The 60,948-nt window shown below is 36.8% G+C and overlaps 1 protein-coding gene across 1 annotated transcript; it reads left to right on the top strand.

The window, feature by feature from the left end:
- Window positions 1-4,923: 4,923 nt before the first annotated feature.
- WASF1 (WASP family member 1) lies at window positions 4,924-45,956 on the top strand. Its single transcript, XM_022554278.2, has 8 exons — window positions 4,924-15,200; window positions 20,835-20,969; window positions 33,693-33,846; window positions 34,915-35,032; window positions 36,502-36,674; window positions 38,300-38,479; window positions 39,593-40,221; window positions 41,078-45,956. The coding sequence occupies exons 1-8, from the start codon at window positions 15,068-15,070 to the stop codon at window positions 41,233-41,235; spliced, it is 1,680 nt and encodes a 559-aa protein (XP_022409986.1). The 5' UTR covers window positions 4,924-15,067; the 3' UTR covers window positions 41,236-45,956.
- The last annotated feature ends 14,992 nt before the right edge of the window (window positions 45,957-60,948 follow it).

The following is a 60,948-nucleotide window of genomic DNA, read 5'->3' as shown; positions in this document are numbered from 1 at the left end:
ATTAAATTGTTAACAACGCAGAAACCCATGTTTTGCTGTGCTGTTCCCTACAGAAAGAAGATGGCTGGAAATTTCATATGAGTGGGGAAACTGGAAGGTGAAATGCTAGGAATATTGTTTTACCCAGGCTCTCTACTCTAGAAATCAAGTGAACTCAAGTTACAGGGTACAGAGATGGGAACAGTGTAGAGAAAAAAAGGAGTTAAGTGTATCTAAGATTTCTCCTTTGGGGCTGAAATAGATAAAAGAAGACATATGGAGAATAATGAATTATAAAGAAAAAGGGAAAAAGAAAGTCACTAAATGCTCCTTTAGCCTCTCAATTAGTTTTGGTTTTAAAAGCCATCATTTCCCCATAACCCTATGCCGCAAATACCATGAAATTACTCTCTCTGTGATCCCAGTTACCTGGTTATATTTATTACTAGTATTGGTCATAAATCTCTTCCTAATCTCGTAGACTTTGTAGATAGGGAATAATATATCATATAATTGATGTGATTTAGAAATAATTTTCAGTTTTGGCTGACATAGAAATTTTCTTAAGCCAAGAATTTGGGCCTCACCCCTACATCTAATCCATCATCAGTCCTATTGATTCTACTTTCAGGATATATCTTGAATTGACATGCGTCTATGTCACCATCATCTAGTCCAAATGACTACTATCTCTGTTATCAGGACAACTTCTGTCATCTTGTACCTGGGTTTTCTACCTGGTCCACCTGCATTTATTCTGCTATCACTCACCCCCCCCCCCCAAGTCTCCATGCAGCAATTAGAATGAACAGCAATTCCTGATCTTGGCACTTCTTTGCTTAAAATTCTTAAGTGACTTCCCATTAGGATACATTGGAAATCTTTGACATTACCTTCAAGGTCCTACTTGATCTGACCCCCTACTGACTCTCAGTCTATGCTCACTGTACTCTTGTCCACTGTCCTGCTCTCATAGCTGCCAGTACATTAAACCCCTTAGCGGTTAAGGACCTTTGCGTGTGATGCACCTTCTAAGTTAGAATGAAAACATACACACACATGTTCCAACTCCCCCAACCTAGCTAGCTAATTCCTAATAATCCTCTGGTGCCAACTTAAATGTCATTTTCTTGAGGAAGTAGATCTCTTTATAATACCTAGTACTTTTTACTTCATTGCACTTATAAGTATAATTAGATACTAAATTCTAGCTAATCCCTGGGAGATTGTTTTTGCTTACCTTTTTAGCTTCAGCAGTTAGCATAGTGCTTGAGCCATTGGTGTTCAGTAATTGAATGTCTAGATGAATGGATGGATGGCAGTGTGTCAGTATTGCCATTTTCATATAAAGTACAACATATAGGTAATTATTGCTTTTAGAGGTATTACTTTCCAATAGAATAAAGAACACCTGATCTCGTTTTTCAAATAATTTAATCTGCATTTGTGGTTTACATACCTCAAGTTTCAAATTAACATCTCTTAAAACACTAAAAATAACCTTGGAGCGATTTTATGCCTGATGATTTATCCAAGTGAGTTTCAGTAGTGGTTGTATTAATTTAAAAGAAATACATATTTTCTTTGAGAGTAACATGGAATCAAATTTGACTACACTGAATCTCATTTCCACTCTAGAGGTGTTTAACAATATTAATTATTTCATTAGCATCCACTTTTCTTTTTGAATCTAACAGTAATGTCAGTAATGAATTACAGTGTGTAGCTTATTTCTTCATTTCTTTTTTGCTTTAGTTCATATAGCAGTGTATTCTTTTCAACCAAAATTTAATACTTTGCTATTGTGACTTGAGGTGAAAAATATAATTTCTTTTTCGTAAAGATAGCACTCTTCTTAGGGCAGATTCTTTAAGCAAGGGCCAGAGCACCTCAAAACAGTCAAATAACTGTAGATGTTCTGCATGATCAATAGTTCTTTAATCCTGTGAGTGCCTAGTTTGGCTTTGTCATCTCTTTGTGTGTAGAATTTTAGAGATTCATGAGTAGTGAGTAGTTTTAAAGTTTACTGCTCATAACAAAGGGGAAATTTGTTATTTTTATATATTCCCAAGGAATATATAAAATTTATTTAATTCTTCTGTTATGCATAATTAAGTGGCTTCTACTCTTAAGGAGGTAGGAAATTTCTTAAAAAGTATTTGCACCCTCAGAAATTCTTAAAGTATTTAAAATACTGAAATTTATCTTTATTAGAATAGTCATTTCATTCTAACCTGTTCCCTTAGGTTACATAATACAATATAATCCTTTAGTTTGAATCCTTATAAAGTTTGAAAATTATATTTCCATGATTTAACATAAAGCTTTTCTTATTTAATATTAATGTCATTTAAAAAAATCAGAAATACCCTTAAACAATCATAGATTAGTTGTTTCATTAACATATTAGTGAATATAAGGAATTAATACCTGTCATTGATGACATAATAAAATACTTTTAATTCTTATGCTCTTTCTATAACCTGCAAAGCAATTATTAACTGTAATTACTTTATGGCAGTCTTTTAAAAAGCAGCTATTTTATTTTCCTTGGAATTGCTAACTGAAGGAGTCCTTTAAATATTTAAAATAAATTTTATGGGCTATTTTTGAGTTCTGAAAATGATAATTTATTTTTCTAATATTTAAAGCCATAAAATTGCTATGATACCTGATCTTGGGTTATTTTTAACACTTTACATATTTATACTTTTGTGTATATGTATGTGTGTATGTGCATGTCTGTGTGTGTGTGTGTATATTATATATATATAATATATATATATAAAATATATAACTGGTCTATGTGGTCCATGCTTTCTCTTGGGAGGGTGAAACAAGTAAGCCTGTGATTCCACAATACAAATAGAATAGAAAGATATTATTTTTCTCAAATGTATTTTCCATGCACATAGAAAAGAGCAACTCCCTAGAATCATAATTAAATAGTTGCTTCAGAAAGGGGTGTGTGTGTGTGTGTGTGTGTGTGCGTGTGTGTCCTCTCCACTCAGTAACCTAAAGAATTTTTTTTGCCTCCTTACAGTTAATGGTTTTCTCCTTTTTCCCTTTATTTATCATCAACTATTGAACATCTTCCATTTCTTAGATCTTGGAAACACAAGCTGAGTAAGGCAAGATTTTTTTGTCCTCTAGGAGTTCTTATTCAAGCATAGACATGTAAACATATAAGTTTAATACAGAAGAGTGTAATTGGTAGTATTTGGATAGATGCATATGTGGGTCAGAGTTGAGGGCACCAAAGAGTAGATAGTTACATCTGCCTGGGGCTTAAATCATGCTTCGGAAAAGAGGTAATGCTTGAGTCTAGTCTTGAACAGCTATTCTCTGTGAGGATAAAAAAGGGAAAAACATTCTAGACAGAGAACAGCATGAGAAAAGGCAGGACTGTAAGGCAGCAAGGTGTGTTAGAGCATGAGGTAGAAGGAGTGTAGTATGAATGAAGCTAGGAGACATTGGGAGGGACTAAATCCTGAAGAACTTGGTATATTATGTTTGGACTTTATCCTGGCAGCAATGAACCATTGAAGAGTTTGTTTTTGTAGGACAGTGACGTTACCAGGTTCAAAATTTTGACAATATTCTTAACGCTGTGATGGGAGTGCTGATATAGATGGCATGGCAGGAAAAAGCTGTAAGCCTCAAGACAGAAAGTCTAGTTCAACCAAGTGAGAGATGACCAGGGCTTGAGTTAAAGCAGCAGAAGTTAGAATAGAAAAGGAACAATAGAATATGAGAGATGTTTATGAGATAGAATTAGTAAGGCTTTATTTCCTATTGGATATAGTTGGGAACTGTGGTGGTAGGACAGAATTAAAGGTGATGTCTAGATTTGAAGAGGAAATATAATGAGTTAAGTTTTGGACATATTGAATTTGAGGGATGTTACAGAACTTCCAAGTACAGCTGTCCGGGAGATAGTTGCATAAATGCATCTACAGGTTAGGAGAGAGATTTGAGTTGCAGTTAAGAATTGCTGAGCTTTTCGATAAATATATATTGAATTATTTTTATGTGCCAGTGATGTACCCAGCATCCAGCATACTGTGAGGAACAAACTACACGATAACTGCTTTAAAACTAATAAAGGAGAGAAACAGAAATCAGTCATGAAGATATGTCATTACAAACTGAGACAAATGCTATAAGGAAACATTATAAGGTCCTATGAGAAAATTTTAACAGAAGGGCCTGATCTAGTCTGGGGCTGGGGCATCAGGGAATGCTCTTATTTGAGTTGAAATCTGAAGAACTAGTAGGAGTAAGGAAGAGAGGGAATGTGGACAAGAAGAGTATCCCGGGCAGAGGGAACATTAGCATCATACTAATAAGCTTGTCAAACTGAGTTAAAAAAAATAATGAATGAAAAAGAAACACCTAACTGTATGCTATGAAATGACATGTATAAACCATAGGGATAGGTATACAAGAAAGTTGAAAGGAAAAGGATGGGAAAAGCTATATCATGCAAACAAAAGCCGTATTACTAGAGATAAAGAGAACTTTATAGTGATAAATGTACTTGATAACATAGTCTCAAAATGTGTAAATCATATGGAGAATTTGATAAATCTGTAATCATAGTGGAAGATCTTAACACATCTCTCTGATAGAACCAGAACACAAAAAAATCATTAAGACTATAGAAGATTTGAGCACAATTAGCAAATCCAACTAATGGACATATGTAGAACACTGTAACCAACAACAACAAAATATACATTCTTTATGTATAATTGACTATATGCTGAGCAGTAAAGTAAACACAAATACATTTTTTTTACATCTTTATTGGAGTAATAATTGCTTTTCAATGGTGTGTTAGTTTCTGCTTTATAACAAAGTGAATCAGTTATACATATACATATGTTCCCATATCTCCTCCCTCTTGTATCTCCCTGCCTCCCACCCTCCCTATCCCACCCTTCTAGGTGGTCACAAAGCACCGAGCTGATCTCCCTGTGCTATGCGGCTACTTCCGACTAGCTATCTATTTTACGTTTGGTACTGTATATATGTCCATGCCACTCTCTCACTTTGTCACAGCTTACCCTTCCCCCTCCCCATATCCTCAAGTCCATTCTCTAGTAGGTCTGTGTCTTTATTCATGTATTACCCCTAGGTTCTTCATGAGGTTTTTTTTTCTTAAATTTCATATATGTGTGTTAGCATACGGTATTTGTCTTTCTCTTCTGACTTACTTCACTCTATATGACAGCCTCTAGGTCCTTCCACCTCATTACAAATAGCTCAATTTCGTTTGTTTTTATGGCTGAGTAATATTCCATTGTATATATATGCCACATCTTCTTTATCCATTAATCCGATGTTGGACACTTAGGTTGTTTCCATCTCCTGGCTATTGTAAATAGAGCTGCAATGAACATTTTGGTACATGACTCTTTTTGAATTATGGTTTTCTCAGGGTATATGCCCAGTAGTGGGATTGCTGGGTCATATGGTAGTTCTATTGTAAACACAAATACATTTTAAAGGATTGAAATAATACAGAATATGCTCTCTGACTATAATGCCATTAAGCTAAAAATTAGTAACAAAAAGATAATTGGAAAATCTCCATATGTTTGTTAATCAAAATAATATACTTCTAGATAACCCGTAGAGCAAAAATAAATCACAGTGCAAATTAGAAAATATTTTGCAGTAAACCATAACAAAATTATTACATATCAAAATTTGAGGGATAGGGGCTTTCCTGATGGTGCAGTGGTTAAGAATCCGCCTGCCAATGCAGGAGACATGTGTTCGAGCCCTGGTCCAAGAAGATCCCACAGGCCGCAGAGCAACTAAGCCCGTGCACCACAACTACTGAACCTGCGCTCTAGATCCCATGAGCCACAACTACTGAAGCCCACGTGCCTAGAGCCCATGCTCCGCAACAAGAGAAGCCACCACAATGAGAAGCCCATGCACTGCAACAAAGCGTAGCCCCCGCTTGCTGCAACTAGAGAAAGCCAGCGTGCAGCAACAAAGACCCAACAGAGCCAAAAATAAATTTATTTTTAAAAAAATTTGAGGGATACAGTTAAATATATGCTTAGAGGATAATTTATAGCTTTAAAACCATATGTCTGAAATGAAGCTGAATATCAATAAACATCTATATCAAGAAACTTTTTTAAAGAGCATCATATTAAACCCACTGAAAGCAGGAGAGAAATAATAAATCAGCAATAATGAAATTCAGTAAAGCCAAAAATTGGTTCTCTAGAAAGATTAATAAAATCGATAAACCCTTTGTGATTTAAAAAAAAGAGCATGCAAAATTAATATAGTAGATGAAAGCGAGGATATTTTACAATCTTATGGTCATAGGAAAGTCATAAGACTAATCTATGTCAATAAATTTGAAAATTTAAATGAAGTAGGTAAGTTTCTAGAAAATGCAGCTTACCAAAAATTAACAAAAGAAATAGAGAATGTCAAAAATTCTATGACAATTAAAGAAAGAATTCATATTTTTAATAATTTTTATTGGGAATATAGTTGATTTACAATGATGTGTTAGTTTCAGGTGTACAGCATAGTGAATCTGTTATGTATACATATCCACCCTTTTTTAGATTCTTTTCCCATATAGGCCATTACAAAGTATTGAGTTCCCTGTGCTATAGTAGGTTCTTATTAGTTATCTCTTTTATATGTAGTAGTGTATATGTATCAATCCATATCTTCCAGTTTATCCCTCCACTCCTTTACCTGCCAGTAACCATAAGTTTATTTTCTACATCTGTAACTCTTTTTCTGTTTGGTAGCCTTTTAAAATTTTTATTATTTATTTATTTTGGCTGCATTGGGTCTTCATTGCTGCACATGGGCTTTCTCTAGTTGCGGTGAGTGGGGGCTACTCTTCATTGCGGTGCACCGGCTTCTCATTGAGGTGGCTTCTCTTGTTGAGGAGCACAGGCTCTAGGTGCACGGGCTTCAGTAGTTGTAGCACCCAGGCTCAGTAGTTGTGGCACAATGGCTTAGTTGCTCTGCAGCAGGTGGGATCTTCCTGGACCAGGGCTCGAACCCGTGTCCATACGTTGGCAGGCGGATTCTTAACCACTGTGCCACCAGGGAAGTCCCATAGCCTTTTTTAAGATTCCACATATAAGTGATATCATATATTTGTCTTTCTCTGTCTGACTTACTTCACTCCGTATGACAATCTCTAGGTCTATCCAAGTTGCTGCAAATGGCATTATTTCATTCTTTTTAATGGCTGAGTAATATTTCATTCTATATATGTGCCACATCTTCTTTATCCATTCCTCTGTTGATGGACATTTAGGTTGCTTCCATGTCCTGGCTATTGTAAATAGTGCTGCAGTGAACATTGGGGCACATGTGTCTTTTCAAAGTGTGCTTTTCTCCAGATATATGCTCAGGAGTGGGATTGCTGGATCATATGGTAGCTCTATTTTCATTTTTTTAAGGAACCTCCATACTGTTCTCCATAGTGGCTGTACCAGTTTACATTCCCACCAACAGTGTAGAAGAGTTCCCTTAAGAATTCATAATATTAAACCTTCCCACAAAGGAAACTTGAGGCTAAATGGCTTCATAATTGAACTATACCAAACTTTTAAGAAAAAAATTATGCATATCTTATACAAATTCTTCCAAAGAATAGTTGAAAGAGGGAACACATCCCAACTTGTTTTATTAGACCAGCATAACCTTAATACAAAAGAATTCTCAAGGACAATACATGAAAGGAACATAATAGACCAATTTCTTTCATGAACATAAATGCAAAAATTAATAAACTTAGTAACAAACCAGAACCAAATCCAGCAATACAATAAAAATGATATAACCTTCCTATTTTGAGATCAGCTGATTAGCAACCTTCATTCCAACTGCTATCTTAATTTCCCTTTGCCATGTACTACAGTCACAAATTCTGGGGAATCGAACATAGATTGCTTTGGAGGGCCATAATTTTGCCCTGCCACATACTTCTCAACCAGGCTGGGTTTATTCCAAGGATGCAAAGCTGTTTAACATAAAAAAAATCAATCAATGTAGTTCACCACATTAACAATAAAAGAAGAAAGTCACATAATTATAATAGATGTAGGAAAAAATTATAGAATCAACATTATTTTTTAAAAATCTTAGCAAATTAAGAATATATAGGAACATCCTTAATCTATTAAAAGGTGTCTACAATGGAGAACAGACTTGTGGTTGCCAAAGGGGAGGGAGATGGGGGAGAAAGGCACTGGGTGTTTGGGGTTAGCACATGTTAACTATTATATGTAGAATAGATAAACAACAGAGTCCTACTGTATAGCACAGGGAACTGTCTTCAGTATCCTGTGATAAACCATAATGGAAAAGAATTTTTAAAAGAATGTATATATAATATAATATATAAAATAATATAAATAACTGAATCACTGTGCTGTCTAGCAGAAATTAACACAACATTTTAAATTAACTATACTTCAAGGAAAAAAAAAGTGTCTACAAGGCAAAGCAACAATAACAACAAAAACCCTATATCAGGCATCTTGTGAAATATTGAAGGCTCTCCCTTTTGGTTTAGGAAAAAGACAATAATACTCTATTTCACGTTGTATTAAAGGTTCTAGCTAATGCAATAAGGGAAAAAAAGGAAGAAAAAATTAAAAATAAATGAAGATTAGAAAGGAAGAAATAAACAATCATTAATCATATATAATAGATTGTATACATTTTAAAAAACCAAAATAATTTTAGATAGGTTAGTGGAGATTAGGAAAGTCTCCTGATATGCAGTCAATATTCAAAAATTAACTTATTTTCTATATATACAATAAAGAGAAAACAAAATATGCCATTTCTAGTATTGTAAAAAAAAATCATATACATACAAATGAATCTAACAAAGGATGTGTGACTTCTATTCTGAAAATTATAAAACTTTATTAAGAAACATTCTAAAAACCTGAAATAATTGGAGGGATACACTATATTCATGGATAGGAATATGCAGTGTTGTACAGATATCCCTACTTCCCAATACGATCTATAGATTTAGTACAGTTCTGGTCACATTCCCAATAGGTGTGTTTGTGTCTGTGTGTATAACCTGATAATCTGATTCTAAAATTCACATGGAAGTACAAAGGGCCAAGAGTAAACAGCATTTTTGAAGAACAAGGTAGGAGGACTTACCCTATTCGATATCAAGACTTACTGTAAAGCTCCACTAAGATTAGCTCTAGACTCAAAATGGACTTAAAAATACATAGAAACTTGGTTTAAGACAGAAGCGCCACTGTAGAGCAATAGGGAAACAACAGTCTTTTCAGTGAATGGTGTTGAAATATTATGTAGGAAACTTGACTGCTACCTAACACCATTCACAAAAATTAATTCCATGTCAATTATAGATTAAAAGTGCAAGGCAAGGGCTTCCCTGGTGGCGCAGTGGTTGAGAGTCCGCCTGCCGATGCAGGGGACACAGGTTCGTGCCCCGGTCTGGGGAGATCCCACATGCCGCGGACTGGCTGGGCCCGTGAGCCATGGCTGCTGAGCCTGCGCATCCTGAGCTGTGCTCCACAAGGGGAGAGGCCACAACAGTGAGAGGCTCACATACCGGAAAAAAAAAAAAAGTGCAAGGCAAAACAACAAAGCTAAGAGATAATATCATACTTATGATCTTAGTGTATAAAATGATGTAAAAACCTATGCTTTTATTTCCACTAAGATGAGGAACAAGACAAGGTTGCCCACTCTCACCACTCTTATTCAACATAGTTTTGGAAGTTTTAGCCACAGCAATCAGAGAAAAAGAGGAAATAAAAGGAATCCAAATCGGAAAAGAGGTAGTAAATCTGTCACTGTTTGCAGATGACATGATACTGTACATAGAGAATCCTAAAGATGCTACCAGAAAACTACTAGAACTAATCAATGAATTTGGTACAGTAGCAGGATACAAAATTAATGCACAGAGATCTCTGGCATTCCTATACACTAATGATGAAAAATCTGAAAGTGAAATCAAGAAAACACTCCCATTTACTATTGCAACAAAAAGAATAAAATATCTAGGACTAAACCTCCCTAAGGAGGCAAAAACCTGTATGCAGAAAATTATAAGACACTGATGAAAGAAATTAAAGATGATACAAATAGATGGAGAGATATACCATGTTCTTGGATTGGAAGAATCAACATTGTGAAAATGACTCTACTACCCAAAGCAATCTACAGATTCTGTGCAATCCCTATCAAACTACCACTGGCATTTTTCACAGAACTAGAACAAAAAATTTCACAATTTGTATGGAAACACAAAAGACCCCGAATAGCCAAAGCAATCTTGAGAACGAAAAACGGAGCTGGAGGAATCAGGCTCCCTGACTTCAGACTATACTACAAAGCTACAGTAATCAAAACAGTATGGTACTGGCACAAAACAGAAAGATAGATCAATGGAACAGGATAGAAAGCCCAGAGATAAATCCATGCACATATGGTCACCTTATCTTTGATAAAGGAGGCAGGAATGTACAGTGGAGAAAGGACAGCCTCTTCAATAAGTGGTGCTGGGAAAACTGGACAGGTACATGTTAAAGCATGAGATTAGATCACTCCCTAACACCATATACAAAAATAAGCTTAAAATGGATTAAAGACCTAAATGTAAGGCCAGAAACTATCAAACTCTTAGAGGATAACATAGGCAGAACACTCTGATGACATAAATCACAGCAAGATCCTTTTTGACCCACCTCCTAGAGAAATGGAAATAAAAACTAAAATAAACAAATGGGACCTAATGAAACTTCAAAGCTTTTGCACAGCAAAGGAAACCATAAACAAGACCAAAAGACAACCCTCAGAATGGGAGAAAATATTTGCAAATGAAACAACTGAGAAATGATTAATCTCCAAAATTTACAAGCAGCTCATGCAGCTCAATAACAAACAAACAACCCAATCCAAAAATGGGCAGAAGACCTAAATAGACATTTCTCCAAAAAAGATATACAGACTGCCAACAAACACATGAAAGAATGCTCAACACCATTAATCATTAGAGAAATGCAAATCAAAACTACAATGAGATATCATCTCACACCAGTCAGAAAGGCCATCATCAAACAATCTAGAATTAGGGCTTCCCGGGTGGCGCAGTGGTTGAGAGTCCGCCTGCCGATACAGGGGACACGGGTTCGTGCCCCGGTCCGGGAAGATCCCACGTGCCGTGGAGCGGCTGGGCCCGTGAGCCGTGGCCGCTGGTTCTGCTCGTCCGGGGCCTGTGCTCCACAGCGGGAGGGGCCGCAACAGTGAGGGACCCGCGTACCGCAAAAAAAAAAAAAAAAAAAATCTAGAAACAATAAATGCTGGAGAGGGTGTGGAGAAAAGGGAACCCTCTTGCACTGCTGGTGGGAATGTGAATTGGTACAGCCACTATGGAGAGCAGTATGGAGGTTCCTTAAAAAACTACAAATAGAACTACGATATGACCCAGCAATCCCACTACTGGTCATATACCCTGAGAAAACCATAATTCAAAAAGAGTCATGTACCAAAATGTTCATTGCAGCTCTATTTACAATAGCCCGGAGATGGAAACAACCTAAGTGTCCATCATCGGATGAATGGATAAAGAAGATGTGGCACATATATACCATGGAATATTACTCAGCCATAAAAAGAAACGAAATTGAGCTATTTGTAATGTGGTGGATGGACCTAGAGTCTGTCATATAGAGTGAAGTAAGTCAGAAGGAGAAAGACATACCGTATGCTAACACATATATATGGAATTTAAGGGGGAAAAAAATGTCATGAAGAACCTAGGGGTAAGACAGGAATAAAGACACAGACCTACTAGAGAATGGACTTGAGGATATGGGGAGGGGGAAGGGTAAGCTGTGACAAAGCGAGAGAGTGGCATGGACATATATACACTACCAAACGTAAAATAGCTAGTGGGAAGCAGCCGCATAGCATAGGGAGATCAGCTCGGTGCTTTGTGACCACCTAGAGGGGTGTGATAGGGAGGGTGGGAGGGAGGGAGATGCAAGAGAGAAGAGATATGGGAACATATATATATGTATAACTGATTCACTTTGTTATAAAGCAGAAACTAACACACCATTGTAAAGCAATTATACTACAATAAAGATGTAAATAATAATAATAATAAATAAATACATTTTTAAAAACCTATGCTTTCATACTAAACCTAAAAGAGTGATAAATTCCATCACTTTCTCATAAAAGACATCAAGAGAATGAAATAGCAAGTGACACAAGAGAAGATGTTTTCATCATATATAACCTTTAAATGGCTCATATCCAGTGTTCCTACAAATCAACCCTAACACAATAAATGGTAAATAGAAAGTGGGCAAGAGCATTGACTAGGCACTTCTCAGATGAGAAAAATCCAAAAGATAAACACGTGAAAAGGCGCATAAACTCTCAGTAACTGGGGAAAACATAAAACTGCAGTAAGTTATCACAATTTACCTACAAGAATTGCTAGATTTTTAAAAACTAACAGTACCGAGTGTTGTGAGGATGTGGAGCAGCAGCAGCCTCTTACACTGCTGAAAGGAGTATACATTGGTACAGTCGCTCTTGGAACAGTTTGACATCGTCTCCTAAAGTTCAAGCTGTGCATATCCTTAACCAAGCTATTCTCCTAAGTATATTTCCAACAGAAATGTGTAGAGTAAGACACATTTGTAAGACTTGTACATGAATGTTCATGGTACTGTTATTCGTAATAGCCTCAAACTGGAAACACTCATGTATATAATAGCAACATTAGAATGTGTAAATAAATTGCGGTGTAGTTATACAGTGGAATATCTTACAGCATTGAAAATGAACATCCTACGGTTACACAAAGCAACATGGATGAATGTTACAAATATGTTGACTGTAAAGGGTAAGACACAAAATAATAATAAATATCATATGGTTCTATTCACATAAACTTCAAAAAGCAATAAAAACAAAACTACAGTGTTTAGAGTTATCTGCTTAAGGTGTGAAAGTATAAAGAAAAACAAGGAAATATGTATTGTAAGAGTCAGAATAATGGTTACCTTTGGGGAGAAAGGAAGCGAGGGTGACTGGGGAGGAGACCAAAGTGGGACGGTTCTGGGGTTTTTATTTCTTATGTTAGCTTGCTAGGTGCTTAAATCATTGAGCTGCACAATTTTGTATACTTTTTTTCCTACCTGTTTCATGTTGCACAATTGTAAAAAGGTTTAAAATTGTACAGAGAATGCTGAGCAAACAGGTCAGAGAGGACAGATTTCATGTAAAAGTTTGTTTTTAAAGAATGGTGATGAGTAACACTTAAATGCAATGAGATTTATCCAAAACTTTCCATTTGGTAGTGATTAAAACTCAGTAAATACTAAATGCCTTCCTTCAGTAAACATTGTTTACCAGTAGGTAAGTACAGGCAGTCCTCACTTTGTATGGTAGTGTGGGACCAAAAAGAAAAAGAGATGACCATACAAGATAAAAGTGTACAAAATGATCTTAATAATCAGTGGGAAAAAATAACAGTTGTTCCATAATCTTTAAAAATTTTTGTCAAAACATTAAAAATTCTTCTATGTTGGTTATAAATATATAGGGAAATGAAAAAAATAGTAAAGTTAATATTAATTTAGTATAATGTAATATGAAACATTAGAAACAATTAGAATTATAGTGCTTTATTTCTTTGTAAAAACCTTAACCAAGAGTAGCTTGAACAGTGCTTTGCCTTCTCCTTGTATAACTTAGAAAAACAGAGCTAGTAGAGTAAGCATCTTTTCTGTCCCATGGCAAATTTTCTTACTCTTTTCTACTAAATTTGGATCAGCTTCCAACACTTTATCCTTTGCACTTTCAGTGTCATGAAATATCTCCGAGAATTCCTTTATTGTGAAGTTTTTTGCCGTTGTCACTTCTTCTGGGACATCTTCCTTTTTGTCACAACGACTTTCCTCATTTACATCAATAATTTCACCTTCACTAAATTCCTCTGACTGCATATCTGTGTCTCTCAAACAGTGGCAGTGACAACATTCCTGCAATCAGCTGTTTTTTCTGTTATTCAACTTATATTCAATTTGAATTTCACTCCAGTGTCATCATTTTTCCTTTCTGTGCCACACTTTTATCTTTGTTGGCCAGTTCCCTCTTTCAGTTACCATTTTGTAAAATTTCATATGAGTTTATCACTGGGAGGCAAGAAGGTAAACCAGCTACATGCTTTGCTGTCTGTAGGTGAACTGAGTAACAGATGAGAAGTGACCTATCACCAACAGACTTTGAAAAGAAGTGATGTGATTGGTAACTGAAATGATGTGCATCTCTTATTAACATAGTGACCTGTGAACTGTGAAGTGCCAGCAAAGAAGTTCGTATTTATGTAGTTACTCACACTCAGTATACTGTGGTAAGTGAAGTTGGAGCCATGTTGTTGGGGGACTGTTTAACGAATTGTGGAAGCTGAAATTTGTGCATATGGGAAGCCTGGGAAGTGAGGACTGACTGTAATACATAGAAGGTTGAGCCATTTGATCAATTAAATATTTGGTTGGTTTTGATTAGATTGAGAATGTAGGGCTACTTGGACTATCTGATTTCTGAGCTATTGAATGCCTGATACATTTTATGTGGAAGTGTAATTTTGATACTACTCTTGCAGTTTCTTTAATCCTTTTAGGTACTTCCTTACAGAGGACCTTTCATACTAACTCTCTAGAACAAAACCCCTAGTTGTAGTAAGTAAAATCAGCGGTTTTAGGAGAATAATAGTGATGATGATTATGAATTCACCATGAAGCAATTGACATTGAAAGTAAGTTTTTAAAAAAAATATTTTACATAATGTTGACATTCTAATAATTGAAGATAAAAATGGTTAACAAATCAACTTTGATTCATTTAGCCCGGTGACTCCATTTTCACCATCTTCATACTAGCAAATATTTTATTATTAAATGAAAAAGATAAGGTCTCACTCTGTGTTGGTCGAAACTGAAAAGTGTTAATTTATTGTTTGATTTCCTACAGGTGAACTGGCATAGAGGTTGATCTCAAGATGCCATTAGTGAAAAGAAACATCGATCCTAGGCACTTGTGCCACACAGCACTGCCTAGAGGAATTAAGAATGAACTGGAATGTGTAACCAATATTTCCTTGGCAAATATAATTAGACAACTAAGTAGCCTAAGTAAGTATTTTTACATCAATTAAAAATATTACTCACTGGCTTCCCTGGTGGTGCAGTGGTTGAGAGTCCGCCTGCCGATGCAGGGGACATGGGTTTGTGCCCCGGTCCGGGAAGATCCCACATGCCGCAGAGTGGCTGGGCCCGTGAGCCATGGCCGCTGAGCCTGCGCGTAAGGAGCCTGTGCTCCGCAACAGGAGAGGCCACAACAGTGAGAGGCCCGCGTACTGCAAAAAAATTACTACTCGCAAACCAGAATGTTATGCTTTAGGGTATTAAGATGATACTCTTGTGATTAATTTGGAGGGGGGGGGGATAGTTGATGAGAAGAGTACAAAGTTATCTTGAAAAATGTAGTCATTTTAAGTAAAATTAATGCGTTTTAGAATCATTTCTTCTTCCCCTGCATGTTTCCTCTGGGAAAGGGAAATAAGGATAGAATCTTTAGGAACAGAATCGCATGATGGTTAAGAATTAATGAGATTGTTTTTAAAATATAATTCAGTCTGTAAAAGGTGGTGCTCAAGTTGTACTTTTGCTTGCTTGTTATAGCTATTTACTTTTTTCGAGGCTTAAACTATTTGTGTTTGGGGTTGCTAGTATCTCTCTCTTTATGTACATATATATATATATCTTACTAGTATAGGGAAATATTTTTATATTACCAAATATCTAAAAGTGAAAGATGTGGAATAGTAACTAACTAGTCAGAGGATTAGGTTAGTCAGGTGAGTTGTCTAAAGGACGTTAGGATATCAGTCAAGTGCAGCATGATGGCAGACAGAAGGCAAGTAGGTTGGTCAGATAATAAAGGCCAGTGGAAGGGACAGGTTAGGGGAGGAGGAGACAGGCAGTATGTTTCCATTATAAGATTACAGAACAGAGCTACTAGGTTAAGGAATTAAATAAATGATTTCCCATTTATTCTAAATGTAATATTAGAAAAATTTTTTTAAATCTAGTTTATCTTTTGAATTGAAGGATTAGCTTTTTATTAGACATTTATATTTCATTTTAAAGATAAAACAAGATGGTTTTGGTCTACATATCTTCTCTAAGTAGTCCTAGATTTATCAGCCATACCCACCCACATAGATTGGCTTTATAGGCAGGATTAGCTCCTCTTTTCTTTTCCTTTTAACTTTTGTCCTTTCTTTTTATAATTGACTACTTAGCACAAGGTAAAAGATGTTGTTAATCTGATTTGTTTCAAGTGAGAGCATTTGGACATACACTTGTAGTCAGAGCAACATAAAAAGTTATATTTGAATATTCTTGGTGAGAGCACTAAATTTCTACATTGCCTATGAAATAGTTGTAGGAGTAAATTAAAAGACTGTTTCTTTGAATTTAAGTGTATTTGTTGTCTCATTTGGTGGGGTTTTTTTTTCAGGTTAGTTATCAGCAGTGAATCATTAATGTATTGTTTACTTGTTTCTTCCTTGAAAAATTCAATATAAAGTGTACTTTTGAGACAAGTCAAAAGAAAAGGCCTAGAAAGTACATTAATGTATGATTATCCATATTGTTTAAAGTCATTTGCTAGCACTAATCGGTTTTATGATTGTTAGATTCTATTAACGTAACATAACTTCATATAAAATTTATATATTCTATATGTATATGGGTACATCAGCTTGTTAATATTAAAATACATGTTAAGAGCATAGAAATGACATTAATAAATTTGGTTAAAATATTTCTTTAAATTAAAATGAATATTAGATCTAATATAAACAACTTGTTTTAGGTATATTTTCAATATAGAATTTAGAACTAATGTGTGTCAGTTTTGCAGTACTAACCTGTTTCTTACATAACCTGAAGGTGAAAATTTAAGGAATTTTCAAGTTTGATACAGAAAGTCCATATAAGCAACATCTGTCAGCAAGCACATGGTCATGTTGTAGCCAGACTGAAAATAGAAATACATTGTAAAGATATAACTAAATTAGGTTTTGGGTACTTCAAACTTGGAATCAGAGACTATAGAGGCATTTTCTAAGCAGTTTGTAGAGATTTAAAAAAAGAAAAAAGAGAAAAAGCATAAAATATTGTAGGAAGGGGTAACAACAGTTTACCACTCCAGAATTAAGCTCTCTGGCAGCTTTCCCACGTGACAAAGTTGAGAACCTGGAATTAAATTTAAAAGGCCTCTAGATAGCCAGAATAAACAAGCCCAAGCACTAAAGACCATGCACATAAAATAACCAGTTGATTCCTCTCCCAACTTGTTTACTTTTACTTTGGTAATTCAGACAGGGTTTATGATGTGGTTTCCAAACGTTAATGTTTTAGAGCATTAAAAGAGGAGATACGGGTGGGGGGGGGTAGATAATAGAAGCAGGCAGTACTGAAGCCAACCAAAAGATGTAGTTTATAGCAAAGGAAGAAGTGACATAAGGGAAAAAGCAACATAAAAACTGGAAAGAGGCCACTTAATGTAAAAGCAAATATTCTTATACATTTCAAAGCTGTTGTTTCTCATAATCAATTCATGACTATAAGTCCTCAATAAAAGGTTAAATTATGTTTAATTTTTATTTAAGAAGACAGGGAAGCTTAGAGTAGATTTTACATTAGTTTCCATCCAAAATAGTTAAAATAATAATTAATGCATTAAATAATTTCTGAATTACTTAGAAAACTAGGCTATTCAGAATGGTTGTAGGTAATTCAGATTTTCACTTTGGTACTATTCCTAACACCAAAAGTGCTATTGCACACAGCAGTGAAGGTCAACTCCAGAGTTCAGCATCGCTTGGGGCTGCACATCGTCCTGACCTCTTCCTTGCAAAAATATGCATCTGGTTCAGTTGTTTTTCCTAGCGGAACACAATTCTGTTTCATAATAGATAATTATTGAAAACATAGAGTTCACTTTATTTAAATTTCTTTTGCTATACCAAAAGTTTCCCCATTTTATTGCCATCTTATTTAACAACCATTGGGACTCTAATTACCTGAGAGATCTTTTACATTTTCTCTTCCCAAGGCCTTTCTCTTATTGAATATGGTCAGTTCATGCTACCAAGATGAGCTGATAGAGCCTACTTCTTGTTCTCAATCATAGAAAATTTGACAGATAGATAGGAAAGTAGATGGGTAAGAGGGTGGATAAACAGATTGGCTCTATAAGACTAATTAGATAATAGATAGAAAATGGACAGATAACACTGAATATTTTGCTGTGTGATAAAGGTACATGTTTCTTGTCCAAAAAGAACATACACCATTTAGTTGAAGAGTCCAATATTATGAATTCTGTGAGTTTCAAACAGTGTGAGCATGTATATAATTAAAATCAGGAGTTTTAGATTATAGGAACTGAGAAAAGGGAGATAGGCATAGGTGAAGTCATTAGAGGAGGCTTGCTGAATGAAATATGAATTGAATTGGGCCTTTAAGGAACAAAAGAATTTGGAAACTGGAGATGAATGAAGAAGGAAGGCATTTCAACTTGCATGTAGAAGTAGGCAGATGAATGGAGGCAAAAATAAATATATGAGGGGGATTAAAGGGACAAATGATATTAGACATGTAAGGTGGAGCTTGATTATGGAGGACAGTGTTAGCTGAGAGGATTTAGATTTTAACATCAGAGGTAATGAGACCTCATAGATTCTTGAGTAGAGACATAGTATAATAAATGTAAGGTTAGTTGAAATTCAGATCATACACAGTTAGTTTTACATTGTGAACTTTATTCCTTTCACCTGTCTCTGGGAGGGAAGGAGGAGGTAGATGTGGAAAGTAAGAAGGAATATGAAAAGAGAACAGATGGGGGTGTTTACCTTACCCACTGCAGTGCTTTGGTGCTTAAACCTGAGGTGGGGAAAGTGTAAACTCTTTTCAAAAAACCTGTTAAAAAAAAGAAAAATCTGTGGGCCCTCTTTCCAGAAAAATGCAAATGCATTAAAAATCTGCATATAATTTCAGGTGGTATACAGACTATAACTTAAAGATCCGTGTATTAAACTAAGTTCTTTTAGGTTTAAAATTGTCTCTTCCATCTCTGTATCCCTAACATTTGATGAATAAATGTATGGAATGCTTCCCTTATCTGCCAGAGAAACGCTGTGCCTCTGGAAGTGTCTCTAATACCATCCCACACCCAAATGTTTGATGCTTCTTTCTCTGTGCTCTGTGACTTTTATGTCATTTTATAGTAAGAGCTGCCTGTTGTTGAGCCCCTATCCTGTATCAGGTACTCTACAATTGCACCCCATCCTCTCCTTCTTTTTTCTCCTTTTCTTATAACTTCTTTGAAGGAGATATTTTTATTCCTGTTTTATGGGTGAGGAAATTGATGTCAAGGCCTCAAAGTGAATGGAACAAAGATTTGGACTTATTTATTAAATTGGTTTTCATGTTTATTTAAATATTTGTTTCTCCCTCTGTTCAAAACCCGTCAGTGGCAGAGAACTTCGTCCAATCATTTTTATATCTCCAGGATCTGGTACACAGTCTGACACATAAGACATTCCCAGTCATTTTGGCTTAAAGAATATATGTGAGCGAATGTATATATATAAAATTATCCTTTTTCTCTTAATTTATTATAGAGAGATTAAAGTTATGATTTTTTTCCTAAAGATTATAAAATCTTCTAGGACAGGTATTTTATGTTTTATTTCTTGGTGTCTTCAGTAAGAAATACACCTACCAGGCACAGGGTGAGCCCTCAGTAAACCTTTGTTGATTTAACTGATAATATATTGAAGTGCTTTGAAAAAAAGACAGCCATTGTTCAAATGTAAACTGGTGAGATTAATGAATTCATTCTATAAGTATTTAGTACCCTGTTACAGGACTCTATAGAGCTTACTGTTGAGCTACATTTAACCTAGACAGTACGCTTGGGTCTAAAATGTCTTGATTTAGGAAGACCATCAATTTTTTTTTATTCAAAGGTACAGATAGTGATTGACTTATCTTTATACTGTGAGCATTTATTTATATGTTCTAAATACACTTGAACATTTTAAAATTATAGGTCATCTAAAACTTCTCCCTGGCTTATTTACTAGATAGAAATTTTTATTTCTCCTTTTAGAATGGGATTATTTTGGCTTATTCTTTACAGTAATGGAAATTTACATGACTAGAGGAATTCAGTGATTTTAGATTTATGATGTTTTAAGAAACTAGAATGAGAGAAAATGTAAAATATCTCTCATAAATTTTCAGGATCTGTATTTTGGGTGTACCTGAGATTAGGTCATCTACTAGGTTTATGAAATATCTTGGATTCTGCCACTTGGCCTGAAATTCAGTTCTAGTGTAGAGTCTGTTTATGACTGCTGAATTGGGATTAGAGATGTATTATTTATGTGTACTTTACATTATAACCTCTCTAACCCTCAACAGGTGTGTAGATAGGGATAAAGCAGGAGAGTATTTCCTTAGCCACAAGTCACCTACCAGGAAGTGGTAGAGCTAGTATCTAAAACTGTATTTCCCAGGGTTTGTGTTTCCTTCTCTGTCACAGTTGGATTACTTTAGGCTGGGTTTAAAATTTAAACTACTTTCAAGTAAATACCAAATTCATTGGGGCAGCGTTTTTAAATGTTAAATTGTTTGATATTTATCTCAGATAACATTAAATTTTATGGTATATGCTTCATTTTTGCTTAGGTAAATATGCTGAAGATATATTTGGAGAATTATTCAATGAGGCACATAGTTTTTCCTTCAGAGTTAACTCATTACAAGAACGTGTGGACCGTTTATCTGTTAGTGTTACACAGCTTGATCCTAAAGAAGAAGAATGTAAGTTTATTCATGTTATATTTTCTTTCACATGTATGTTTTTGGTTAGGTGGGATGAGTGATATATTTAAGAACACTATTATACATGAATTTATTAAAAAAAAAACAACTGGGAGAAATGTGCTTCAATTAATGAAAGAAACATACACACACACACACACACACACACACAAAACATGAATTTACTACACCTCGGGGGGCGGGGGGAGACCTTCAAGATGGCAGAGGAGTAAGATGTGGAGATCACCTTCTTCTCCACAAATACATCGGAAATACATCTACATGTGGAACAACTCCTACAGAACACCTACTGAATGCTGGCAGAAAACCTCAGACCTCCCAAAAGGCAAGAAACTCCCCACGTACCTGGGTATGGCAAAAGAAAAAAGAAAAGACAGACAAAAGAATAGGGATGAGATCTGCCCCTCTGGGAGGGAGCTGTGAAGGAGGCAAAGTTTCCACACACTAGGAAGCCCCTTCACTGGAGGAGATGGGCGGTGGGTGGGGGGGCGAAGCTTCGGAGCCACGGAGGAGAATGCAGCAACAGGGGTGCAGAGGGCAAAGCGGAGAGATTCCCGCACAGAGAATCGGTGTCGACCAGCACTCACCAGCCTGAGAGGCTTGTCTGCTCACCCGCCAGGACAGGTGGGGGCTGGGAGCTGAGGCTCGGGCTTTGGAGGTCAGATCCGAGGGAGAGGACTGGGGTTGGCTGCGTGAACACAGCCTGAAGGGGCTAGTGCGCCACATCTAGCTGGGAGGGAGTCTGGGAAAAAGTCTGGAGCTGCAGAAGAGGCAAGAGACCATTGTTTCGGGGTGTGCAGGGAGAGGGGATTCAGAGCACCACCTAAACGAGCTCCAGAGATGGGCGCGAGCTGCGGCTATCAGCACGGATGCCAGAGTTGGGCATGAGATGCTAAGGCTGCTGCTGCAGCCACCAAGAAGCCTTCGTACAAGCACAGGTCACTGTCCACACCTCCCCTCCCAGGAGCCTCTGCAGCTGCCACTGCCAGGGTCCCGTGATCCAGGGACAACTTCCCCAGGAGAACACACAGCATGCCTCAGGCTGTTGCAACGTCATGCCAGTCTCTGCTGCCACAGGCTCGCCCTGCATTCCGTACCCCTCCCTCCCAGTGGCCTGAGTGAGCCACAGCCCCTTAATCAGCTGCTTCTTTAACCCCATGCTGTCTGGGTGGGGAACAGATGCCTTCAGGCGACCTACACGCAGGAGCGGGTCCAAATCCAAAGCTGAACCCCAGGAGCTGTGTGAACAAAGAAGAGAAAGGGGAATCTCTCCCAGCAGCCTCAGGAGCAGTAAATTAAATCTCCACAATCAACTTGACGTACCCTGAACCTGTGGAATACTGGAATAGACAACGAATCATCCCAAAATTGAGGCAGTGGACTTTGGGAGGAACTATAGACTTGGGCTTTGCTTTCTACATCTAATTTGTTTCTGGTTTTATGTTTATCTCAGTTTAGTATTTAGAGCTTATTAACATTGGTAGATTTGTTTATTGATTTGGTTGCTCTCTTCCTTTTTTTTCTTAATATATGTTTTTTTTTTTCCTTTTTTTCTGAGCGTGTATGTCTGTGCTTCTTTGTGTGATTTTGTCTGTATAGCTTTGCTTCTACCATTTGTCCTAGGGTTCTGTCCGGTTTTTTTTGTTTGTTTGTTTTTGTTTTGTCATATAGATTTTAGCACTTATCATTGGTAGATTTGTTTTCTGGCTTGGTTGCTCTCTTCTTTCTTTCTTTCTTTTTTCTATTACTTTTTTTTTTTTTTTTGTGGTACATGGGCCTCTCACTGCTGTGGCCTCTCCCATTGCGGAGCACAGGCTCCGGACGTGCAGGCTTAGCGGCCACGGCTCACGGGCCCAGCCGCTCCGCAGCATGTGGGATCTTCCTGGACCGGGGCACAAACCCACATCCCTTACATCAGCAGGCGGACTCTAAACCACTGCACCACCAGGGAAGCCCTGCTTTTTTATTTTTAATAATAATTTTTTAATTTTAATAACTTTATTTTATTTTATCTTTATTTCTTTTTTCTTCCTCCCTTTTATTCTGAGCCGTGTGGCTGACAGGCTCTCGATGCACTCCAGCCAGGTGTCAGGCTTGAGCCTCCGAGATGGGAGAGCCAAGTTCAGGACATTGGTCCACCAGAGACTTCGCAGCCCCACATAATATCAGTGAAAGCTCTCCCAGAGATCTCCATCTCAACGCTAAGACCCAGCTCCACTCAAGGACCAGCAGGCTACAGTGCGGGCACCCTATGCCAAACAACTAGCTAGACAGGAACACAACCCCACCCATTAGCAGAGAGGCTGCCTAAAATCATAATAAGGTCACAGACACCCCAAAACACACCAACGGACTCAGTCCTGCCCACCAGAAAGGCAAGATCCAGCCTCATCCACCAGAACACAGACACAAGTTCCCCCCCACCAGGAAGCCTACACAGCCCACTGAACCAACCTTACCCACTGGGAGCAGACACCAAAAACAACAGGAACTACGAACCTGCAACCTGCAAAAAGGAGACCCCAAACACAGTAACTTAAGCAAAATGATAAGACAGACAAATACACGGCAGATGAAGGAGCAAGGTAAAAAACCACCAGACCAAACAAATGAAGAGGAACTAGGCAGTCTACCTGAAAAAGAATGCACAGTAATGAGAGTAAAGTTGATCCAAAATCTTGCAAATAGAATGGAGAAAATACAAGAAACGTTTAAAAAGGACCTGGAAGAACTAAAGAGCAAACAAACAATGATGAACAACACAATAAATGAAATTAAAAATTCTCTAGAAGGAATCAATAGCAGAATAACTGAGGCAGAAGAACAGATAAGTGACCTGGAAGACAAAATAGTGGAAATAACTACCAAAAAGTAGAATAAAGAAAAAGAATGAAAAGAATTGAGGACAGTCTCAGAGACCTCTGGGACAACATTAAATGCACCAACATTCGAATTATAGGGGTCCCAGAAGAAGAAGAGAAAAGAAAGGGACTGAGAATATATTTGAAGAGACTATAGTTGTAAATTTCCCTAACATGGGAAAGGAAGTAGTCAAGTCCAGGAAGTGCAGAGAGTCCCATACAGGATAAATCCAAGGAGAAACATGCCAAGACACATATTAATCAAACTATTAAAAATTAAATACAAAGAAAAAAAAGCAGCAAAGGAGAAGCAACAAATAACATACAAGGGAATCCCGATAAGGTTAACAGCTGATCTTTCAGCAGGAACTATACAAGCCAGAAGGTAGTGACAGGACATATTTAAAGTGATGAAAGGGAAAAATCTACAACGAAGATTATCCAGCAAGGATCTCATTCATATTCGACGGAGAAATTAAAACCATTACAGACCAGCAAAAGCTAAGAGAGTTCAGCACCACCAAACCAGCTTTACAACAAATGCTAAAGGAGCTTCTCTAGGCAGTAAACACAAGAGGAGGAAAATACCCACAATACAAACCCAAAACAATTAAGAAAATGATAATAGGAACATAGATATAGATAACTATATTAAATGTAAATGGATTAAATGCTCCAACCAAAAGACATAGACTGGCTGAATGGATACAAAAATAAGACCTGTATATATGCTGTCTACAAGAAACCTACTTCAGACCTAGGGACACATACAGACTGAAAGGGGATCGAAAAAGATATTCCATGCAAATGGAAATCAAAAGAAAGCTGGAGTAGCAATTCTATATCAGACAAAGTAGACTTTAAAACATAAACTATTACAAGACACAAAGAAGGACACTACATAATGATCAAGGGATCAATCCAAGAAGAAGATATAACAATTGTAAATATTTATGCACCCAAAAGAGGAGCATCTCAATACATAAGGCAAATGCTAACAGCCATAAAAGGGGAAATCGACAGTAACACAATAAAAGTAGGAGACTTTAACACCCCACTTTCACCAATGGACAGGTCATCCAAAATGAAAATAAGTAATGAAACCCAAGCCTTAAACGACACACTAGACCAGTAGGACTTAACTGATATTTATAGGACATTCCATCCAAAAACTACAGAATACACTTTCTTCTCAAGTGCTCATGGAACATTCTCCAGGATAGATCATATCTTGGGTCACAAATCAAGCCTTGGTAAATTTAAGAAAATTGAAATCGTATCAAGTATCTTTTATAACCACAATGCTTTGAAACTAGATATCAATTACAGGAAGAAAACTGTAAAACATACAAACACATGGAGGCTAAACAATATGCTACTAAATAACCAAGAGATCACTGAAGAAATCAAAAAATACCTAGAAACAAATGACAGTGAAAACACGATGACCCAAAACCTATGGGATGCAGAAGAAGCAGTTTTAAGAGGAAAGTTTATAGCAATACAGTCCTATCTCAAGAAACAAGAAAAATCTCAAATGAACAACCTAACCTTACACCTAAAGCAATCAGTGAAAGAAGAGCAAAAAAACCCCAAAGTTAGCAGAAGGAAAGAAATCATAAAGATCACATCAGAAATAAATAAAAAAGAAATGAAGGAAGCAGTAGCAAAGATCAATAAAACTAAAAACTTGTTCTTTGAGAAGGTAAAGAAAATTGATAAACCATTAGCCAGACTCATCAAGAAAAAAGGAGAAGACTCAGATCAACAGAATTAGAAATGAAAAAGGAGAAGTAACAACTGACACTACAGAAATACAAAGGTTCATGAGAGATTAATACAAGCAACTATATGCCAATAAAATGGACAACCTGGAAGAAATGGACAAATTCTTAAAATGCACAACTTGCTGAGACTGAACCAGGAAGAAATAGAAAATATAAACAGACCAATCACAAGCACTGAAATTGAAACTGTGATTAAAAATCTTCCAACAAACAGGGCTTCCCTGGTGGCGCAGTGGTTGAGAGTCCGCCTGCCAATGCAGGGGACATGGGTTCGTGCCCTGGTCCGGGATGATCCCACATGCCGTGGTGCGGCTGGGCCCATGGGCCTTGGCCACTGAGCCTGTGCGTCCGGAGCCTGTGCTCTGCAACAGGAGAGGCCAAAACAGTAAGAGGCCCGCGTACCGCAAAAAAAAAAAAAAAAAAAAATCTTCCAACAAACAAAAGCCCAGGACCAGATGGCTTCACAGACGAATTCTATCAAACAGTTAGAGAAGAGCTAACACCTATCCTTCTCAAACCCTTCCAAAATATAGCAGAGGGAGGAACACTCCCAAACTCAATCTACGAGGCCACAATCACCCTGAGACCAAAAACAGAGAAAGATGGCACAAAAAAAGAAAACTACAGGCCAATATCACTGATGAACACAGATGCAAAAATTCTCAACAAAATACCAGCAAACAGAATCCCATAGCACATTAAAAGGATCATACACCATGATCAAGTGGGGTTTATACCAGGAATGCAAGGATTCTTCAATATACACAAATCAATCAATGTGATAAACCATAGTAACAAATTGAAGGAGAAAAACCATATGATCATCTCAATAGCTGCAGAAAAAGCTTTCGACAATGTTGAACACCCATTTATGATAAAAACTCCAGAAAGTAAGCATAGAGGGAACTTACCTCAACGTAATCAAGGCTGTATACGACAAACCTACAGCCAACATTGTTCTCAGTGGTGAAAAACTGAAACCATTTCCTCTAAGATCAGGAACAATGCAAGGTTGCATACTCTCACCACTACTATTCATCATAGTTTTGGAAGTTTTAGCCACAGCAATCAGAGAAGAAAAAGAAATAAAAGGAATCCAAATCGGAAAAGAAGAAGTAAAGCTGTCACTGTTTGCAGATGACATAATACTATACATAGATAATCCTAAAAATGCTACCAGAAAACTACTAGAGCTAATAAATGAATTTGGTAAAGTAGCAGGATACAAAATTAATGCACAGAAATCTCTGGTATTCCTATACACTAATGATGAAAAATCTTAAAGAGAAATTAAGGAAACACTCCCATTTACCACTGCAACAAAAAGAGTAAAATACCTAGGAATAAACCTACCTAAGGAGACAAAAGACCTGTATGCAGAAAACTATAAGACACTGATGAAAGAAATTAAAGATGATACAAACAGCTGGAGAGATATACTATGTTCTTGGATTGGAAGAATCAACATTGTGAAAATGACTCTACTACCCAAAGCAATCTACAGATTCAGTGCAATCCCTATTAAACTACCACTGGCATTTTTCACAGAACTAGAACAAAAAATTTCACAAGTTGTATGGAAAAACAAAAGACCCCGAACAGCTAAAGCAATCTTGAGAACGAAAAACGGAGCTGGGGGAATCAGGCTCCCTGACTTCAGACTATACTACAAAGCTGCAGTAATGAAGACAGTATGGTACTGGCACAAAAACAGAAATATAGATCAATGGAACAGAATAGAAAGCCCAGAAATAAAGCCATGCACATATGACCACCTTATCTTTGATAAAGGAGGCTAGACTATACAATGGAGAAAGACGGCCTCTTCAATAAGTGGTGCTGGGAAAACTGGACAGCTACATGTAAAAGAATGAAATTAGAATGCTCCCTAACACCATATACAAAAATAAACTCAAAATGGTTAAAGACCTAAATGTAAGGCCAGAGACTATAAAACTCTTTGGGGAAAACATAGGCAAAACACTCTATGACATCAATCACAGCAACATCCTTTTTGACCCACCTCCTAGAGAAATGGAAATAAAAAATAAAAATAAACAAATGAGACCTAATGAAACTTAAAAGCTTTTGCACAGCAAAGGAAACCATAAAGAAGGCGAAAAGACAACCCTCAGAATGGGAGAAAACATTTGCAAATGAAGCACCTGGCAAAGGATTAATCTCCAATATATACTAGCAGTTCATTCAGTTCAATATCAAAAAAAAATAACCGAATCCAAAAATGGGCAGAAGACCTAAATAGACATTTCTCCAAAGAAGATATACAGATTGCCAACAAACACATGAAATAGACATTTCTCCAAAGAAGATATACAGATTGCCAACAAACACATGCTCAACATCACTAATCATTAGAGAAATGCAAATCAAAACTACAACGAGGTATAACCTCACACTAGTCAGAATGGCCAAAATCAAAAAATCTAGAAACAATAAATGCTGGAGAGGGTGTGGAGAAAAGGGAACCCTCTTGCACTGCTGGTGGAATGTAAATTGATACAGCCGCTATGGAAAACAATATGGAGGTTCCTTGAAAAACTAAAAGTAGAACTACCATACGACCCAGCAATCCCAATACTGGGCACATACCCTGAGGAAACCATAGTTGAAAAAGAGTCATGTACCACAGTGTTCATTGCAGCTCTATTTACAATAGCCAGGACATGGAATCAACCTAAGTGTCCATCGACAGATGAATGGATAAAGAAGATGTGGCACATATATACAATGGAATATTACTCAGCCATAAAAAGAAATGAAACTGAGTCATTTGTAGTGAGGTGAATGGACATAGAGACTGTCATACAGAGTGAAGTAATTCAGAGAGAGAAAAACAAATACCATATGCTAACACATATATATGTGGAATCCTAAAAAAAAAAAAACTGGTTTTGAAGAACCTAGGGGCATGACAGGAATAAAGACACAGATGTAGAGAATGGACATGAGGACATGGGGAGGGGGAAGGGTAACCTGGGATGAAGTGAGAGAGTGTCATGGACATATATACACTACCAAATGTAAAATAGGTAGTGGGAAACAGCTGCGTAGTCAGGGAGATCAGCTCGGTACTTTGTGTCCACCTAGAGGGGTGGGATAGGGAGGGTGGGAGGGAGATGCAAGGGGGAGGAGATATGGGGATATTTGTATATGTATAACTGATTCACTTTGTTTACAGCAGAAACTAACACACCACTGTAAAGCAATTATACTCCAATAGTGATGTTAAAAAAAAAAAAGGAATTTACTACACAACTTTTTTATCCACGACCTTTGTTGTACATGTTGTAATAGATTGGTGGCTTATGTATAAATGCCATTAGCATGAGTCTCCTGGGTTTTCTACTCTTTTTTTCCTTTTTCCTTTTTTTGCGGTACGTGGGTCTCTCACTGTTGTGGCCTCTCCCGTTGTGGAGCACAGGCTCCGGACGCACAGGCTCAGCAGCCATGGCTCACGGGCCCAGCCGCTCCGCGGCATGTGGGATCTTCCCGGACCGGGGCACGAACCCGCGTCCCCTGCATCGGCAGGCGGACTCTCATCCACTGCGCCACCAGGGAAGCTTTTTTCCCCCTTTTTTACCTCTTCTTTTTGTATATTAAATAGCTCTTCATTTTCTGACATAAAATTTTTTTGGCCAGACTCTTCCTCCAATTTCTTTGTCTTTTTTCTCTTATAATTTGTTTGTATACATTTGTCTTAGAAATAATTTGAAAATTACCTGAAATTCTTAGGTTTGATTGTTTAAGAATGCAATTCCTTTTAATATGCTTTTGTGTGTGCATATTGCTAAACTGCTAGAATCTGATCTCGTTCTTTAAATGTTACTTCCCAATTTAAATCAACATTTCCAAAAGAAAAAAAAAGTTCCCAAATTGCCAGTATATAAGACAAAAGTGTTCTATGCTGAGATATTAAGCTAGGGATATTAGGTTAAAAAAAAAATAATGGTAGAAAGTTTAGTGGTAAAACATTTCATGCCTTGATAGAATACATTGAGTGGTGGTGTTTCTCAAATGCCTCTTTCTGTTTTGTTTATTTTTTAAGAAAGAAAACTGAAACTACTAAGAACATAATTTTCACTTATCTACCCTAGAGTATTATTTAATGTGAATCTCTTATCCTCTGTTCAAAATATTTTTTGTGGAATAACATTTTTATTATAAATGTAAGTTATATAATAGATCTAAACTTGAACAGTAAAAATGTTAAAAGAGGGCTTCCCTGGTGGCGCAGTGGTTGCGAGTCCGCCTGCCGATGCAGGGGACGCGGGTTCGTGCCCCGGTCCGGGAAGATCCCACATGCCGCGGAGCGGCTGGGCCCGTGAGCCATGGCTGCTGAGCCTGCGCGTCCGGAGCCTGTGCTCCGCAACGGGAGAGGCCACAACAGTGAGAGGCCCGTGTACCGAAAAAAAAAAAAATTAAAGGATATCACTGGAAAAAGCAAAAGGTGGAATATAATGATGGCTGTTTTAGTGATTGAACCAACTTCTGACATAATTTAATGCCTGAATAAGGAGAGGTGAGTACTTAACTATGCTAAGTTTCCTCTACATGCAAAGATATAAACTCATAGGTCTGGATATGAGGAAAAACCAAGGCAGTACTTTAAAAAAAAAACAGCTTTACTGAAATATATTTCATACACCCTACAATTAACTCGTCTAAAGTTAAAGTGTATGATTCAGTGGTTTTTAGTATTCTCACAGAGTTATGCAACTATCACCACAGTCAGTTTTAGAACATTTTCCTCACCCCAAAAAGAAACCCTATATCCAACAGTAGTTACTTCCCATCTCCCCTTCTCCGTAGCCTCCAGCAATCACTAATCTACTTTCTGTCTCTATGGATTTGCCTATTCTGGACATTTCATATAAATGGAATCATGCAATATATGGTCTTTTGTGACTGGCTTCTTTCTAAGCCTAATGTTTTCAATATTGGTTCATTTTGTAGAATGTATTGGCATTTGCCTGATGACTAATGATGTTGAGCATCTTCTCATGGCTTATAAGCCACTTAGAATCAAGTCTCCAAGCAGGAAAGTGGTAGAGCTAGGACTTAAAACCAGGATTTACACCCAGGTTACTCTGAGTGAAGTGGACCAAGCGCACGATTTTGAGACTGTGTACAAAACAGGGAGCAGATTGTTGGCATGTGGGTGACATGAAATGAGGTAAAGTCAGTGTAGTCATGCCAGATCTTTCTTTTGTCCAAGAAGCCAGGTATCTAGATTTTTATCTCTTACCTCTTGTTTTGAAATGTTGACAACTGCAACTAGTTCAGTTAAAAGCAACTAAGACAAAAATGATTCTATTTTTGTGCAGAGGGCTGGATCTATAACCTGACTTTACATTGTACCAAAAATCTAACAGAAATAGATAGTTAAAATGTGTTTCTTCCTTTAATAAAACTACAGTCAAATGTAATTCACAGTGATGTATAAATGTAAAAAAGAAAATTAATAAAAAGAATAATAAAACTTAAAAAAACAAAACAGGGTTTAAATGACTTACTGGCCATTTGTGTATCTTCTTTGGAGAAATATCTGTTCAGCTCCTTTTCCCATTTTTAATTCGGATTATTTTTCTTTTGATAGTTGAGTTACGCAAATTCTATATATATTCTGGATCCAAGTCCCAAACCTTATGATTTGAAAAGATTTTCTCTCATTCTGTGGGCTGTTTTTTACTGGTGGTATCCCTTGAAACATGTTTGTGTATATTATAATGTATACAATGTATATTGTTATACATCATGAAATTCTTGAGATAAAAATCATTGCTAATATTAAAAAAACATTTATGGCCATACTTTCAAATATGTCATTTATATCCAAAATTTCTTTTTTAAATAATTTAAACATGTAAGTTACAAGTACATTTCATCTAAAAATATAGAAATATACAGGCAGTTCTTTTATGTAACAAATAAAAATTAATATTTAGTTTGAAAATACTGTTAAATTTTAACAGATATTTTAGCATTCCCATTAAAATTGAAAATGAAAATACAGATACTAGTAAATAACTTAAGATGTGTTTAAGTGTTTTAAAAAATTCTTAATGTGCCAACAACTATCAGAATTATTCAGTTTCCTTTAAAATTATATGGAGCATTGGGAAAGAATTCAGAATCTAAAAGTTGAACTACTTAATTTGAAATTGTCATGGGGATGTTGAATAGAGGAATTTTCAAAGTTTTTTAACCTAGATTTTTTAACTCAGTTAAAGTTCACATAAAATAACATTATGAGCAGAATAATAAATTACAGAATGTAATATCAATATTTTGGGGTTTTTAATTACCATTAAATACTAAGTAACAGTAATTTAGAAAGGGTAAAAAACTGAGTCTTTAAACAAAGATCTGTACCATTATCTTTAATTCAGTTATGTTTACAAACATATTGTGCTGACTTACTGTGTTATATAACACTAAGTAATATCAGATGTCATTGTTGGCAACTGGAAGGGGCTTTGTCACATTGGTCTGTTAACAAATGAGATAAATGATAAATGAGAGGAGCTGAAGATAGAAAAATGCTTATTACTTTACATGTTCTTTATATCCTTTACTAAGACAGTTTTGGGAAATCAAACACTAGGTTTCATACTTACAGTTAATAAGTGGGGTAGGAGGGTGGCAAAAATTGATCCATTTTGATTGCAGAAAACGGAGGCCACTTCTGATAGGAGCCAGAGGAACAGCATGTGGTACTGTGGCAGAGAGATTAGCCTCAAAGGCAGACAGATCTGCGTTTTCTGTTCTGGCTCTACTGCTTATTAACCATTTTACCTTGGGCCAGTTATATAATATTTTCTAATGTTTAAAAATGGAATAATAATTCCTATCCCATTAAATTGTTATAAAGCTTAAGTAAAAATTAGTGAAAGCATCTAACAGTATAGTTTATACTCATTAAGTATCTCTCATACTACTCTTTAGTGATAGTGGGAAAAAAACTTTTTTCCTTCTCTGAATTTTATTTTGGTGTTTTTAAGTCAGATAGAAGTGGAATTGCTGGGAATGCAGTCATGTTGTGGCTATTGCATAGCCAGCCTCATTGCTCCACTTATTTCATAGACCCAAACATTCATGTTGAGTGAATTTTATTTGTAAGGATGAAAGAGATACTATTTTAGGGAGAAAAATAATTTAAGAATTGTTATGATTATTTAGTACTGACCTTTCTATGGTATAAGGCATTTGTACTAAAACCCATATTAGATACATTTAAAAAATCACCTAATTTTTTAATATCAAGAAATCACTCTAAGAGTTAAAAATCTAGTATTTTGGTAAATTTTTTATTTTAACATGCTGCACAGTCCAAAAGAAACTGAGCAAATGAAGTTATTTTAAATCCTCATATGTATGATGGGGCTGTGTTAACTTACTGGAGAAACTAATGTACAAGATAGCCTCAGTCTTCAAGACTTGTAGTTAATTGAAGACCCTTATAGAACAAGATAAAAGATAAGTGAAATAGAGAACAGTACAGATTGCCCAGTACTTGAAAACTTAATTTTCTTTACAATAAGTTTGTTTTAACTTTATAGTCCATGTATCATACTTATAGCATACTTAAAGCATAGAGGGCAATAGTGCATTTAGCCCAGAATGCCACTGATAACTAAGTAATTCCTTCAGTGTTATTGGTATAAGCTAAATAAAAGTAATAAAGGGAGATGGAAAAAAGATTATAGAAAAAAAGAGGAAAATGTAGGTTGGTGGGGACTGGGGACGGCAAGGAGAGAAAAGGAAAAGGTGCACTTGATGGGAAATGTAGCATATGCTTCAAGTGTCATTAGAGCCTTAGAAATCAGAGGTTGCATTAAAACCCATCTAATTGGAAAAATAAAGCACAAAATGATGTGGCATATAGTGATAGAACATTTAAAATATGGTTCCTGATTCATAAGCCACTAACAGTCATGACCTTCTGACTTTTAAACAAATACGGTATATGAATTTGTCCTTATGTTAAATCATCTTAGTAAAATAAAACAATACATTTTGGATTTTTGTTTTAGTGTCTTTGCAAGATATAACCATGAGAAAAGCTTTCCGAAGTTCTACAGTTCAAGATCAGCAGCTTTTCGACCGCAGGACTTTGCCTGTTCCATTACAGGAGACGTACGATGTTTGTGAACAGCCTCCACCTCTCAATATACTCACTCCTTACAGGTCAGTACGCTAATAAGTAAGAAGGCCGGTTATTTATTTCAGACTTCAAGTTCAGATATGTAGCAGTCTACCTTTAAATGCTTAATCCCCAAACATTTTTTATTTCACTGGTCTCCTGAGCAATGCAGAGAACCCTCCTTATCCACCACCTTTAGAAAACCTTTGCTTTATTCACTAGGTGAGTTCCCAAGGTTTGGGCATACAAAAAACAAGACTTACTCAAAGGGGTTGTTTTGACAAGTGTTTTTAAGAAAAGCCAATGCAAACATGAATATGAAGAGACAAGGAGTTGTTATTGTCTTTTTAATTTAATTTCTAATTAGATGGAAAAGAAAAAATAAAGAGTTCAAAATCCCACCAGATTAATAAAATATTGTTTTTTTCTGGTTCTTGTCTACTCTTGATCTTTGCATTAAATATCTGTGTATTGAATATGTAGAATCTGTTTTTAAATTTTTTTTACCATTTAAAAAACTCTGGACTTATTCAGCCTTTCTTTGGAGTCTTTCACATGAATTGTTAAATGGGTGATTTAAGAGGCACGACACGTGTCCTGAATAAAATGGTATTTGGATAGTTATTTGAAACTATTTGTCAGTATGCAAGGCATTGGATATAACTATTACTATTAGAATGACTATTTGGTGATATTTTTTGGATTTGGTAAGGTGATAAGTAAATTAGAGTCTTGGCAGAAACCCTGTATAGTTTCTCTGTTCTGTTGTCCTTTCAGGCTTTTCTCTTTGGCAGAATCATTTGTAATTACTGGAATTTCCCACAGGACTTATAGAAAACTTGGCATTCAGCAGAAGTTAGGGATGAAAATTGTCCAGTTGTACCTTTAAATTATTAATACCAACTCTGAAAAACTTCTGGTTTTCCAGAAGTTTCCTGTCTGATTTGTGAGAAATGTTCTATTGGTGCATATTCTCATTTATTTTGCCAATATTTTTACACATGCTATATTTTGTTAATGTAAGAGGAAACAATTTTAGTAAAATTACTTCTATTCCTATTGCCTCCCTAAGTCTTACTAATGTATATTTTAATTGATATTTTATACTTCAGAGATGATGGTAAAGAAGGTTTGAAGTTTTATACCAATCCTTCATATTTCTTTGATCTATGGAAAGAAAAAATGTTACAAGATACGGAGGATAAGAGGAAGGAAAAGAGGAAGCAGAAGGTATTTCAAAAAATTGAAGTTAGTTTTCATGTATTTGTGATTTGTTGCATATGTGGGACTTTATTAATTCTGTACTTTGACAGTTTTATTTTTTTTGGTCCATATGGTCAAATACTGAAGTCTTTATAACCACGCAGAAAGATCACAGTCTAATGGGGAGCAAATGAACAATTAGGTTATTATAATATGGTGTGATAAATGCCCACCTAACAGAGAGGTATGCATGGAGGGTTTGAGTAGCACAAAATAGCACCTGCTTTAGGGAGGACGGGGCTGATAAACACTTCAACAAAGCTTATAATGAATCTTGACGAACAAATAAGAATTAAGTGGTCCAGGGAAGAGAAAGGCATTCTGCTAAAGCAGAGCAAAGGAATATTGTACAGATATTGGTAAAGTAGATTAAGTTAATATTTTCTTACCACAGAGCATATCCTAAATGGAAAGCTTATAACAGTCTCACTAAATTCCTGTTACCTGTCTGCTGTATTATCATTTTCTACTTTCTAATAAAATTCACTTGGATCTGTTTTATTCCATGTTAATGATAACTAGAAATATAGAAGGAGGAAGCAAAGTTGGATTTAGGCAGAATTATGAAGGTGGCAAAGTTTGTCTTTATCATCCCTCTGTTTCTTCTATAGCTATCTCTGCTCTCCCTGCTCTTCCCCAAAATGCCTACATGTTATTATTTTCTGCACTAGACAGTGTACCAGTGTTCTAGCTAGAGTTTGCAGACTGGTGACTGGTAGCCCAGACTATGCTTGCAAGCAGTTTTGTTTGACAAACACAGTGGTTTTTAAATTTTTGAACTGGAATGCCTTAGATGGACATACCCTAGTTCAGTGCAGGCCTCATCTTATATCTGACCCTTTTTATTCACGTATGTTACCTGCTTGGCCCCTTTGGTTTCTTTCTATACTTTTTCTCCCACAGTTGGAATCACTTTTTGTTTTATTTTTCAAATACCCTATTTTCTGTTGAGTGACAGTTATTATGGTTTAATTGGGTAATTGGATTTTTTTCTAATGTATTGGCTAGCTAATTAGTCGTTTCTCAGATAATATAACCTTAGTAAATTTTCAGGTTTTGGCTAGAGGTAGGCAGTGCCATTAACTGTAGAAATTTCACTCATTATAGCAAAAACTAATAATATCGGAGCAGAGTTGATGAATCTTTTTTCATCTGAAAGGACTTTCTGACCTCAAGTTTTATTATGTAGACTATTTTTATCTGATACATCAATTTCATTTAAAGGTTAAAAAAGCATTCGAAAGTGGGATTACCAACAAACTAGCTAAGATTTAACTCTGAATGCACAAATGAACTGTATCTGTGTTACTTTTACTATATTATGATGACATTGTCTTTTTCAATACTGATGTTAGAATTCTATTTTCATTGTTATAACCTCTTTTTAAAAACGTAGTACTTCAGCATTTGGCTTTGTTTCAATACATCTGTTATAGCAGAAAAATCTAGATCGTCCTCATGAACCAGAAAAAGTGCCAAGAGCACCTCATGACAGGCGGAGAGAATGGCAGAAGCTGGCCCAAGGTCCAGAGCTGGCTGAAGATGATGCTAATCTCTTACATAAGCATATTGAAGTTGCTAATGGCCCAGCCTCTCATTTTGAAACAAGGTTTATTTTCTTTTGTTTGTTTTTTTAAACAAAATTAATGGTAAAACACTGGCTTTATTTCTAATATCTGTATGTCTAAGTCTTAGGTCCTGAACTGTTGAATTGACAGACCCTGTTCTATAAGTATTGAGTTGATTTTGAAACCCTGACCATTGTGAGCCTATTGAAGTCTGATCTTGGGCAGATCATTTTTGTATCTGGACTTCAGTTTTCTCGTCTATAGAAAGAAGTGGTTGGAGTAGATGATCTTCGATGTTTTAACTTTCATATGAGGTCTCAGCTCACTCTCAGTAGTTAAGGCAGAGTCTGTTAGAATTTCATAATAGAGTAATGGGGTCTGGATTTTTTTTTGAAGTATTATTGATTCACTGCATATAAAATAGGAGTTGGAAGTGGGTTATATTTTGTTCCTTTTTCTTTCCCCTGACTTCCTTTCTATGCCACATCTTCCACCTCAGATATATCAGGACTTTCAAAACAAAATTACTCATCCCCTTTTGCAGAAATATGCAATAGGTCCTTTTCCTTTCTCAGTGGCCAGGGACCCTATCTAACTAATATGCAACCCTAACAAACATTATACTAGCATCTCTCTGTGAAGAGATTTGTGTACAGTTGATTATAGTTATTATTATATGTTTTATAGTTATTGATTTTTGAATGGAAAACAACTTAAGACTTTCTTTCGAATAATACATGTAAATTATTGGGTCATAAGTGTAAATTATTTTGGCCTATTTTAGGAGTAATATACATATAAGGTACTATCTATATGTAGTACTGAAAGAAAGAGACTGAAAGGATTGATTTTTTTAAAAATTAATTATCTGTAGACAGACATTTATTTCTAATCACTGTTAAGTGATTGAGGTATTGAGCTGACCCAGTTGTGTAAATATAATAATTTCTAACTTGCTTTGTACACATCTTTTAAGTCCAGCTTTGTCTCCAGCATGCACTACAGTCAGTAAATATTTATGTCTTCACATGCTCAAGGTATCTAAAATTTTGCTTAAATCTGACTTAAGTCACATGTTATTATGTTACTCAGCTATTTTCTGAGTACCCTAGCACCTTTGAAAACAGCAAAAAGACAAAAACAATGTAGTTAGCCATGTCTGTGCTACTAGTATCACAGACCTATCTCCCTTGGGCACCAGATACTTGGAAGTCATTTAGGTTTAAAAGAACAGCAGGATATTCTGGTGGTAGAAAATTCCAGTTTTCATATTCTAGCTTGTTGTCATTGGCATCTTATTGTAAAGAAAAAAATTAAATAGAGGCAGATAGCTTTGAACACAATTGGCTGAAAGTTATTTTCTTTTCTTGTTTATCAGATTATGAAAGTAATACTTTTCACCCTTGTGAATTGAATTAGTATTATATTATAAAATAATAAAATAACTGAAGGTCATCGTAATAACCTGAATCAGCAAGGAAAGGTTGCGTTGTGAGCAGCATTCTGTGTTTTAAAAGCAGGATGAATGTAATAAATTTCTGAAAGAAGTTTCTTAAAGTAGTTAAAATATTGGCATTCAAAGGATAAACCTTCAATATCTCATGTAGAACATTTTACTTCACCAGTAATTCAAGAAAAATACACTGATACTGTATGTATTTTTTAGACCGCAGACATATGTGGATCATATGGATGGATCTTACTCGCTTTCTGCCTTGCCGTTTAGTCAGATGAGTGAGCTTCTGACGAGAGCTGAGGAAAGGGTCTTAGTCAGACCACATGAACCACCTCCACCTCCACCAGTGCATGGAGCAGGAGATGCAAAACCCATACCCACCTGTATCAGGTATGTCAGAACAAGCACAAGATGTTTCATCTCAGATGTTGGTAACCTTTTTCTTTAAAGGCCCATATAATAAATGTTTTCGGCTTTAGGACATATGGCTTCTGTCACAACTACTCAACTCTGCCATTGTTGAATGAAAGCAGCCATGGACTATACATAAACAAATGAATATGTTTGTGTTTCAACAAAACTTTATTTACAAGAACAGGGATCGGGTCAGATTTGGCCTGTAATTTGCCAGCCTCTCATAAGAGCTGACACATTCTCTTGGGAAATTTTAGCTAATGATAACTTAAAGATTAAAGTGTGTTTCATTTTATTATAGCTTTGTTATCAAGCACATGATCTGCAATGTATTAATAAAAATTAAGAATTTTTGGTATGTGGTTAGGACAAAGAAATGGGAACCAAAGACTTAATTATAAATGTTAATTTAATATTAGGGGAAATACTCTAGAATTTGAGAGAGAATAGGCAATTGCTCATAATAATCTTTTAGTAAAGCTTTTTGAAGTTTCATTTTGTCCACTGTTATCCACATTATAATTTTTTTTCATAGAGAAATAGAGATCAGCTTTACAATTTCCAGTTAAAAAGATCAATCTTATGTTACTGACTCATTTGATGTTCCATCCTCAGCAAGGAAGAGGGCCATAAATTTCCTTTTGTGGTTTGTAATTAGTTGTCATTGATTTAACTGAAATGACATATAATGAGTCTTAATAGCTTCAATACAAATACAGTATTGTTTTGGCCACAGGTATAGCAATACAAATGTTGTAATATGATAAATGTTGAGTCATTATGAAGACTCATATCACAGTGTAAAACTGAGCATTTTATCAAAGGAAGGATAAAATGCTCGAGTGGATATGAAAGTTGCATGAGAGGATGAGATCATTTAGAATATTATAAATCAAAGCACCACGTATTGATTTTCTTGTTAGTGTACTTTTAGTTCTCATTTCATTCTAAATATTGCTGAAGAATTTTTAATTTTTATAGGAACATGTTAATGCCTCTACCTTGATAGAATCACTGGTAGCCATTTATGTTTTGTGTGGTTAGCTTTTTCTCTTTAAGTAACTTGCTGGGATCTCTTTATCATTTCAGTTCTGCTACAGGTTTGATAGAAAATCGTCCTCAGTCACCAGCTACAGGCAGGACACCTGTGTTTGTGAGCGCCACCCCACCACCTCCTCCACCACCTCTTCCATCTGCCTTGTCAACTTCTTCATTAAGAGCTTCAATGACTTCGACTCCCCCCCCACCAGTACCTCCCCCACCTCCACCTCCAACCACTGCTTTGCAAGCTCCAGCAGTACCACCGCCTCCAGCTCCTCTTCAGATTGCCCCTGGAGTTCTTCACCCAGCTCCTCCTCCAATTGCACCTCCTCTAGTACAGCCCTCTCCACCGGTAGCTAGAGCTGCCCCAGTATGCGAGACTGTACCAGTTCACCCACTCCCACAAGGAGAAGTCCAGGGGCTGCCTCCACCCCCACCACCGCCTCCTCTGCCTCCACCTGGCATTCGACCATCATCACCTGTCTCAGTTGCTGCTCTTGCTCATCCTCCCTCTGGGCTACATCCAACTCCATCTACTGCCCCAGGTCCCCACGTTCCATTAATGCCTCCATCTCCTCCATCACAAATTATACCTGCTTCTGAGCCAAAGCGTCATCCATCAACCCTACCTGTAATCAGTGATGCCAGAAGTGTACTTCTGGAAGCAATACGAAAAGGTAATTTTCTCAAGAGCCGTTAAAAGCATTGCAATGGTAGCATTAGAACCTTTCTAAATATTGGAGACAATAATGTTTTCTTCATTTATAAAAGTTTAGATGCTCATGTTTTTGTACAAGTGGTCTTTAGAAAGTAAAGCTATGTTCAATTTATATTTTAAGTCTTTTTCAAGAAAATATGTCACATTAATCATTTTATTTTCATACTTATTAGGTATTCTTGAAATGTTTATTGAATGATGAGAAATTAAAAGTATCAGACTTAAATGTTATAAAAAATTTAGTTAAAACTCTTTGTAAATATTATATTCAATATATATAACTCCTTTTAAAATGGTATTTTCTTCAGTGTTAAGGCTGTCCATTTGATATGTAAGTGACACTTGCTTTACCAATACCTTTAAAGGATTAAGGTTCCTACCTTAGTAACAAAGGAACAACCTGTCACATTCATTTATTTATTCAGCCAACGTTTCCTACTATATGCCAGGCAGTAACACTATAGAATGAATAATAGTGCCTTTCCCTCAAGTACTGGGGAGAACAAAGCCACAGAAAATATGCTCAGTGATGTTTAATTTATTTGACCGTAGAGGTAACAAACAAAAGAAATGTATCACCTGGTTAACTTTAGGAGGTGGTGAGTAGGGAAGCACAATAGACCATAATGGCTAAAAAACTATAGGCATCCACTGGGGTATGTGGTAAGTTTCATCAAATCTTCAAATTCTTTTTAATAGATCTTTTTATTTTCCTGTTAGTATTTCTCATGTGTATTTGAATTTATTCAATTAATAATATCTAATAATATCTAGTATTTTGGTTTACAATGAATGGTTTGGATTTACTATATCAGGTATTCAGCTACGAAAAGTCGAAGAGCAGCGTGAACAGGAAGCTAAACACGAACGCATTGAAAATGATGTTGCCACCATCCTGTCCCGCCGTATTGCTGTGGAATACAGTGATTCAGAAGATGATTCAGAATTTGATGAAGTAGATTGGTTGGAGTAAGAAAAAATGCATTGATAAATATTACAAAACCGAATGCAAATGTCCTTTGTGGTGCTTGTTCTTTGAAAATGTTTGGTCATTCCAGTGTTTTGCTTTCTTTTCCTTAAGGTAAATAACCCTTTTCCTCCATAATTTTTGATTTCTAAGAAAAATATTAGCATACATTTCAAACTAAATGTTTTACAGTGGCTTATCTTTTTTTATTTTTCCCTGAAAAGACATCATTTGGTCAAATAAACCACTAAGTATTAAGCATGGACAGCTGTTATTAGAGTAGCTGATTCAGTTTTTTGATATATCTTAATTGTGCACTTTGTGAATTTTAATTTAAAGAGAGCAACTGAGATTAAAAATCTTGAGGGCAGCTGTATCTGTTAATGAGCCTTATTCCATTTCCTGACGTTTTAAAAGAAGAAACACTACCTTTATATGAATACACTCAGAAAGTACATTTAGCTTGTAGTATTGAATTCTCTTAAAGGAATGCTTGAATTTTTAATTATTGTTTTATTGTTTTAAAATACTTGCCTTATTTGAATGTTTAGCAGTATCCCCTTCCTACTTATATATTGTGTGGTACAATTTTGCTTGCCTATAAGAGTTTAAAAATTTTCCATGTGAAATACTCTGACATAAACCATGTAACTTACATAACTGTTAAGAATAACAGCCTGATTTAATAAATGGTTCATTTTAAAGGTTCATGGGTGTTACCTCTTTGAATAAAACTTTCTGATAGTTTATCAAATAATATAAAGTAGGCTCTAAATAGTCAATGAAAAATTTAAAAACTACTTAAGCTCTATAATTTCCTCTTAATTGTACAGACTCATATTGTCTAGTGCATAAGGTAGCTTTTATGTCATTTTTTTCCTAAAGTCAAAAGTCAGTATTTTTCAACTCCTTATGCTCTTAAATTAAAATCTCAACTTGCTCTCTAATTTCAGCACATCTTGACTTCAGTTTAATAGCATTCTTGAAATTATGTTTTGTAATGATAAAATTAGTTGTTAATGTTTACACAGTCCAGATTCAGGGATGAACGAAAAGCAGCATCAATATCAGATTATTTAGTATGAAGAAAAGACTAAATGAGGCTTTGGTAGTTTGACTATAAAAGTGACTGTAATCTTCATCCTTGCTTCTATCCCATCAATAGAGGGATCCCTCTATCCCCGCTACTCCCATCAAAAGATGGGTTCTGTTACCACCCGCTTTGAATCTGAGTGTCCTGAGACTTGTTTTAGCCAAAAACATGTGGAAAAAGTAAGCTCAGCCGAGCCTGCTAGAAGTTCAGAAACCTTATGCAGAGAACTATCCCAAGTGAGGCCAACTTAGATGAGCCAATTGCAAGCTCACCTGCTGGCTGACTGTAGACAGATGAGCAAGCGTAGCTAAAATTAGCCCAGCCCAGAAGAACTGTTCAGCTGACCTATAAATTCATGAGTAAAAATAAATGTTTATTGTCTTACACCTAAGTTTTGAGGTGGATTATTTCGCATAGCATTGTGGCAATAGATAGCTGAAACATGAGGTCATGGTAACCTGCTAATTTGAGGGGGTTTTAGGTAGCTAACTAATGATCTGTAATCCTTGTAGAAGAGGAATGATGAACTAAGTCCTCCAATAGTAATACGGTTTGGACATAAAAAACATTTCCCAATGGCTTTAAAAAAAGATTTGCTTTTAGGTAGATTTGCCTAGACCTAGAACAAGAGATTAGATAAGCCATTTGAGTTTCCTTCCCACCTTACAAAACTGTATATTGTTGAACTTAACTCCAGAAAATATGCCAAAATTTAAAGTTTGTCTTTCCAAGGTGCTTATGATCAAAAGGCAGTAGCTAGTAGATAGTTTTTGTAAAGCTCAATTGTGGCCAGGTAACTAAAAAGGGAATGATACTGGTATTGGTGCAGTTAAGGGAGATACAAAAGGAAATGGTTGAGGATTTCTTTTTGTCTTTTTTTTTAAATTTTTATTTTATATTGGAGCATAGTTAATTAACAATGTTGTGTTAGTTTCAGGTGTACAGCAGAGTGATTCAGTTATACACATACATGTATCTATTCTTTTTCAAATTCTTTTCCCATTTAGGTTATTGCAGACTATCGAGCAGCGTTCCCTGTGCTATACAGTAGATCCTTGCTGGTTATCTATTTTAAATATAGCAGTGTGTACATGTCAGTCCCAAACATAATAATAGAAGTGGATCTGTTGTAAAGCCTGGCAGTGTATATCCTAAATAGTTTATGATAGTTTTTTTTGTTTGTTTTTCAGAACATTCCTAGAAGATAAGAAAGTGCCCACAGGCTGAAGAGGCCATACATGTAGTATTTATTTTAAAATCAAAATAACTTTTCAGTCTAGTATTCAACTTACCTTGATGAGAGACTTTTGGAGCAAATCATTCAGTAGCTAATTTTAATACCCTAAGAAGAATGAAAGTTACTGGGTAATGACTATTTTCTTTCTTATTGAATTATGTTACTGTTCCACAAGGTCGTGCATAAGCATAGAGTCAGAAAAAATTAATTACATATTGTGGAGAGATAATTGGCTTCACTTGTTATGGTTGAAGTCACCCATTTACCTCCATATTACCAAATCTAACAAACACTCTTTAGTTCTTAATTTATTTGATCTTTATTTTCTGCATATACTCTACCTCCTTGAAACTGTCAGTCCCTCTGACATTCTTTTTTTTTTTTGTAACACTGTTCCTTCCCCTTCCCAATAATGGTGGGACAAAAGAAGGGGAGGAAAATACTTAGCAGCAGTGGAGTTTGGGATGAAATTCAGTCACTATGGAGGGAAAGGAAGTGTGTCTATAACTTTTCCTAAGTAAGGGATATTTGTAAGCTGCAGATTTATAAGGTGTTTTAAGCTATAACTACTACTTTTCATAATTTATAATCTATTTGGGCAGATGAGATGACTTCTGAAGCATTTTCATATTATAAATATGTATTAAAGATAAATAAGAAAAATGTTCATTTCAGTTGTGTTCTGTAAATTATGAGACACTACCCTTTGTTTCCACTTTTAAAAAGCCCTACCCTTTTTCTTCAACAACAATCTCACATCCATATTTTCATGAAGTCTTCTCAGATCACCACAACTACAGTTCATATTCCTTTTCAGTTTCTCTAATGCTTTTATAGGCTTTCTTCAAGTGATACTTAAGCCATTTTGCCTCACAGTTATTAACTACTCGAGCTTGCCAAATCGGTAACTCACAAGACAGCAGCGGCCTTGTCTTAAACAGGCAACTCACAGTATCTCTTCTTGTAAGCGGGTTCGGAAATATCTTTTTTGTTCTGTCCACTAAGGCTCTTAAAATAATATCTTCCTAGACACTGCTCCTGCTTAAAAAAATTTCCTCTGCTGATCTCAGTAATAGAGTTGACATAAAACTAGTCCTAGCTTCATAAAAACTCTGTGTATGCACGCACACGTGCGTGTGTGTGTGTGTGTGTGTGTGTGTAATTTAAGAAATGGAAAGCATAGAATCGCCCCTTCTGGCCAAAAGGTGAAAGTTATTAATATTTCTGAAGTAATTTATTAATGCAGGGAACAAAATTGATCAAATGTTTTAATTTAATGGGAATTCTCATGAATGACTTTCAAAACATAGCTTTGACTTTGACTTTAGTAAACATACCGCTGCTGGGTTTTTTGTTGGTTTTCACTCTACTACATTTATCTTGACCCCATATTTTTATTTTTCTGAAGACTACCTCCCTAAACTGAAGCAAGCATAAATTATTGAAAGCTCCTAAATAGTCCAATAAATTCCTTTTGGAATTCATGATCTCTATGTTAACTACTTAATAAATAAGTGCAAATAAACCAATGCAGGATATTAATCATGCAATATCAGGATTTAAAGGTGGCTTTGCTGCATTGAACTAATGAAAATGAAATATCAAATTATGGTATTTCTAAATTGTGTCATATAACTGTAGTTAATAGAAATCATCTTACTGAAGCCAAACAGAAGGCATAGAACCCTTGTAATACAAAGAATAAGTCTTTTCCTCCCTTTATTCATTGCTGTACTAAGAACAAATTTATTTATGTTCTCCGTGAATGCATCAGTAATCTCTGTTGCTTTTCAAGTCTGACAGCCAGGCTCTGAATAAAGAATGAATACCAGCCTTGAATGAACATTTCAGGCACTTTTTTTTTTTTTTTTTACAGACTAGTTATCAATATCTTTTCTCATTATTGTAAGGCCAGCTGCCCTGACTTTTTTTCTTTAGAAAAAAAAATTTTAAAGACAACTGAGCATGTATTGAAGTCATTTTCCTCATGATATTTATACTCTCTTCTTTTTGCTATAATAGATAAATTTATTTAGTGATAATGATTTTGAATATTTTATAGTCTATATAAATATGTTCCTTGTGTATGTGTCTGTGTAATACTCAAAGACTTCTTGATAAATTTCTTATTTATCCATCCTGCCTTTAGGCTAGCTGTTTCAATACTACTCTCTTGATATAGGACATTGATGTCTCCAGGAGTAATAAAACTACAGCTTTCTGGCCTGGAAGCAATACAAAAGACACAAGAGTCATCAAATCACAATCTGTCTTCTATTGTAACAGCTTCCAATATTACTTAAAAGTATCTATTTCATTCTTACCTATGAAAGCCATGAAATGTTATACTTGACTTTAAAGAAAACCTATAGCAACTTTTTATCTAGACCACACCAGATAAAGGAGCACATCTATTATTAATGATTTGTTTTTCTTTTTCTTTTTACATTTATTATATTTCTATTTATTTAGCAAAAATTTTTGATGCCTGCAGTTATTCTGCTGGGTATTGGGGATATAACAGTGAATAGACAGAGTCCTACTTTCTGAGCATACAGATAAATTAACAAAGAACAATGAATGTTATGTTAGGGAAGCTCCTAGCACAGACACCAAACCTAGTCTAGGAAGTCAGGAAAGGCCTCCAAAAGGAAATAATATTTAAAGTTTGAGGTGGCCTAGGCAGGCGAATGTTGAAGTGAGGGTGAACAGTCTCCCAGGCAAAGGAAATAGGAGTGTGCATGTCTGGAAATGCTTGATGCAAAGCATACAAGGAGTGGAGTAACTAGAAATAAATTAGAAAGGTAAGCAAGAGCAAACCATGAGAAGGTCTTAGGAGCTAAGAAGATAATAGGTAATATTACCTTGAGAAGGTTATAGGAGCTCCTGTTAAGGAGCTTGCATTATATTCTGTGGGCAGTAAAATTGAGGAAGTGACATCAGAGTAGCATTTTGGAAAGATGATTGGCAGCTGCAAAGTGGTAAATGAGTTAGAAGTACACTTGGAGGTCGAGACCAGTTAGGCAGATACAGTAGATGACAGATAATAATTGGGGATGATGGTGACAGAGGAGATAGTTAATGAAATAGGTTCAGGAGATATTTAGGATGTGGAATACACTGAACTTGGTAATTGGAGAGGAAGGAGTCAAGGATAATTTCCAGAGTCCTAGCTTACTGATATAAAGACCATTAAGAGGAAGAGCAGGTCTTGGAGGATGAGTAATGCAGTTTGGGACATAAAGCAGGGAAGGGATTACTGACATGATTGGAGGGAGGGATTAATCTTACATTCGTAAAAGGAAACCTTGCCTGCAGGAAGGAGAAAAGGATGAATGTGTAAAAAAGATTTGAAGTTCTGGTGCCAAAAAAGTTGAGAAAGTTTCCTTCTAACGGCATCTGTTTTCTCTTTGAAGTAGATGACAACACTGCTCAGGGTAAATGGGGAGCAGGAGAAGTGACAGCAGTTTTAAGGAAAGTAGAGAAGGTTTGAAGTAGTCATGTGAAAAATGGGAGAGCGCTTTCCAGGGAAATAGGAAATTGTCATGCAATATTGAAATACTGTTGAGATTGGTGACCATGAATTTATAGTGGTTCCAGTCTGCAATATGTAATTTTTTTCCCCAGCAGTCTGAAGGCAATTGTCAAAAAGAGACAGTTGGATTTATCTAGAGTTGGGTTTTGACTGTATTGTGAGATGGAAGAACCATCTCCTTAGTATCTTAATCCCATGCTTAAACTTCCATGTTGAAGTTCTTCTCATCTAATTTACCATAATACTAGTTTGATCTCCTTTTCTCGTTAAGTATACTTAGTAGGCTCTCCTGGATTGTCAAATCATGCAGGTGAATCTTCTGTCTTTAAGACTTTACATTCCACCACCCTTAGGCCCAACACCATCTTGGTTTTCTTTCTACCTCGGTTTATTATGCAGTTTCTCCTTTTTATCCTGTTATATCTGCAGAATCTCTGCTCTATTCCCATTTTAACATGCTCAGCTACCCTTTATTCTGTTATCTTTCAGATCTAGAAATCTTCTTCTAAGGATTTTGTCAAAGATAATTCTGCCGTGGAGGTTCTAATTCAAAACAAAGCAGCAACAAGGGGGGAGGCTTTGGGGGAGGCTTTTTATCTACCCCTTTCATGTCTATATTATCTCTTCCGCCTCATTTACTTTGTTGGTAAGAATCCATTTTCTTTTGAAGACACTCAGCTCAAAAAATAAGTACAATGTGTGATGTGATTCTATTAATTTTGTTTTTTAGAGCGTATTAAAATGAGTCCATATTTTTAGATTTGATTCCTGGGTTGGTTAATTTTCCACAACTCTTTGGCAATAAATTGTTTTTTTACCCTTAGCCAAACATCTTAGAAATGTGTGGCATAGGGTCTCAGTAAAAGAATCTGAATAATTCAATGTGAACTACTTACCATTGTCAATAAAACTCAAAGATAAGGGCATACTAAGCAAGTACTAATCCTTTCATCTTGATATCAAAGACCAGACCATTCATTTTGTTTGGTTTTTTAATCTTTTTTATTGCAAAACATGCATACAGAAAAGTGCATAAAATTTTCAGCTCAGTAATCTTACTGCAGTGTGAATACAAATGTAACCATCATCCAGGTCAAGAAATAGAATATTGTCATTACTTCCGAAAACCTCTCTCATGCCCTTCCTAATTACCACCCCTTCCCTCAAGGGTAGCCACTATCCTAATTTATGGTAATCATTTCCTTGCTTCTATATAGACTTATACCCCCTAAACATGTGTTTCTGAATGTAATAATTTTGCCTGTATTTTGAACTTTACATAAGTTGAATTTTTCAGTGTCTGGCTTCTCTTACTTAAAATTTTATTTGTGAAATTCAACTATATTATTATATGTAAACTGCTGTTTATTTTCATTGCTAATAGTGATCCGTGGTATAAATATACCACAATTTATCTACTCTACTGTTGATGGATATTTTAGTTTGCAGTTTGGGGCTTTCAGAAGTAATGCTGGTGTGAACATTTTTGCATATATTTCTTGTTCATATGCAGGCATTTATGTTAAGTATATATCTAGGAGTGGAATTGCTAAATCACAGGATATGATATCTTCAGCTTTAGTAGTAATGCCAAATGATTTTCCAAAGTTGTACCAATTTATTCTCCTACCAGCAGTCTGAGAATTCCTGTTGCTCTTTATCTTTGCCAGCTTCTGGTATTACTGTTTAATTTTAGCTATTCTAGTGGGTTTGTGGCAGTGTCTCATGGTTTAAGTTTTCTTTTCCCTGATTATTAATGTTGAGCATCTTTCCATGTTTTTATTAGATATATCTTCTCCTTATCTGTGGCTTGTCTTCTCACTTTAATGGTGCTCTTTGAAAATAAGTTACTAATTTTAATATAGTTCATTTTATCAATCTTTCTATGGTTAGTGCTTTTTGTGCCGTATTTAAGGAATATTTCCCTATGCCGAGGTTATATGATTTTCCTATATTGTTTTCTAGAGGCTTTGTTATTTTACCTTTCACAGTTAGATCTGTAATCCATCTGGAATTGATCTTTGTGAGCCATATGAGGTGAGGTTAAGTTTCATTTTGTTTTCATATGGATATGGAATCAACTTAGCACCATTTATTGAAAAGACTGTCCTCTCCCCACTGCTCTACAGGGCCAATTTATTAAAAATACATAAACATAGACAAAAAATAAATATACATATATATTTATATTGATATATGATTTATGATATGACTGTGTAATGATGACAATATAGGTACAAATAAATGAGTCTATTTATAGACTTTATTCTTTTCTACTAGTCTATTCTTATACCAGTATCACAGTTTTTTCTATTGGTTTTAGCCTTATAGAAGGTGTTGATAGCCAAGAAATCAAACCCTTTCACCTTATTGTTTTTCTTTAAGATAACCTTTACTATTCTTGGCCCTTTGTATTTCTATATAAATTTTAGAATCAGATTGGCTGCTAACATGTTGGCCATTCAGAGGCAGAAGTGGCTTGATTGGCCTTGGTAAGTGGAAGCCCATCACATGGTCTTCATTTCTGCCACCATGGCCACTATGCTCATGTGCCCTTATGCCACTCTTCCTGGTCTTGGCATAGCAGACCTCCATCTGAGCATTTAAATGTTTCTAGAACTCTGTGGCTCTAACGAACAGATCTTCAGTCAGCCACTCAGTTGTATCTGATCTTCTACAGCTAGAAATAAGGGCCTTTTTATAAGCTACCAAACTAATATCTCACCCATAGACTTTAACTGCTCATTAACAGCCCTCATTTCTCACCCTCCCTCTGTAGAGCATCATAGTAACTTGGCAGTAATCAGCCAATTCCTCTGTCTTTTTAGACATTGTTCTCCCCGTTTCATTGAGATGCCTGAATCGATACACAGGCAAGGGCCATCACCTCCCCAGCATGTTTTCCCAGGTCACCATTGGTGAAATCTTTAACTGTTTGGCCACTACCCTGTGCCAGGGACTATCCATGCCCCACATACTACTCAGAATGACATTCCTCTTTGCCTACCAGGTAATTAATAAGCCAGTCTACAACTCGATCCTACCACTTGTGTTCTTAGATCACTTCCATTACCACCTGTGTTAGTTTAGGGTCCTCTGAGGTGCATACGCCAAGACAAGATTAGATGTACTAGATATTTACTGAGGGTAATGCCTATGAAGGAGAAAGGGGAGGGAGGCCAGAGAAGGCCTTTGGGTGGTAAAAGGAGAGGAGGGGAAAGGATGATTGGTTGAAAAGTATCTTGAACTGCAGTGCTGTTCTAAGAAAGTTTTGGCCAGGCCTATGGGGACTCTTCACACCAAAGTTGCCTTGTTAGAGGAATGGACCAGTATTACTAACCCTGCTGTGCTAAATCATTGGCTAGGGTTAGTGAAAGTTAAACTTGGCCTTTGCCTGAACATAAGAGTAGATCCAGAAGGGCAGCAGCTGGGGCCTTACCTTAGTCAAGTATGCTTCCCCCAGCAGGAGATCTGAATGGTGCATTTTTATGGCCACTGGAGATTGCTTTATTGCCTTTGTCAAAATCCAATGAGTGTATGAGTGGAGGTCTATTTCTAGGCTTTCTACTATTTAACTGTTTTAATTGTGTGTCCTCTGCCAGTGCCACACAGCTTTGATTACTGGTACCTTTTGTAAGTCTTGGAGTCAGGTACTGTAAACCCTCCAATTTGTTCTTTTTCAACGTTGTTTTATATATTCTAGGTCCTTTATAGTCCCACGTGAATTTTAGAATAAGCTTGTCAATTTGTACAAAAACTTTTTTCTGGGAATTTTGACTAGAGTTGCTTTGAATCTATAGCTCAGCTGGGAGAATTGACAACAATATCGAGTCTTCCCATGTCTCAGTGGTGAACATGGTCTGTGTCTCTAATTCTTGGCAGTATTTTGTAATTTTCAGTGTAGATGTTTTGCATTTTTTTCTATCAAATTTATACTGAAAGTAGCTTATATTTTTGACAGTAATTTTTTTATCTTACTTTACAGTAGTTTGCTGTTAATCTATGAAAGTACAATTATTTTTTGTATATTTGCTTTGTGTCCTCCAAACTCGCCAAGCTCATTTATTAGTTCTGTTTTGTAGAATCCATAGAAATTTCTCTGTAAACAACCATATTATTTGTGAATAGAAACAGTGTACTTTTCTGACATGTATGCCCTTTATTTCTTTTTCTCGTTCTATTACCCTGGCTAGGACTTCCAGTGCAATGTTAAATAGGAATGGTAAGAGCAGATATCCCTGCTTTGATCCTGTCTTTAGTAGGAAAGCATTAATTAAGTTTGATGTTACCATTAAGTATGATAGCTGCAAGATTTTTGTAGATGCCTTTTATCAGACTGAGGGAAGTTCTCATCCAGTCCAAATTTGCTGAGAGTTTTTTTTTTTTTTTGCTGTATGTGGGCCTCTCACTGTTGTGGCCTCTCCCGTTGCGGAGCACAGGCTCCAGACGCGCAGGCCCAGCGACCATGGCACATGGGCCCAGCCGCTCCGCGGCATGTGGGATCTTCCCGGACCGGGGCACGAACCCGTGTCCCCTGCATCAGCAGGCGGACTCTCAACCACTGCGCCACCAGGGAAGCCCCTGCTGAGAGTTTTTCATCTTGATTTGGAGTTGAATTTTGTCAGATGCTTTTTCTTTACCTGTTGAACTGATGATTTTTCTTCTTTCTTCTATTAATTTGATGAATTGCATTGATTGATTTCCGAACATTAAATCAACCTTGCTAGATAAGCCTTTGCTTAATCATGATTTTTTTTTTAGTATACTGTTAGATTTGATTTGCTAGTGCTTTGTTAAAGATTTTTGTAATCACTGTTCAGGAGGGTTAATAGTTTCTTTTTTTGGAATGTCTTTGTCAGATTTTCACATACTGATATGTGTTTATGCTGGCCTTATGAAAGTGTTTCCTCCTCTGTTTTCTGAAAGAGTTTATGTAAGATTGGTATTTTCTTTTTTTAATGTTTCATAAATTTCACCCATGAAATTATATGTGCTTAGAGTTTTCTTTGTGGGGTGGTTTATTATAAGAGATTTAACTTCTTTAATAGACATTGAGTTATTCAGATTTTTAATTGTGTCCTTTTCATCTAAATTATTTAGTGTATTGACATAAAGTTGTTCATAATATGTCTTTATTGTCCTCTTAATGTTTTTAGACTATGCGATGATATTATGAGTTTTTTAGAATTTATCTTCCTTGGAATCCAGAAGGGCTTCTTGAATCTGTGGCTTGATATCTATCATCAGTTTTGGAACATTCTCAGTCATCATTTCTTTAAAATGTTCTTCCTGCCTGTTTTCTTTCTTTTCCGCCTGGAACTCCAATTACCTACATATTAGATTGTCTCAGTGTCTCTTCCTTGACTCTCTCCCTTTATTTATTTATTTTTTTTGTATACGTTGGGTCTTCGTTGCTGCACGCGGGCTTTCTCTAGTTGTGGTGAGTGGGGGCTACTCTTCACTGCGGTGCACAGGCTTCTCATTGTGGTGGCCTCTCTTGTTGCAGACCACGGGCTTTAGGCACGCGGGCTTCAGTAGCATGTGGGCTCAGAAGTTGCGGCATGCGGGCCCTAGAGCACACAGGCTTCAGTAGTTGCAGCGTGGGGGCTTAGTAGTTGTGGCTCGTGGGCTCTAGAGCACAGGCTCAGTAGTTGTGGCACATGGGCTTAGTTGCTGTACAGCATGTGGGATCTTCCTGGACCAGGGATCAATCCCATGTGCCCTGCATTGGCAGGCGGATTATTAACCACTGCATCACCAGGAAAGTCCCTTCTCTTTGTCTCTTTATTTTTGTTTTCTATTTTCCATTCTTTGTCTATCTGTGTTTAATTTGGATATTTTCTTCTGTCCTCCTTTGTAATTCACTTAATCTCTGTCTAATCTGCTGTTATACCGATTGAATAAGTTCCTGATTTCTGTTATATATTTATCATTTTTAGAATTTCCAATTTTTTTTTAAGGTTTCCAGTTTTCTGTCAGAACTTTTAATTTTGTCTTCTATCTCCTTAAAAATAGTAAGGATAGGAGAGAGGGGGAAGATGTCGGAAGAGTAAGATGCGGAGATCACCTTCCTCCCCACAGATACATCAAAAATACATCTACAAGTGGAACAACTCCTACAGAACCCCTACTGAACGCTGGCAGAAGAACTCAGACCTCCCAAAAGGCAAGAAACTCCCCATGTACCTGGGTAGGGCAAAAGAAAAAAGAATAAACAGAGACAAAAGAATAGGGATGGGACCTGCACCAGTGGGAGGGAGCCATGAAGGACGAAAGATTTCCACACACTAGAAGCCCCTTCGCGGGCAGAGACTGCAGGTGGCGGAGGGGGTGAGCTTCGGAGTCACGGAGGAGAGCGCAGCAACAGGGGTGCAGAGGACAAAGCGGAGAGATTTCCGCACAGAGGATTGGTGCTGATCAGCACTCACCAGCCTGAGAGGCTTGTCTGCTCAACTGCCGGGGTGGGCGAGGCTGGGAGCTGAGGTTCGGGCTTCAGTTGGAGCGAAGGGAGAGGAATGGCGGCGTGAACACAGCCTGCAGGGGTTAGTCAGGCTAGCCAGGAGGGAGTCCAGGAAAAAGTCTGGACCTGCCGAAGAGGCAAGAGACTTTTTCTTCCTTCTTTGTTTCCTGGTGTGCGAGGAGAGGGGATTAAGAGCGCTGCTTAAAGGAGCTCCAGAGACGGGCACGAGCTGTGGCTAACAGCGCAGACCCCAGAGACGGGCATGAGATGCTAAGGCTGCTGCTACCACCACCAAGAAGCCACCTCCCCTCCCGGGAGCCTGTTCAGCCCACCACTGCCAGGGTCCCGTGATCCAGGGACAACTTCCCCGGGAGAAAGCACGGCGCACCGCAGGCTGGTGCAACGTCCTGCTGGCCTCTGCCGCCGCAGGCTTGCCCCGCACTCCGTACCCCTCCCTCCCCCTGGCCTGAGTAGACCAGAGCCCCTGAGTCAGCAGCTCCTTTAACCCCGTCCTGTCTGAGCGAAGAACAGACGCCCTCCGTCAACCTACATGCAGAGGTGGATCCAAATCCAAAGCTGAACTCCGGGAGCTATGCGAACAAAGAAGAGAAAGGGAAATCTCTCCCAGCAGCCTCAGGAGGAGCAGATTAAATCTCCACAATCAACTTGATGTACCCTGCATCTGTGGAATACCAGAATAGACAGTGAATCATCCCAAATTGAGGAGGTGGACTTTGAGACCAAGATTTATTATTTTTTCCCCTTTTCCTCTTTTTGTGAGTGTGTATGTGTATGCTTCTGTGTGAGATTTTGTCTGTATAGCTTTGCTTTCACCATTTCTTCTAGGGTTCTATCCTTCTTTTTTTTTACTTAAAAAAATTTTTTTTTTCTCAATAATAATTTTTTTATTTTAATAACTTTATTTTATTTTACCTTATTTTATCTTATCCTCTTTCTTTCTTTCTACTTTTTCTCCCTTTTATTCTGAGCCGTGTGGATAAAAGGCTCTTGGTGCTGCAGCCAGAAGTCAGTGCTGTGCCGCTGAGGATGGAGAGCCAACTTCAGGACACTGGTCCACAAGAGACCTCCCAGCCCCACGTAATATCAAACGGCGAAAATCTCCCAGAGATCTCCATCTCAACACCAACACCCAGCTTCACTCAACGACCAGCAAACTACAGTGCTAGACACCCTATGCCAAACAACTAGCAGGACAGGAGCACAACCCTACCGATTAGCAGAGAGGCTGCCTAAAATCATAATAAGTCCACAGACACCCCAAAACACACCACCAGACGTGGACCTGCCCACCAGAAAGACAAGATCCAGCCTTCTCCACCAGAACACAGGCACTAGTCCCCTCCACCAAGAAGCCTACACAACCCTCTGAACAAACTTTAGCCAGTGGGGACAGACACCAAAAACAACGAGAACTACGCACCTGCAACCTTCAAAAAGGAGACCCCAAACACTGTAAGATAAGCAAAGTGAGAAGACAGAAAAACACACAGCAGATGAAGGAGCAAGATAGAAACCCACCAAACCTAACAAATGAAGAGGAAATAGGCAGTCTACCTGAAAAAGAATTCAGAATAATGATAGTAAAGATGATCCAAAATCTTGGAAATAGAATAGAGAAAATGCAAGAATCATTTAAATTATTATTAAACAATAAATGAAATTAAAAATACTCTAGAAGGAATCAATAGCAGAATAACTGAGGCAGAAGAACGGATAAGTGACCTGGAAGATAAACTAGTAGAAATAACTACTGCAGAGCAGAATAAAGAAAAAAGAATGAAAAGAACTGAGGACAGTCTCAGAGACCTCTGGGACAACATTAACTGCACCAATATTCGAATTATAGGGGTTCCAGAAGAAGAAGAGAAAAAGAAAGGGACTGAGAAAATATTTGAAGAGATTATCGTTGAAAATTTCCCTAATATGAGAAAGGAAATAGTCAAGTCCAGGAAGCACACAGAGTCCAATACAGGATAAATCCAAGGAGAAACACGCCAAGACACATATTAATCAAACTGTCAAAAATTAAATACAAAGAAAACATATTAAAAGCAGCAAGGGAAAAACAACAAATAACACACAAGGGAATCCCCATAAGGTTAACAGCTGATCTTTCAGCAGAAACTCTGCAAGCCAGAAGGGACTGGCAGGACATACTGAAAGTGATGAAGGAGAAAAACCTGCAACCAAGATTACTCTACCCAGCAAGGATCTCATTCAGATTTGATGGAGAAATTAAAACCTTTACAGACAAGCAAAAGCTGAGAGAGTTCAGCACCACCAAACTGGCTTTACAACAAATGCTAAAGGATCTTCTCTAGGCAAGAAACACAAGAGAAGGAAAAGACCTATAATAACAAACCCAAAACAATTAAGAAAATGGGAATAGGAACATACACATCGATAATTACCTTAAATGTAAATGGACTAAATGCTCCCACCAAAAGACACAGACTGGCTGAATGGATACTAAAACGATATCCATATATATGCTGTCTACAAGAGACCCACTTCAGACCTAGAGACACATACAGACTGAAAGTGAGGGGATGGAAAAAGATATTCCATTCAAATGGAAACCAAAAGAAAGCTGGAGTAGCAATTCTCATATCAGACAAAATAGACTTTAAAATAAAGACCATTAGAAGAGACAAGGACACTACATAATGATCAAGAGATCAATCCAAGAAGAAGATATAACAATTGTAAATATCTATATTCCCAACGTAGGAGCACCTCAATATATAAGGCAAATACTAACAGCCATAAAAGGGGAAATCGACAGTAACACATTCATAGTAGGCGACTTTAACACCCCACTTTCACCAATGGACAGATCATCCAAAATGAAAATAAATAAGGAAACACAAGCTTTAAATGATACATTAAACAAGAGGGACTTAATTGATATTTATAGGACATTCCATCCGAAAACAACAGAATACACATTCTTCTCAAGTTCTCATGGCACATTCTCCAGGATAGATCATATCTTGGATCACAAATCAAGCCTTGGTAAATATAAGAAAATTGAAATCGTATCAAGTATCTTTTCCGACCACAACACTATGAGGCTAGGTATCAATTACAGGAAGAAATCTGTAAAAAATACAAACACATGGAGGCTAAACAATACACTACTTAATAACGAAGTGATCACTGAGGAAATCAAAGAGGAAATCAAAAAATACCTAGAAACAAATGACAATGGAGACACGACGACCCAAAACTTATGGGATGCAGCAAAAGCAGTGCTAAGAGCGAAGTTTATAGCAATACAAGCCTACCTTAAGAAACAGGAAACATCTCGAATAAACAACCTTGCACCTAAAGCAATTATAGAAAGAAGAACAAAAAAACCCCAAAGTTAGCAGAAGGAAAGAAATCATAAAGATCAGATCAGAAATAAATGAAAAAGAAATGAAGGAAACAATAGCAAAGATCAATAAAACTAAAAGCTGGTTCCAAGAGAAGATAAACAAAATTGATAAACCATTAGCCAGACTCATCAAGAAAAAAAGGAAGAAGACTCAAATCAATAGAATTAGAAATGAAAAAGGAGAAGTAACAACTGACACTGCAGAAATAAAAAAAGATCATGAGAGATTACTACAAGCAACTCTATGCCAATAAAATGGACAACCTGGAAGAAATGGACAAATTCTTAGAAATTCACAACCTGCCAAGATTGAATCAGGAAGAAATAGAAAATATGAACAGACCAATCACAAGCCCTGAAATTGAGACTAAAAATCTTCCAACAAACAAAAGCCGAGGACCAGATGGCTACACAGGGGAATTCTTTCAAACATTTAGAGAAGAGCTAACACCTATCCTTCTCAAACTCTTCCGAAATACAGCAGAGGGAGGAACACTCCCAAACTCATTCTATGAGGCCACCATCACCCTGATACCAAAACCAGACAATGATGTCACAAAGAAAGAAAACTACATGCTAATATCACTGATGAACATAGATGCAAAAATCCTCAACCAAATACTAGCAAACAGGATCCAACAGCACATTAAAAGGATCATACACCATGATCAAGTGGGGTTTATTCCAGGAATGCAAGGATTCTTCAATATACACAAATCAATCAATGTGATATACCATATTAACAAATTGAAGGAGAAAAACCATATGATCATCTCAATAGATGCAGAGAAAGCTTTCAACAAAATTCAACACCCATTTATGATAAACCCCTCCAGAAAGTAGGCATAGAGGGAACTTTCCTCAACATAATAAAGGCCATATATGACAAACCCACAGCCAACATCATCCTCAATGGTGAAAAACTGAAACCATTTCCACTAAGGTTAGGAACAAGACAAGGTTGCCCACTCTCACCACTCTTATTCAACATAGTTTAGGAAGTTTTAGCCTCAACAGTCAGAGAAGAAAAGGAAATAAAAGGAATCCAAATCAGAAAAGAAGAAGTAAAGCTGTCATTGTTTGCAGATGACATGATACTATACATAGAGAATCCTAAAGATGCTACCAGAAAACTACTAGAGCTAATCAATGAATTTGGTAAAGTAGCAGGATACAAAATTAATGCACAGAAATCTCTGGCCGTCCTATACACTAATGATGAAAAATCTGAAAGTGAAATCAAGAAACCACTCCCATTTACCACTGCAACAAAAAGAATAAAATATCTAGGAATAAACCTACCTAAGGAGACGAAAGACCTGTATGTAGAAAATTATAAGACACTGATGAAAGAAATTAAAGGTGTTACAAATAGATGGAGAGATATACCATGTTCTTGGATTGGAAGAATCAACATTGTGAAAATGACTCTACTACCCAAAGCAATCTACAGATTCAATGCAATCCCTATCAAACTACCACTGGCATTTTTCACAGAACTAGAACAAAAAATTTCACAAGTTGTATGGAAACACAAAAGACCCCGAATAGCTAAAGCAATCTTGAGAACGAAAAACGGAGCTGGAGGAATCAGGCTTCCTGACTTCAGATTATACTACAAAGCTGCAGTAATGAAGACAGTATGGTACTGGCACAAAAACAGAAATATAGATCAATGTAACAGGTTAGAAAGCCCAGAGATAAACCCATGTACGTATGGTCACCTTATCTTTGATAAAGGAGGCAGGAATGTACAGTGGAGAAAGGACAGCCTCCTCAATAAGTGTTGCTGAGAAACTGGACAGGTACATGTAAAAGTATGAGATTAGATCACTCGCTAACACCATACACAAGAATAAGCTCAAAATGGATTAAAGACCTAAATGTCAGGCCAGAAACTATCAAACTCTTAGAGGAAAACATAGGCAGAACACTCTATGACATAAATCACAGCAAGATCCTTTTGGACCCACCTCCTAAAGAAATGGAAATAAAAACAAAAATAAACAAATGGGACCTAATGAAACTTCAAAGCCTTTGCACAGCAAAGGAAACCATAAACAAGACCAAAAGACAGCCCTCAGAATGGGAGAAAATATTTGCAAATGAAGCAACTGACAGAGGATTAATCTCCAAAATTTACAAGCAGCTCATGCCGCTCAATAACAAAAAACAAACAACCCAATCCAAAAATGGGCAGAAGGCCTAAATAGACATTTCTCCAAAGAAGATATACAGACTGCCAACAAACACATGAAAGAATGCTCACCATCATTAATCATTAGAGAAATGCAAATCAAAACTACAATGAGATATCATCTCACACCAGTCAGAATGGCCATCATCAAAAAATCTAGAAACAATAAATGCTGGAGAGGGTGTGGAGAAAAGGGAACCCTCTTGCACTGCTGGTGGGAATGTGAATTGGTACAGCCACTATGGAGAATATTATGGCGGTTCCTTAAAAAACTACAAATAGAACTATGATATGACCCAGCAATCCCACTACTGGGCATATACCCTGAGAAAACCATAATTCAAAAAGAGTCATGTACCAAAATATTCATTGCAGCTCTATTTACAATAGCCCGGAGATGGAAACAACCTAAGTGTCCATCATGGGATGAATGGATAAAGAAGATGTGGCACATATATACAATGGAATATTACTGAGCCATAAAAAGAAACAAAATTGAGCTATTTGTAATGAGGTGGATGGACCTAGAGTCTGTCATACAGAGTGAAGTAAGTCAGAAAGAGAAAGATAAATACCGTATGCTAACACATATATATGGAATTTAAGGGGGCAAAAAATGTCATGAAGAACCTAGGGGTAAGACGGGAATAAAAGCACAGACCTACTAGAGAATGGACTTGAGGATATGGGGAGGGAGAAAGGTAAGCTGTGACAAAGTGAGAGAGTGGCATGGACATATATACACTACCAAACGTAAAATAGATAGCTAGTGGGAAGCAGCCGCATAGCACAGGGAGATCAGCTCGGTGCTTTGTGACCACCTAGAGGGGTGGGATAGGGAGGGTGGGAGGGAGGGAGACGCAAGAGGGAAGAGATATGGGAACATATGTATATGTATAACTGATTCACTTTGTTATAAAGCGGAAACTAACAGACCATTGTAAAGCAATTATACTCCAATAAAGATGTAAAGAAAAAAAAAGTAAGAATAGTTTTTTTTTGTTTTTTTTTTTTGCAGTACGCAGGCCTCTCACTGTTGTGGCCTCTCCCGTTGCGGAGAACAGCCACCGGACACACAGGCTCAGAGGCCATGGCTCACGGGCCTAGCTGCTCTGCGGCATGTGGGATCTTCCCTGGGTTACGAACTCGTGTCCCCTGCATCAGCAGGCGGTCTCTCAACCACTGCTCCACCAGGGAAGCCCAAGGATAGTTCTTTTATAGTCTGTGTCTGATAATTCCAGTATCTGGAATAAATCTGGAAAGATCAAGTATTCCCTATTTCTAATGCCTGTTATTTCTGTAGGTTTTCTTTATGTTGTCTTCTTCCCTTATGTACCTAGTTATTTGTGATTATAGAAATAATTTGAAGGCTTTTTAAAAAAATGATACCTTCTTCCAGAGAGGATTTGTTTTTACTGTTTTCTGGCCCAGCAATCAGTATGGGATTACTTCAATCCAGTTTTAGGAATGGAGATATTTCAAAGTTGCATTGCAGGCCTTATAGACCCTGTCTACTTTTGATTTGACCTTACTCCTAGGATACAGCCCTTAAGGGTCCTAACCTAAAGTGAGGAGGTTCACCTGGCCTTCCTCTATGGCCAGTCCCAGACTCCAGTTCCTATCCTCCTAGCACCATGAGGGTGTCAGAAGGACTGCTTATTTTCTCAGTAATCCCCTCAAGAATCATTAAAGTCATCCAAGAGAAAGTAACTCAGCCATCAAGTTTCCCCAGGTCTTGGCCTGGCAGTTCTTTACGATCTAGTTGTCTTTCAAGTGGTTTCAAGCATATATCTTTAT

The sequence above is a fragment of the Delphinapterus leucas genome, chromosome 12, assembly GCF_059928025.1.
Source record: "Delphinapterus leucas isolate spDelLeu-1000000601 "Yukka" chromosome 12, BTC_Dleu_Yukka2, whole genome shotgun sequence".
Classification (NCBI taxonomy): domain Eukaryota; kingdom Metazoa; phylum Chordata; class Mammalia; order Artiodactyla; family Monodontidae; genus Delphinapterus; species Delphinapterus leucas.
The sequence above is the reverse complement of the archived record's forward strand: the minus strand, read 5'-3'. Positions and strand labels throughout refer to the sequence as shown.

Excerpts from the sequence above, each read along its gene's own strand:
- WASF1 (XM_022554278.2), top strand. The coding sequence starts at position 15,068 with ATGCCATTAGTGAAAAGAAACATCGATCCTAGGCACTTGTGCCACACA. Across the intron at positions 15,201-20,834 it reads TAGACAACTAAGTAGCCTAA|GTAAATATGCTGAAGATATA; the intron begins GTAAGTATTTTT and ends ATTTTTGCTTAG. Across the intron at positions 33,847-34,914 it reads AATATACTCACTCCTTACAG|AGATGATGGTAAAGAAGGTT; the intron begins GTCAGTACGCTA and ends TTTATACTTCAG.